General features: G+C 40.0%; 1 protein-coding gene and 1 pseudogene across 1 annotated transcript; both read right to left on the bottom strand.

The window, feature by feature from the left end:
* Positions 1–34,201: 34,201 nt before the first annotated feature.
* Positions 34,202–35,566, bottom strand: LOC104088273 (uncharacterized; annotated as a pseudogene).
* A 10,023-nt stretch (positions 35,567–45,589) lies between these two features.
* On the bottom strand, positions 45,590–45,898 carry LOC138895876 (uncharacterized). Its single transcript, XM_070180619.1, has one exon. The coding sequence runs from the start codon at positions 45,896–45,898 to the stop codon at positions 45,590–45,592; it is 309 nt and encodes a 102-aa protein (XP_070036720.1).
* Between the last annotated feature and the right edge of the window lie 26,191 nt (positions 45,899–72,089).

Here is a 72,089-nt window from a genome sequence, read left to right as displayed (position 1 = left end):
GTTGTCTTCTCTATTTTTGTACTTGTTTGTGAATCGAACAAGTTATGAAAGTGAGTAAATTCTTGTCAAAACTTCACCACTACTACATTGGGTTTAAACTTGATACCTAGTGAATACACGTTAGTTTTTGTACTCATATTACCATTCTACATATTTTATGCAGATCAGGTATTGATCCCAACGACGTCCAGGAGGGTGCCTAATAGCTTGGCTATGAAGACTTCTTGTTGAGCTGCTATATTGGATTCACAGCTTATGGAGTCTTCTCATCTATCAAACTGTTTCCTTATTTCATAGAGTACTTTTACAATTGAGACTCAACTGTACTCTATTTAGTAGCTCATAGCTTTGTACTACCAGGTTTTGGATATGATGTAGTATTTTCGCATTATGATGTCGATTGTAGACTTATTCATGCTTTATTCATATTATGATAGTTAATTATTCCTTATCTTATCTTGATTTGGTTGCTTAAATGTGTTTGCTTATCTAACGGGTTAGGTTAGGCGCCATCATGACTCTGATAGGATTTGGGTCGTAACACGTTGCCAAGAGCTCGAGCAAAACTTTTCTTACAAGAATTTTTTATTCTAAGGATTGAATCAAAAATATCTATTTGAGGGTGGATGAATCACATATATCCCACCGCTACTCTTCTTTTACTCCCAAAAAAGTTTTTAATCTTTTTTTTATTATTATAATTTCTTAATAGAGTAAAAAATAACTCGAGCTCTATTGTTCAGGACATTAACAACAGCTTCTTAGGGCCAGGAAGTCTTTTTGTTGTCTTATCTACAGATCCTATATATCTAGACCAACTCATGCTATTGACAAAGCGAAGGCACAATCATTTTGAATAGGCAAAATTCATTATAGAATTAGAACTCTTCTTTTTATAATCTAAAAACATATCATTAGGTTGGAGCTGGATCTTATTCAATCATTCTTGACACCAAGTCACCAACAATTAAAAATAATAACTAAAGCCACAATTTTGCTCCTCTAGTAAAGCCTGCAAGATTGGAAATTTTGTTGCAGCAATAAGGGAAATCAATATTGGTGAGATTATGACCGAATCATAAATTAAGTTATTGAAAATAAAGTACTAGGTTAATAAAATCTAGCTTCAACTGAAAATATCATAATTCTATGCATCTTACCTCAGCATGATATTACTTCTATTAGAGGAAAAGAACGAAAAAGCTGATGTGCATTTGAAAAAAATGACAGAAACTTAATACTTAAGAACTTAAACAATAAAATGAAACTAAATCTTCTTTGCAGGCAACAATACAATGCAAAGAAAGAAAAGAGGAGCAACTTGGACTTAAAATTATATTTCAGCTTGCTTCATCCTTTTCGAACATTTAAATAATACCCAAGATATTTTTTATTACATTTGTGATTGAGTATATTTTTCACCATCATTAAGCTTTTGCTATCTACTATGTACTCATGGGAATTATCATCGATCCTCTTTTCAGTTTCCTTATATTGATTCTTATAGATGTTAATTTACTGCAAAAAGAAAATGAGTGTACATCAAATCCAGTCAAAACAAATAAGATTTGAGTTATGTTATTAAGAATCTTATAACTCAAGGATCCATTATCGAAAAAATCTATATGTGTCACGACCCAAACTCCTACCGGAGCCGTGACGACGCTTAGCATCACCGCTTGCTAGGCAAGGCAATAATTTTACAATAACAATAAACTCAAATAACATAAGCATAATAATCTCAACAACGGAATAATCATACATATTTGAAAATAGCTACAATAACACAACTACATTCATCCGATGACCTGGTATCAACAAGTACATTAGCACTACAGAATCTTAAAATACACAGTTAATCCTTAATACAAAATTGCCTGAATGATAGAACAGTGATAATAGAAATAAAGAAAAGAGAACTTCAAGGTCTGCGAACAATATATCAGGCACCTCGTAATCTCAACAAGCTGGAACCGGTACAAACTCTAGCAATCACCACGACCGGCAATACCTGGATCTGCAAATAAAGTGCAAACTGTCATATGAGTACAACTGACCGCATACTCAATAAGTAACAAATCTAACTTTAGGCTGAAAGAAGTGACTAGCTCGGAAGAATGTCAGTGTCCAACACCGATAATCAATAACAAGACATGATATAATGATGACACTAAATGAAAACAACACAAGAGATATCATATTCAACTCTTTAACAATAAGGAAAATTAGACATGAATTCTAAGTATAACAGTTACAACCTCAGTCATACCACTGAAATTACTAAAACATGAATTTATCAAGGAAACTATGATTTCCAAACTTTCAACAATAAGTAAGACATTTCAGTTACCATATAGCATGAGGAAACATACATCTCTAGGCCTACATGTCAAATACACATACCAAGTCAACAACAACATAGTAAAGCCATAAGGTATACTTACACTCAGCACGCTCACTGTGCCTGGCACAGGTACCCCTCATCATCACACATACAACCACACTCAGCACTTTATGGGTACCTGGCATAATACCCCCCACCAAATCACATATATGACTCTGTGTCTGCGCTCACCATGAATACTAGACTCCGGAGAGGCGGATCCTTTCCCAAGCACTGACAAAATATAATCCAACAATCAATCTAATTGTTGCGGTGTGCAACCCAATTCGAATATCAATCTGTTGCGGCGTGCAACCCGATCCACATTTAAATCACAAAACGGCTCTATGGCCTACGTCATTCATCAACCGCTTAGGTCTCAATTAACCACATTTCATAGTACCCAGTTCAATAGTGCTACACGTATAAGGCATCAACAACATGTGAGAAATCAAAATAAGAATTTACTGAGACAGAGATATCATATATGGATATAGCATCATGACTGAGAGTATGTCTACAATTAAGGTAAAAAGCTCAAAAACAGCAAGAATAGCCCTATCATGTCTCAAACAATAAGAACATATCGTAGATGTTATTTCTAATATGAATCATAGCTCAAAAAAAAATTCAAGTAGAGAAAACATAGATATTAGGAGGCAGGGTAGAAAAAAAGTTTCATAGCAGTCTAAGGTCTACCCGGATCATGAATACCCAGGTGTAAGCACATACACTCGTCACCTAGCATGTGTGTCACCCCCAACATATCTCAACTATCATAGTTCATAGGGATAATTACCCTCAAATCAAGTTTAGATATGTTACTGTGAATAAATACTCCAAAAATCCCTTCCCATGCAAATTGACCTTCGAGCGACTCAAATCTAGCCAAAACAATTTAATATCATCAATAAAAGTCATAAACAACAACTCCAAATAATAAAGCTAAGATCTTGATTCAAATGTGCAAAGTCAATCCAAAAAGTCAACATAGGGCCTGCACTTCGGAACTTGAAAAAATTCACAAATGTCTAACACTCAATCCGATAGAGTTCAAATATATATGTTTCATCCAAATCCGGCCTCAAATCGACCCTCAAATCATCAATTTTCACTCTCCAAAACTATAGTAAAAAATTCCCAAATTTCACCTTTAATTCACATAAACTAGGTGTAATAATCCATGGGGAATCAATATCTAACTCCAAAATCAAGTAAAGATTATTTACCACTTCAATTGTAGTGAAATCCTCTCCAAACATCGCCTCTAGCCGAGATTCACAACTCCAAATAATGAAAAAAATGACCAAACCCTCGAAATCATATAGTGTGCCCAATGATTATGCATTTACGGTCCAAATTACTGCATCTACGAATCCCACTTAAAACCCGACAACCGTACCTGCGGTCAACCCATACCTGCGCACCCGCATTTGCGGGTCCCTTCATCGCAGATGCGGCCTCGCTTCCGTGCCCATCCTTCCGCATATGTAGCCCCTGACTCCTCCATCCCGTATCCGCTTCTACGGCTCCATGCCCGCACATGCGTACTCGCATCTGCAACAAAAATTCCTCAAATGCGAAAACACCAAAACACATAAACCTTTGGCCATGCCAACTTAATGAAAAATGATCCAAAACTCATTGAAAACACACCCGAGGCACCCTGAACCCTGTCTAATCACACCAACAAATCCCAAAATATAAAATGGACCTACTCGAAACCTCAAGTCACACAAAGTAACATCAAAACTACGAATCATACCTTAACTCATGCCTAAGGAACTAATGAACTTCCAACTTCAAAAACACATGCCAAACCACATCAAATCAACTCGGAATGACCTCAAATTTTGCATACAAGTCCCAAATGACACAACTGACCTATTCAAACTCCCGAAACCACAATCGGAATTCGATATCAACAAAGTCAACTCCCGGTCAAACCTATGAACCTTCCAAACCTTCAACTTTTCAACTTTCACCAAATAGAACTAAATCAACCTACAGAACTCCAAATCCAAATTTGGACATACTCCTAACTCTAAAATCACCATATGAACTTATTGGGACCATTAAAATATCATTCTGGGGTCGTCTACACAATACTCAAACTCCGATCAACCCTTACAAATTAAGCCTCCAACCAAGGGACTAAGTGTCAAAATTCAATCCAAAACTTCCTCAAAACCAAACCAATAAACCCCCCCCCCCTCTCCGCAAGTCACGTAGCAACAAATACACATATGTAAAGCATCAAATAGGAAAATGGAGCTAAAATACTCAAAACGACCGGCCGAGTCTTTACATTTACCCTTTTTTAAACGAGTCTAGAATCATACTTGGTGTATTAAAAAGTGAGGATATCTGCTCCGGATCTCCCGTTCGGTCTCCCAATTAGCCTCCTCGAGTGTTTGACCCCTCCAATGAACCTTCACCGATGCTATATTCTTTGACCTCAACTTTCAAACCTACCGATCCAAAATGGCCACCAGCTTCACATTATAAGTCAAATCCTCGTCCAACTGTACCGTGATCAAGTCTTTTACATGCGATAGATCCCCATAATAATTTTGGAGCATGAAAACATGAAACACTAGGGTGAACTCCTGATAAACTAAGTGGCAAGGCAAGTCTTTAGGCCGCCTCTCCAACTCTCTCAAGCACCTCAAAAGGACCAATATGCCGTGGGATCAATTTGTCCTTCTTCCCGCACTTCATCACACACTTCATGGGTGAAACTCTTAGTAGAACCTTCTCACCAATCGTATATGCAACATCACGAGCCTTCCTGTCAGCATGACCCTTCTGCCAGGACTGCATTATATGAAGCCGCTCTTGAATCAATTTCACCTTCTCCAAAGCATCTCAAACTAGATCAGTGCCCAACAACCTAGCCTACCTAGGCTCAAACCAACCAACAGAAGAATGACATCGCCTCCCATATAAGGCCTCAAAAGGAGCCATCTGTGTCGCGCCCCGACCTCGGGGAGCGCAACCGGCGCTCAACCGAGATACCCCGGCCAAGCAAGCTTGTACAATGCCTTCTATCCAAACTCACCCATGAATAAAGAGAAGATACATTTCATTTGTTACATCATTTTTAAGTCTCAAAATACAAACACTTTTATGGTTTGAAGTGGAACATGTGGTACAAATACAACATTACTAGTTTGACCTTCCCAACACCAACATACTACCCACACCATGTCTACGAAACTTCTAATATGTACAAAGGAGTACAATGATAGTGTCGGCAGCAATGCCCCGACTATATTTCAAAACTAAATGCATAAGGAGAAAAAGACATACGAGCCCGAAATAAAGTGGGGCTCACCAAGTCAGCTGGAAAGAGGGTGCACTTCTCTCACCGATCAAAGCCGCCTGCTGTGGAACCACCTGCATCCATTAAAGATGCAGCGCCCCCAGCAAAACGGGCATTAGTACATGTCGAATAGTACTAGTATGAAAGCCAAACACCTTCAAGGATTGGAAGTGCCACATGAATGTGACGAATCATGGGAGAAATAAAAGAGCTTAAATAGTCATTAGAAACCGTAGCAAATTAATTTAAAGCTTTCAATAACATTTTTAAATTTCAATTTAGGAATCCTCTATATGACCTCAATCACAATACCACTGTAACACCCCAAAAAATTTTGAAGTACTTAAGTGTAAAGCCTGGTAAAGTTTGCAAAGAAAATAATATTTTATGGTGCCGGATTAGGCTTACGTGTTTGAGGATTGTAGAAATTCTTCGCGGCGAGCTTGCTCGCCGCGGCTCAGACTTTTTGGGTTGAAAAGTGCATTTATGCGGTCCATTATGTGACCGCATAATCACTCTGCGGGACGCAGAAGTGAGCAGGAGAGGGCCATTCTGGAAGCAGCTATGCGGTCGACTATGCGACCGCATAACTGTTATGTGACCGCATAACAGTTATGTGAACCGCATAGAGACCGCATACACAAATAATACTTTTGGCTATTTTGTAACAAATTATGCGACCAATATGCGGTCCGCATATCGGTTATGCGATCGTATACCTTGTTCCAGAGCTCCATTTTTGGGTTTTTAAATCCCGACCCTATTTCGTTAAATACACTCTTTGGGTCATTTTTGAGCTATTATATGACATTTTAGAGTGAGAAGGTGTTCTCCAATATTTGTCCTTCAAATCTTGCCCAAGTTTTGGAAGATTAAGAAGGGAAAACTCACTAGGTCTTCATCCTAGAGGTAAGATTCTACACCCTAACCCTCACATGCATGTGATATCAGGGGGTGTAGGAAGATTTGTTGAACTAAGCATGGTAAAGATTAGGTTGTGGGATGATGGAATCATCCATAAAAGGGACCTTGAAACCTTATGCATACCTTGTGTTTGATAAAATGCTCAAATGAGGTAGAAACATGATCATCTTCGTAATTGTGGTTCAATTTGTTATATTTCTAAAATAGATTGAAGTTGCTAAGAATTCAGGAACTTTTTAGAGTTTAAGAAAGCTCAATTGAGTTATGTTGGCTAAACTCTTCTTTAAGAGTTGGAATTCTCATTATCTTTGTAAGTTCTGAGATGTTGATTATAAATCGAGTATTCCGATAAGTTTTGTGATGAAGATATATGTTCTATTCGTATTTCAAATGCTCTTATCATATTGCATTATAAATTGAGGATGTGTCCTAAACTATGGATTACGTATCCACATGTTATAATTTCTAGTCGTGATTTATGTGAAAGGTATTATGCCAAGTTTTGTAGAGATTGTGATTGTGATACACCTCCACCCGCATACATTGTGGTGAGGTGGCATGACCGCTTTGTGTGGGGATTATGGTATAGAAATTGTGATTGTGATATACCTCCACCCGCATATATATTGGGGGTGAGGCAGCATGACCGCATTGTGTAGGGATTATGATATTGTGGGACTGCACCTCCACCCGCTTATATTGGGGTGAGGCGGTACGACCGCTTTGTGTATGGTTTTGGTATTGTTATGGCACCACCACCCGCATACATTGGGGTGAGGCGGCATAGCCGCTTTGTATTGGTATTGGTATTGTGGATGCATTTTCACCCGCAAACATTGGGATGAGGCGGCAGGGCCGCTTGATTAGAGTTGTGGTATTGTACGTACACCTCCACCTGCATACATCGGGTGAGGCGGCGGGGCCGCTTTGTGTGAAGATGGTTATAGAGGATCCCATCTTAAATCCTATAAATGTTGTTGATAGCTTTTAATAAGCTTGCTATGGTTGAGACAGTTATCTATATTATTCTATTGCCGTACTGGTTCATCATAATTATCTTGTATTTCTAAATTCTTAAATTGGTGTTTAGTTTTCATACTAGTGCTATTCGACATCACTAACGTCCCTTTTTCCGGGGGCACTGCATCTTTAAATGGATACAGTTGGTTCCACAGTAGGAGACACTAATCAGTGATAGCAGTACACCTTCTTCCCACCTGACTTGGTGATCCCCACTTCATCCCGGGGTCATGTATCTTTTGTTCTTTATGTATTATGGTTGAGGTATAGCCGGGGCCTTATTGCTGGCATTATCATTGCACTCTTCTTTATCTATAGAGGCTCCGTAGACATAGTGTGGGTTGTGTATTGGTGCTGGGAAAGACAAACTATGCTATGTTATGGTTGTATTACTTGTCCATTAGAGACTTTAAAAATAGTGAAACTTATGGTAAGAAATTGGTAATTGCAGACATGACTACTTTATTGTTTAATTAAGGAAAACATATATTCTTTTTATTCATGAATGAGTTTGAGTAGAAGGAAATCTAACAGGCTTGCTCGGTCAGGTTTACTCGGTTGAGCGACGGTCGTGCTCCTCGATTTTGGGGCGTGACAAACTTGGTATCATAGCCTAAGGTTTTAAAGTGTCCTAGGATATCTCGGAGCATTAGGATGCTACTTGGGAATTTAGGAATAATACCCTTCTTTCATGTTCTTGATCGTGTGATAAAGCTGGTTGTAAGATTGTTCCTCCTTTAACTCATGCGTTGCTCTAATTTTCAGTACATGGCACCTAAGAAGAAGGCAAGAACTAGCCAAAGAGCCAATGTCACCCTAGGAGTGACAGTTAATCCTATAATTGATGATGCGGGTGAGCACCCGAGGAGTGAGAATATTCCTCCAGCTACTACACTGCCTGGCTCTACTACAACTGATCAGGCCGTACCTGTCCCTATTCCTACAGAAGGTGCAACGATTCCTCCAACTGATATTCCAGTACCAGCTCCAGCTTCCGATTCTGGTGTGTCTGATATTGATATTAGTGGAGCCATACAAATGTTGACACAGATAGTGGCTTCTCTGGCCCAGAGATCGAGTGTTGGGCCTACTTTTTCCAGTTATCCAGGAGAATCTGCTAGTTCCAGGGTGAACAAGTTTCTTCAGTTAGATCCTCCAGTGTTTACGGGTACTGATCCCGAGGAGGACCCCCAGGACTTCATTGATGAGATGCATAAAACTCTCCGGGTTATGCATGCTACAGAGACAGAGGGAGTAGAGTTGGCCTCTTACCGCCTGAAAGGGGAGGCCTATTCTTGGTTTGAGTTGTGGGAGGAATCCCGTGAGGAGGGAAGCCCTCCGGCAAGGTGGGGTGAGTTTACAGATGCCTTTATAGATCATTTCTTGCCTGCCGAAACTAAGGCGGCTCGTGCTGCTGAGTTTGAAAGCCTGAAGAAGGGTAGTATGAATGTGTGGGAGAACCATATGGAGTTTGCGCGCCTGTCCAAGTATGCTATTCACATGTTGCCCACTATGGAAGCTAGAGTGCGCCGGTTTGTATAGGGCCTTAACCCTTGGTTATAAATGAGGCCTCTACAGCTGCCTTAAATTCCGATATGAACTATGGTAAGATGGTGGCATTTGCTCAAGCCACAGAGACCCGCAAATTGAAGAACAAAATGGAGCGTCAGAGTAGCAGCAAGGCCCGGTCCGTGGGCAACTTTGGTGGTTCTTCCGGTGGTGGTGGTGGTAGGTCGGCATTCAGGGGAGGGTCATCAGGACCATCCCAATCATTCGCCCAGTCTTCGATGGGTGCACAGTTATCTGGACCCAGTCAGGGCAACAGGGGACCCTACCAGCAGGGTCGGCCCGATAGAAGGTTTCAGCAGCGGAGGCTTCCATGCCCTAAATGTGGGAGGATGCACTTTGGGTCCTAGAGGATCGTTCCGCAAGCTCAAGAGATACCACCACAAGCGAAATGCTATGGACCCATCACACAAAGGAGAACCAAACGCACAAAATCAACACAAAGGATCATATCTCATCATAACTCCACTGCGATGCGTGACTCCATCCAAACACCGATCCACATGAAATACCTCGAGTCATAATGCTCAAAATCAACAACCATACGCAGAAGAACAACAAACACACGAAGTGCATAACCATAACCATGGAGAAATGGATAGCACATAGGAAAGGACCATAACAAAGCGCAATCAACCGTTCAACACCCCAAGAACCATCTTGCTCGAATTCCACCACAAGGCCCAAACAAAACTGCATCATGTGTGTAAATAGCCAGGAGTCTCACAACCCATTGCAGCATAGAATAGAAATACATGGAACCAAATAGAAACGACTAAGATCAACTCTAAATGAGGACATATCCTTCAACAATAGTTGTGCTGAGTAAACAAATCCGACCAACTGTAGAATGCATATCCTCATTAGGCCTTCCAATGGGCTCCAAAATGAACTCCGACCATCCACAAATAGATAAATAACCATCCAAAATTCCACAATAACCTAACCATAACACATACTATTAGCTATCTAACTTTGGCTATATCTTCACAGTCTGCAACCAAGAAACAATCTACCTCTGAGAACACCCAGTCTCCAAATTCCTAGAATACCATAATCACCATATCGGATCCCAATCTGATCACTCAAGTAATAGACACATCCCTCATACACAATCATTCTACGAGAAATACTTCCATAATTCTTCCATGTCACATATCAAAATCTGAACATCAGTAGTCGATCAACCATGCGATTACCGTAATACCAATCAAGAATATGCAAGTCAAATCACAGTGTGCCTTTCTGAATACACGCTCTTCTCAGGTGATACCAGATAGTGCCAATATTCTTTTAATCATCTGAAATGTCAAAATGCTATCTATAACTGATGACCTTCCTTTCGAACAAAACCGTAATCTCATACCTGCAACCTCAATCCCACATGTAGTACCACATCTATCATGCCATCATATGAAAGCACGAGAACCCCATAATTAACCCTGAGTCACAAGTAGGATACATACTCAATCAGCCAAAAACCTTCCACCTGATCCCATCATGGAGAAAATCACAGCGCCACAAACTCTCCATGTCTGTAGAGACCATCAATCTCAAGTCGTGGTAGAAATTGCTGAGAACTCTTTGAAACCCATTTGCACATAACCAAACCGTCATAACTGAATTCTTCTAACTCAACCAAGTCATGTAGGTCGCCAAGCTCAAGAGTATTGTGACAAAATTGCTGTAAAGCCTTACCACATCATAAGAACCAAAAGAACCAATCATATCCATTACTATGCTGATCTAACCTACTGCCAAGCTGTCCTATTTCTCCAAGATTCTTCCGAATTGCCTTCAGGTTAACACTTCTCCTTGCCAGTATGAAACAATCCTTACCCAAAACTTACCACAAGAGATCCTAGCATGAAACCATGTCACCCATAAGCCACTGCATTCCCTCTTAATCACCTGATAGTACCACAACCAAAATGTCCACTCTAAAGAGATCTTATGTGAATCTGAAGATGTTTCCTTAACCTTTCTGATACTGAAATGTTGAATCCATAATGATACAGAAATATTGCGAGTCCTGACACCATCCAGTCCAAATATCAAATCTTAGTCTTTTACAAATCCAAAAATACCTTAAGTGCCACATATGAATCTTGAACCCATTAGAACCTTCTCGAAAGTCATCCACTCTGCTCTAATCTCAATTACACTGCTCAAACGAGCCAAACAACCTATGCTTCATTAGCACACCAACACCCAAAGAAGTAACCCACCTTAATGCAACCAAGTGACTCTTTTTTCTTAGCACATTATATCTATCACGAATAATAACCCAAATCATTCCAAGATTTCCATATATCCATAAAGTGTAATACATCATGCGTCCGAAAATTTCCTTACCTGAGTCATCCTCAAAACTAACCCTGTAAGTCATGACTGATCCTCAAATATGCCTCAGACCGAAACCAATACAACATATAACCATGCAATCTAATTGTCAATAACAGATTCCCCCACTTGGCTAGAAGCCATACAACATAGCATCTGATAACCCACAATACCTTTACCCCATAACTGCCATGATCTCGCTCCATAATCCAGCCAAATCCTTCATGAACCCATGTAGCACTAATCATAAAAATACCTCAAATCATCTGCTAGGCTCACATTCATCCTTGTGACAGTCAAGCCAACTTCCGCAAGCGATCCAAAATCAAATCACAACACATGTAACCCACTAGTAGAAAGAAACTCTCCACAAAATATCATAAGAATCGCATATACGTAGACTGCCCTATAGGTGATAACCCACCCGCTTGGCCTCAAACTAGAATCACTCGATGACCCTATCATGGTCACAACTACCATGCAATTGATTAATCCTCCCGAGTGTGAATTCTTCAACCAGACATAAGAATACCCTTCATTCCACAAACGAACAACTGAAAGATACCTAACGCAATAGTAACTAAAGACTGTACAACACATAAAGACATAAATCAAGCATCCATAGATCTTTCACATCCCAATCAGAATTCTTCGCATCACATCTAAACCATCTAAGATCATCATGTAGTCACATAATACCCACCATATAGCTATCCAACCACTCACTAAGTCATCAGTCCTACTCCTAGGGACACTACCGGACCTGTAAGTCCAAATTCACATACTCACACAACTGAAACCATCGAGCCCAAGTTGCGGTCAAAACCCGACCTCAAGTCCTCCAGACTGGAATATCCCCACAACACCTAGAATACATCTCGCACCTCATCCATGGAATCACAAGCCGTCGATGCACAGTCGATATCGAATGCTTAACATCACGTACGAGTGAGTGGAAGGAATTGAAAGTGATATGCTTAAACTAGAATCAATGCTGCAAGATAAGGAAAGAAAGATGGGAAGTTTATCCTAGATTCCATGTAGCCTCTCAAAGATAGGTATGGACATAATCAAACCGATTTGCAAGACCCTACTAGACACTTACTCATGACTCGTAGAACCTATGAACCTAGAGCTCTCATATCAACTTGTCACGACCCAAAATTCAACTAGTCGTGATGGCACCTAAACCAACCCGCTAGGCAAGCCAACTAACAATCAACACAATCCAAATGAGATTAATAAGAAAATAAATGATGAATTAACTGAACTTTTATACAACAACCCAAGGATTAGTAGTACAAGTCACGAGCCACTAAGACTTAGATTTACAAAGCCTGTATGAAATAATACAACATCTGTCTGGAATATACATAAGCAAAATTTAAAATCTATAACTACCAAGGAAGAGTGGTAGCTAATTCGTAAGGTAGGTACATCTTCAATGCCAGCTCCCGCCATACACAGCAGCATCAACTCCCAAATCTACACGCAAGATGCAGAAGTGTTGTATGAGTAGAATCGACCCCATGTACTAAATAAGTATCATAACTAACCTCGGCGAGGTAATAGAAGCAATAAATATAAATGATACTCGCTATCTCCTGTACAATTCATAAATTCCAACAAGTATAGAACAAAAAATATGATTAAATCATAAAATCACAGATAAAACCACCTTGGTGCTCACATATTTTCTCAATGCATTGAGCTCAGTCAACAATCCAGCTTATAAAAAAGATATCCAAATAAATAAGGTAAACAACCAAGGAAATTGCTAGTACAAAAGAAATGCAATAACCAAATATCAACCTGTTGCGGTGCGTAACCCGATCCAAATAAAAATCACATCACAGCTCTCAGTCCCATATCATAATCTTGGTAACCGAACAAAATCAATAACTAGCACTCCAAGATCTCACATCAACCAGAAACCCGTCGGTTTCTCATAATCCGCGTGTACACCATCAAGAGAGAAACATGAGAGGGTGACCCTAGGGGGATGGATCCATATCCACACGCAGCACGGATAATTCAACGTGCTATCAGGCTGGCGTGGTCACAGGCTCAATATCATAATCCACCTGGAGTGGTCACAAGCTCAATATCATAATCCTCTTGGCCACTGTCACATGCTCAATATCACGGATCCACACGGAAAACTTACGTGTTGCACGAACAACTCACATGCTAATAATATCAACCGCACGGACAACTCACATGCCAATATCACAATCCGCCCGGCATGGTCACATGCATAACAACACAATCCACCCGGCGTAGTCGCAGTCATAACAACATAATCCGCCCGACATGGTCACAAACATAACAACAAATCCGCCCAGCGTGGTCACAGGCATAACAACATGATACGCTTGATGTGGTAATAAGCATACTAACACAATCTGCCCGACGTGGTCACATGCATAACAACACGATCCACCCGCGCATGGTCACATGCATAACAACACGATTCGCCCGACGTGGTCACAGGCATCCAATACAAATCATATCACACAGAAACAAATATACAAGAATACATGTATATGATCAATGAATATTAGATTTCATGTTCCTGGACTGAAATAAATGACATGGCAAGGTGTATGCATGTGCAAAGTGTGATATCATAGCTCAAATCAACAAATTCATCACGGAAATAGCAATCACCAAGTTCATTCAGGGGATTAGCCTCTATGTAACCTCAAACATAGATCAAATAGTTCATAATAGGGTTACAAATATGAAAAACATCACAGCATAAAGCTTTAACAATCAATTCAAGGTATGTTATAGCCTATGCACTACCCCGAGCATGGATAAATACCCTGGTGCTCGTACATGGGCTCAATCCCCACACATATGCGCAACCATAGCACGTAGCTATCATACATAACTCAGGAAACTAGTACCTCAACCAAGTTTAGATAAAATACTTATCTCCAGTAAGCCAAATCAAATACTAAGCAAGCCAAACAATACTCTAGAAATCCCATCCCTTGTGAATCGACCTCCGAATGGCTTGAAACTAGCCAAAGCAACTCAAAATCATCAAATAATACCAAAGGAAACAATCCCAAATGATAAAGGTCGAATCTTTAATCAAATACTCAAAGTCAACCCGAGCCCGCACCTCAGAACCCAACAAAACTCACAAATTCCGAAAACCCATCCAATTGCGAGTTTAACCATACTAATTTCACTCAAGTCCAACTCCGAATCGATGCTCAAATCTCAAATATTCTCTTTAGAAAAATTTAGACAAAACAAATCCAATTTCTCTTTTGAAACTATCAATCAAATGCCAAAATCAAAGATGGGATCATGTAATATAATCAATTCGAGTAGAAAATACTATCCCCAATCCATGTGTTCCTGTCCATAATCGCCCAAATCCGAGCTCCCAACTAAAAATATGATAAAATGAGCTCAAGGTTCGAAATAGAGTACTTTATAACACTACTTCAGGGATACCCTTCGCGAACATGGAAGAATCCTCGCATTCGCGATGAACAAAATACACTGCCACAATATAACTCTACGCGTTTGCGGCACATCACTCTCAAACGCGATGAACAGTGTTGCTAGACCTTCGCGAACGCGTCACCTCCTGTGCGAACGCGATGAATAAAGCCTCCAGCTCCCTCACTGATACGCGAACACGTCCCTCAAGTCGTGAACGCAAAGAAGAGAAAAACCCAGCTCCCATAATACACTACATGATCACGGTTACTCCCTCATGATTGCGAAGGACATCAACAATATCAGAAAACCAACAACACAACATAAAGGAAAATAGTTCGAAATCCATTCGAAACACACCCGAGTCTCTAGGGACCCCGTCCGAACATGCCAACAAGTCCCAAAATATAACACGGACCTAATCAAGGCTTAAAATCACATATAAAAATATCAAAAACATGAATCATACCTCATATAAAACTTAATGATGTTTTGAACTTTCAACTTCCAAAACTCATGCCGAACCACATCAAATCAACTCGGAATGACCTCAAATTTTGCACACAAGTTCCAAATGATATAATGAACATATTCCAACTTATAGAATAATAATACGAACCCGATAACATTGAAGTCAACTCCCGGTAAAACTTATGAACGTTCCAAACTTTCAAATTGTGAACTTTTGCCAATTATGACCAAAACCATCTAGAAGCCTCCAAATGCAAATCCGGGCATACGCCCAAGTCCAAAATCATCATACGAACCTAATGGAGCCATCAAAACTCCAATCTGGCATCAAATATACAAAAGTCAAACTTGGTCAATTCTTCCAACTTAAAGCTTCTTATTTAAGAATCATTGTTCCAAATCAATTCCGAACAACTCAAAGACCAAAACCGACCATACATTCAAGTCATAATACACCATATGAATCTACTCATGACCTCAAAACACCGAACTGAATAAAATGCTCAAAATGACCGATTAGGTTACTACACTACCACTACAAAGATCGGGAACATCCAAGGGTTGGCTAGGTATTATCGCCATTTTTTGGAGGGGTTTTCATCCATCATAGTCCCATTGACTAAATTGACTCAGAAGGGTGCTCCCTTCAAGTGGTCTGACAAGTGTAAGGAGAGCTTTCAGAAGCTCAAGATAGCTTTGACTACAACCCAAGTGTTGGTTTTGCCATCGGAATCGGGATCATATATAGTTTATTGCGATGCTAACGGGTTGGTATGGGATGTGTGTTGATGTAGGACAATAGGGTGATTGTCTACACGTCGCGATAGTTGAAGCCCCATGAGAAGAACTATCCGGTCCACGATTCGGAGTTGGCAATTATTGTGCACGCACTCAAGATTTTGAGGCATTATCTTTATGGGTGTCTGGTGAGGTGTATATGGACCATTGGAGTCTCAATAATCTGTTTAAATAGAAAGATTTGAATTCAAGGCAGTGGAGATGGCTGAAGCAGTTGAAGGATTATGATATCATCATTTTTTATCATTCGGGGAAGGCCAACATGATTGCAGACGCCTTGAGCAGAAAGTCAGAGAGCATGGGGGTTTAGCATTTGTTTCTGCTGGGGAGGGACTTTTGGATATGGATGTTCAGGCTTTGTCCAATAGATTCGTGAGGTTGGATATATCGGAGCCTAGCAGGGTCCTTGTTTGTGTTGTATCTCGATCATCCTTGTTTGAGCGCATTTAGGCACGTCATGGGGTATTGAGGCTTAGGGTCAGATATGTGTTCCTAATGTGGATGGATTTTGAGAGTTGATTCTTGAGGAGGCTCATGGTTCGCGGTATTCTATTCACCCAGGTACTACAAAGATGTATCGTGATTTGAAACAACATTATTGGTGAAGAAGGATGAAGAAGAACATTGTTGAGCATGTTGCGTGGTGTTTGATTTGTTAGCAAGTTAAGTACGAGTATCAGAGACTGGGTGGGTTGCTTTAGAAGATTAATATACCGAAGTGGAAGTGTAAGCATATTACTATGGACTTCGTTGTGGGTTTGCAACAGACTTTGAGGAAGTTTTATGCTATTTGGCTCATTGTAGATTGGTTGACCAAATCGGCGAATTTTATTCCGATCATGGCTTCCTACACATCAGAGAGATTGGCATAGATCTATATTCGAGAGATTGTTCTCTTGCATAGCGTACCTATTTCTATCATCTCAAATCACGGTACTCAATTTACTTTGCATTTCAGGTGGGATGTTCAGCATGAGTTGGGCACATAGGTTGAGTTGAGCACTGCTTTCTATCGTCAAACAGACGGACATTCCGAGCAGACTATTCAAATTTTGGAGGATATGTTGAGAGCATATGTCATAGATTTCGGAGGCTAGTGGGGTCAATTTCTACCATTAGCGGAGTTTGCATATGTAACAACTACCAATCTAGTATCGAGATGGTTCCGTACGAGGCTTTATATAGGAGGCGATGTCGTTCTCTGTTGGTTGGTTTGATCTTGGGGAGGTTGGTTCGAGATGCTTTGGAGAAAGTGAAGTTGATGTAGGAGAGGCTTCTTACCGCATAGTCCAGGAAAAAATTTATAATGATAGGAAGGCTCGTGATGTAGCATTCATGGTGGGTGAGAAGGTTCTACTCAGAGTTTTGCCTATGAAAGGTGTGATGAGGTTGGGAAGAAAGGCAATTTGGGTCCTCAGTTTATTGGTCCATTTGAGGTCTTGGAGAGAGTTGGCGAGGTGGCTTACATGCTTGCATTGCCACCCAGCTTGTCGGGGGTTTATCCGGTGTTCCATGTTTCCATGCTTCAGATGTACTATGAGGATCCATCTCCTATATTGGATTTCAGCTCGGTGCAGTTCTACAGTTATTTGACTTTTGATGAGCAGCCGATGGCCATTTTGGATAGGCAAGTTTTGAAGCTGAGATAAAAAGATATGGCATCGATGAAGGTTACGTGGAGGGGTCAACCGGCTAAGGAGGCGACTTGGGAGACCGAGCATGATACGCAGAGCATATATCCTCACCTTTTTGGTATTTTAGGTATGACTCTAAACTCCTTCAAGGACGAATATTTGTTTAAGAGAGGGAGAACATAATGACCTGGCTGTGTATTTTAGCCTCGTTCCTTTATTTAATGCTTCCCATATGTATTTATTGTTATGTAACTTGCGGTGATGGTTAGGATTGGTTTCGGGAAGGTTTTGGAGTGAATTGAGACACTTGGTCTCATTTTGGAAGCTTAGGTTGTAAGGGTTGACCATGGTTTGACTTTTGTGTAAACGACCTCGAATTCATGTTTTGATGGTTCCAATGGTTTTTATGGTAATTTTTGACTTATGCGTATATCTGGATTTGGATTTGGAGGTTCCTAGGTTGATTTACCTCTAAATGTCAAAAGTTGGCAATTTGAAGGTTTAGAAATTTTATAAGTTTGACCGGTGGTTGACTTTGATGTTATCGGATTTGGATTTTGGTGAAGGTGGAATAGGTTCGTTTTGTCATTTGAAACTTGTATGCAAATATTGGGTTCATTCCGGATTGGTTAGGCTTGAATCAGATGCTTGGTTTGAGGTTTGAAGTTCATGAACTAAAAAGAGAAATCTGGATCAATGATTCGTGGTTTTAGTGTTAATTTTAGTGTTTTGATCCTTTGGATAGATTTGGGGGAAGGTATTAAGACTTTTTGGTGTCGTTGGATAGGGTCTGGGGGGGGGGGAGGGGAAGGTGTGTTTTCGGGTGGTTTCGGATCTTGTTCATAAGTTTTGGATATCAGATTTTTGCTGGTGTCTGGTGTTCTTCGCACTCGCAGGGGTGCATCTCATTCGCGATGAAGGAATTTGGAGTTGGGAGTTCTTGATCTTCGTGTGTGGAGAGGGCTAGCCACGTTCGTGAAGAAGGAAGCTGAGTTAGGCAGCAGACCTTCGCGTTCGTGATTGGGTTGACCATGTTCGTAAAAATGAGGGAATATTGGCCTTCGCATTCGCGAAACCTTGTTGTGTTCGCAAAGAAAGATTTATGTGGAGAAGGCAGTTTGTGCTTCGCGAAAGCGAGGCTTGGGATGCGTTCGCGAAGGGTACCACTGGACAGAAGTGTAAGTGATGTTATTTCTAGACTTTCACTCATTATTTCATATTTTGAACCCTAGACTTAGAGAGGGGCGATGTTTGAAGGGGATTTTCACACAAGGCAAGAGGCTAATTAATTTTCACTCAATTTTGATATTATATCTTGTTTCTCCATGAATTTTTACACATAGATTATGTGATTTGGAAGAGAAATTTGGGAGTTTTGGCTATGGATTTGGGAAGTGAAAATTGGAGATTTGGGGACCGATTTAAGGTCAGATTTCAATAGAACTTGTATATTTGAACTCGTATTGAAATGACTAATCGGGATTTTTGAACTTTTCGGATTTTGGGATACGGGTCCGGGTTGATTTTTTGGTTGACATTGCATATTTGTATAAAGATCGAAACTTTATTGTTTGAGTTTGTTTCCTATGGCCTTATTTAATGTTATTGAGTTGTTTTTAGCTAGAATTGAACTATTTGGAGGTAGATCCGCACGGGAAGATATTTTTAGAGTATTGATTTGGCTTTCTTCAGTTAAATATATTGCATAGCCTTGGTTTGAGGTACTAGTTTCTTGAATTATTGATAATGGCTACGTGCCAAGGATGACGCACATGCATGGGAAGAGTGTGTGTACGTGCACCAGGGTTTTATCTATGCTTGGGGTAGTGCTTAGGCTAATTTATGCCATAAATTTAATGCTAAGCTTTTTACTACCATGCTTTTTATGTTTGTACCCCTTGTGAGCTACTTGAGTCATGTTAAAGATTATATGTAGGTTAATCTCAAGTCAAAGCGTGATATTTGCTACTTGTGTGGCATATTCGCCTCATTTGAGCCATGGTAGTATAACTCGCACATGCATGCACCTTAGCATGTCACTTTTATCAGTCAATGAGCATATGATTTGATATTCATTATTCGTATACATATATTCTTATATATGCTTTTTGTGAAATATAGACTGGTTGGTAGCACGTGTGTGGTCCATACGGGTTTGAGCTATGATAAGCACGTGAGTGGTCCGTGCGGTTTGTTATGTATGACACGTGTGTTGTCCGTGAAATGTGTGTATAAGTATACATCCCCTTAAGGTCACCCTCTCATATTTCTCTCTTGATGGTGTACACGCGGTATGAGAAAAACTGATCAGTTTTGGGGTTTTTGCATATTCTCTCTATTTACCTTCGGTGTATACATGTTTTATCGTATATATTCTCTATATGTCACCTTTTTGGAATGTATACATGCCTCTCTACGCATATATTCATTATATGCTATTTAACTGGTAGGTGAAGGAACGGTACATATCTTCTCTATATTTTAACCTGTGCATATTGATTTGATCCTTAATGCATACTTTCTATATATGCTGAGTTTTTAATGGATATAGGACTTGGTACAACTTTACTACGTGTACCGATTGGTTATATCTGTGTTTTACGCTTAGTTTGATAACATTGCTATGTACTTGTACAATTTATGAATTGAGCAGGTTGTTAATGAGTATCATTGGTAGTTCTTGCCACTATTACCTCGCCGAAGTTAGTTATGATACTTGCTAAGTACATGGGGTTGGTTGTACTCATACTACACTCAGTACTTAATTGTGTAGATCCAGTTATTGGACCCAACTAAGAGCTATTCTGGTTGTTGTTCGAGGTAGAGCTGTACCCTAACCGCAGTCCTTGACGTCTCTTTCCATTTCAGTTATTGTTGTTATTATACATATAGTATCTCCATTTCATTTTTCAAACTTGTATTTCTATTGTAGAGCTCATGACTTTGTATTACCAGTTTTGGGGGATGTTATGTATTGATGCAGTTTTTTATGACATTTGACTTTAGACTTGTACTATTTCTGTAAAGTTTGTTATCTTGTTCCACTTTTGTTATGCTTGACTTGCCTAGAAAGTGAATTAGGCACCATCACGACCAAATGATGATTTTTGGGTTGTGACAACTTTAAAGACAGTTTTATGGGTAAATCAGTAGCATGTTCTGAAAATATCCATCAAATTAAACACATTATATTTCTTAAATAAAAAATATAGCAATCTGCTAGCCCCATTGTATTTGTCTTTTTGAGGTGTTGAGATGGTCTCCCCATCACCAAAGTCCAAAGGATGCGATGCTAGTGGTGGAAAAAGAAGTAAAGATGAGGGGGTAAAATGGGTTGCGTAATGAGGTGGCATGCCATATGGTATTTACCTCACCAAGATGTCAGTGCCACATAGGAATGGGTATTCACTTTGGACAGCTCTAACGGAAGAGAAGTATATTTGAGCTATTTGTATAACGTTAAGGGTATTTTTATAGCGATAGTATAACGGAGGGTAACTTGATCTTTTTCTTATAGTAGAGGGGAAAATACGACCCTTTTCCTTTTTGAATACCTTATTAATGAACTTCTCCTCCCCTATGGAGTAGTTTTATTTTAGAGATTTAATTTTTAGATGATATGTTGATTATTGACTAAGTTATTATTACTTTATTTGGATGCTATGAATTAGTCAATTCGTTTAACTGAAATTTGAGGAATTAATCATCTTTATTTTCATTCGGAAGAAGAGCTGCTTGATGAATTAGTTTTGTATTATTTATTGGGGTTCTATCTTTAATTTCCTTTAAGTAACCAAAAGAGACTTTGGAATTGAAGATCCATGTTTCTCTGTGAAATTATTCGCAAGGGGTTTTTCTCTATGAAGAATTTTTGACGTCTTCTAAGAACGCACTCACCATTTTGCTTATCATCTTATCTAGTAGGACAAGTTTCGTTCAAAAGAAGAGTCTTGCCTAACTTAGATAGTTGATACAAATATTGAATTCGAAAAAAGAAAATATACTATAGAAGTGAATGTCGAATGAAAGGTTAATTTCAATACAGTCGATGATCGCATATTTGTCAAATACAATTCTCCTTCGCTTTCTCTCATTGATATATTTCAACTCTTTTAAGTTCTCTATTTCTGTGTTTTTAGTTTTAATATTAATTGTTCACACACTCATGGTTTTGAACCACTCACAAATGAAGAGTTTATTTACCCGAATAGTGCTCAATAAAAATTACCTGAACGTTATTTAAATAAAACCCTATGAAGATGATATCTTCTATACTATTTTTGACTAGTTATTTTAATTTTTATACATTAGTTTTGCGCTCATCAAATTTTAGCATCATTGCTGGATATTGGCGATCATTAGAATTCAAAATAATTTTTGGTACTAATTTAGAATTTAGCTTTTATTTTTTTATTAGTTAAATTATCTTGAAGATTTCTTTTGTAGTACCTAACAAGTACTAGGGAGAACGATTTGAAGAAAATATTCTTGATATTAAGGTCTAAGTGCTGTAAAGATGGAACACAACCAGCCTAGGAAAATATTTACAGTGTTAGCAATTGAATGTTATCAAAAGTTTGCTATTTATTTTAAAAGTAGTGGAAATCATCAATTGTTTGATTGTTAAGCAGGTAACCATTCCTCCTGCGGTTCATCTTTTGAAAACTCATATTCTGTTTCTAGTCTTTATATGTATGAGATTTTATATGGGCACAATCTTAACTCTAGATGGAAAGGATACCCTTATTATGACTAGAATGAAAGTGAAGTGAGACAACCACCTCAAGTGGAGAAGGGTAGTTTAGAAGACCATATGTATAAATTTATGGAAGTCGCTGAAGAGAGATTTATACGGAATAATTCATCCATTAAGAATCTGACAATGCAAGCGAGTCAATTAGTACATATAATGTTAAAAAACTCGTTGCATTTTTAGGATGAATATATGAAGGAGATACCTTGTGAGAATGAGTCTACCCAAGAGGATGAACATTTACAGAGAGAACTTCCCACTCAGAAAGAGGAGTCTGATTCAATTGAGATGATTGAAGATAAGGCTTTGGTTAACTGAAGCAATAGAAGAAAAATTCAGACCCCCTCCGTCCTTCCACACGTGCAATCTTTATTAGAAGAGAAATAATTCGTCCTGGACATATAGCAAGAATATTCCCATAAAACTTTTTCTTTGATTTCTTATTCTAACCCTGACCGTCTGAATTTTATTCTTGGAAATTTGCAGGAAGATGCATGGATTGATCATGTGAAAGAATGCAGAAACAAGTTGAGGACCTTCCTGCATAAACAACGCTCAAAATGAGACCAAGAAAGAATAAAAATAACGGTCTTAGATGTATCCTCAGAAAAAGTTGGCCTAATGAGCTCCATATAGAATTTCAAGAAGAGAAGATGAGGAATGAATTCTGAATTGGGAGTTAGATTTTGTTTTTAGGCAAAAGAGGTCACTAAGAAGCTTTACTAGTGACTAATATATAAAAAGTTCAACCAAATAAGTCTTACAATGTGTAACTAAATAGGAAATTCACAACATAAAACTAACGTCAACATGTCCTAAATTGACTCTAAATGACTAACAAAAATCCTATAAGTAGCAAAGGTCTTCAAATTAATTGTATCAAATGTAAAAAAGTCACCGCAACAACGTCCAAATGTCGTGGTGTGATGCCACATCAGAACACCTACAAAGCTCTTACCAGGTGCTACCAAATGAACTACTAGTCAATACAACTAAGGACCAAACAATGTGATTCTTGCCGAAGATCAACTCGAAGCTCATTACATGCTAATCCTCAACCAAAGTGTGCGGAAAAGTAAGGCCTCCATGCTGCATAAACATGAGACAATGTGAACCCAAAACTCCTATCAAATCCCTTCCAATAGAATGAACACTACCAAACAATGTTGATACCACCAATTGGAAAGAATTTAATAGAAGGCCAATGTAGAACAAGAGTAATCCCCCATATGAATTTCAAAGAATCAAATCTTTAAAGACAACATGATTTTGGTCCATAAGATTGTTGGGATTTTAAGCTTGTGTAGCTTAAAGAGGGTGAATGAGAAATGGAGGGAAAATGAAATATTTGAGTTTCCCTTGGGAAAGGGACATTGTCCCATATCGGAGGAAGAAAAGGCTTTTGATGGGTATATATATAATTGCTCTTCTTCTAGCTCTTAAAGAGTTAAGAAAAAGGCAAGCCTCGCGCCGTTGTCGTCGTCGCTCGATCGGCTCGGCTTCGGCTATGGCTACAGCTACGGATTTAGTCAAAGATCAATTGATTGATTAATCTTTTTGGACAAAATACAAACCTTTTCAGAAACATTGCCAGCAACTCTATAAATAGAGTTTGAATCCTAGAATCTTTCCTTACGAAATTTTCTGAGCTTCTTTTTTACGACCATTGAGTGGTTCGCAGTTCATCAGAGTTTTTGGTACCAATATACTGGTGAGTTAAATCGTTCTATCCTGGGAGGATATATTCCAGCACCTCGGGTACTTTAGGGAAATAATTTCCTTAAGGACATACTGTGCATTCAGTGGGCTCGATTTATTCCTATAGTGGGTTTTTGTTTTGCATAATCTATTTCGTTAAACAAGTATTACTAACTTTCTGTTTTGTTTTTTTCAGAAAGTTTAATTGTTTATTACAGCAATACAGAATTTATAACATTCTTAAGGAAATTAAGTTTTTTTTATATTCTGTATTTTATTTGTGGAGATTAAAACCTGTGTGATTTTCTACTCCTTCTGAATTTTACTATTCTGATTTGAAGATATAAAAAACTTCATCAGAATATTAAAATTCGTAAAACGATTTGAAGAACATAAACACTTCATCGTTTTTCTGTGAAACAGTATATAAAAACTTCGGTTTTATTTATTATACATACTGTTTTTGTTAATAACAGTATTGTTTACTGTTCTGATTTTGCCATTAATTGAACTCTTCTGTTGTTTACAGTGAGAAATGACAATTGATAACGGAAATTCTTCTGCGACTATTGCGGCAACAATGATAGCCTCGTCAAGACGGACTGCTATTCCACCGACAGAGAAATCGGGGAAATTTTCCGGAGCCAACTTCAAAGGATGGCAGCAAAGGGTGTTCTTCTGGCTTACCACACTTGGTATGCAGAAATTCACTAGTGAAGAACCTCCAGTGCCTGCTGCGGACATGCCAGACAACGAGAAATTCATGATTGTTGAGGCGTGGAAGCACGCAGATTTTCTTTGTAAAGGTTATATCTTAAGCGCTTTAGAGGATGACTTGTATAATGTGTATAGTGCGATGAATACTTCGAAAGAATTATGGGACGCACTTGAGAAGAAGTACAAGACTGAAGATGCATGCTTGAAGAAGTTCGTGGTTGCCAAGTTTCTAGACTATAAAATGATAGACAGTAAAACTGTTGAAACCCAAGTTCAGGAGTTTCAACTTTTTTTTTATGACCTTATTGCTGAAAGTATGGTCGTGAATGAAGCATTTCAAGTGGCTGCAATGATTGAAAAATTGCCTCCTTCATGGAGAGATTTCAAGAACTATCTTAAGCACAAGCGCAAAGAAATGAAGTTGGAAGATCTTGTGATTCGTCTCAAGATTGAGAAAGACAACAAAACAGTCGAGAAGAAGTCTCGTGGAAATTCAACGATCATGGGAGCTAATATCGTTGAGGAGACTGCTCCAAAAAGTAAGAAGAGAAAGAGGTCTTCTGGACAGACTAAGGAGCAGAACAAAAAGAAATTCAAGGGCAGCTGCTACAATTGTGGAAAAATCGGTCACAAAGTCCCTGATTGTCGTCTCCCGAAAAAGTATAAGAAGAAGGGACATGCCAACATAGTGGAGAAGAATTATGACATTGATGATCTGTGTGCAATGCTTTCGGAATGCAACCTAGTTGGAAATCCGAAGGAGTGGTGGATTGACTCTGGAGCCACTCGACATGTTTGTGTTGTCAAGGAAGCATTTGCGACTTACTCTACTACTGGTCCCGAAGAAGAGCTTTCCATAAGAAATACTGCAACAACCAAGATTGAAGGTTATGGGAAGATATTCCTGAAAATGACTTCCGGCAAGGTGTTAATGCTCAACAACTTCCTACTATTAGGAAGAATTTAGTTTCTACTTCTTTGCTTGTTAAGAACGGATTCAAATGTCTATTTGTTTCTGATAAAGTTGTTGTAAGCAAGAATGAAATGTATATTGGAAAGGGCTACCTCACAGAGGGCCTCTTCAAACTAAATGTAATGGTTGTTGACAGTATGAATAAAATTGCAGCTTCTTCTTATTTATTGGAGTCAAATGATTTATGGCATATTCGTTTAGGACATGTCAATTACAAAACCTTGCGAAAGTTAATTAATTTAGAAGTGTTGCCTAAATTCGAGTGTAATAAATCAAAATGTCAAATATGTGTTGAGTCTAAGTTTGTAAAACATCCTTATAAGTCTATTGAAAGGAATTCAAATCCTTTAGACTTAATTCATACTGACATTTGTGATATGAAGTCGACACCATCTCGAGGTGGGAAAAAGTATTTTATTACTTTTATTGACGACTGCACTCGATATTGTTATGTTTATTTGCTTAATAGTAAGGATGAAGCAATTGAAGCATTTAAGCAATACAAGAATGAAGTGGAGAATCAATTGAATAAAAAGATCAAAATGATTAGAAGTGATAGGGGTGGAGAATATGAATTTCCATTTGCAGAAATATGTTCGGAATATGGAATTATCCATCAAACTACTGCACCTTACACACCTCAATCCAATGGAATTGGGGAAAGGAAAAATCGGACATTAAAGGAAATGATGAATTCTTTATTAATAAGTTCCGGATTACCGCAGAGTTTGTGGGCGAAGCTATCCTTACAGCTAACCGAATACTCAACAGAGTACCCCACAGCAAAACGCAATCTATTCCATATAAAAAATGGAAAGGAAGAAAATCCAACTTGAAATATTTCAAAGTGTGGGGGTGTCTAGCAAAGGTACAAGTTCCTTTACCTAAAAGGGTTAAAATCGGACAAAATATTATTGATTGCGTTTTCATAGGATATGCTACAAACAGTAAAGCATGTCGGTTATTGGTTCATAAATCCGATAATCCCGAAATTCACGTTAATACGGTAATAGAATCAGATAATGCTGAATTCTTTGAAAGCATCTATCCGTATAAAACTGAATGTGAGTCATTAAGTGAAAGACCTAAACGACCTCGGGAAGAACCAAAGGAAAATACTCCAAGTATAAAAGATCCAAGGTGTAGCAAACGTCAAAGAACATCTACTTCCTTTGGACCAGATTTTGTGACATTCTTGCTTGAAAATTCACGTACCCGCTCAACGATTACAGGAACTATATGATCTGTCAGTGCAGGAATCAATCGCATCACTAATTCATTCAGATTCCCTGTCGGTGTTGATTGAGCATTTGGAGGTGTTGCTGACGATGTAGCATCAGATCCAAAAGAGTCATGAAGATTTGGCCCGTAATAGCATTTTGCTTGAGATCCAAGACCATATACTCTTCTTTTCTTTTCTCCTACCGCGGCTTGAGTCTCTGTTTGTTATTGTAATATCTCGTGTTATTTTTCCTGTAGAAGAGTTAATAATTAGTGAAATAGAAAGACTAAAGAATATTGAGCATTCAATTTACAAAATGAAAAAATATATGAAAGTAAAACCAATAAAATTATTTAAAAAGTTATCTTACATGTACGATTCGGGATTTCTCAGCAACAAAAGATTTTTTTATCATTACCATTTGTATGGACGTGCAAATGCAACTCACTTGGTGTTGGATTTTGACCCTTTTTAACAGCCTATACAAAAGTTATTCAATTAAGAAGATTGGCAACGAACACAGAGGCAGAAGCACTGGCATTACTGGAGGCATTACGTTATTGTTCTCAACTTAGTTTTAATAGACTTTGGATAGAAACTGACTCATTGTTGCTAAAAACATAACTGATGGAACATGGAATCCGCCTTGGATGGTTGCTGAGCAAGTGGAGGAAATCAAGAAGATGATGGAATCAACTACTGCTATAATAACACACATCTTTAGAGAAGGGAATAGGTTGGCAGATCATTTGGCCAATTGTGCTCTAGCTTATGGTCCAATAGAATGTGATAGCTTTGACCAATTAGATGTGCAAGGAAAGAGGATAGTGAATGATGACAAGAGCCAATGTCCATATTTGAGAATAACGATAAAGAGGAACTAGATAGACAGAAAATTACAAGGCTGAAGGGCATGGACAAGGAACATGACAACTCTATTAGACATCATGTTCAAATCCTTGTGAAGGAGAACATGATATCTTTACGTGGCGCCTTTCTGAAGTTCCTTGGAAGGGCGACATAAGGCTAAGCAACCGATGTCAGTGCGGTTGCTATGCGCCAACTGAGGCCCTCGCCGTACGCTAGACTAGATTGTCAGTGCCGTACGGGAAAACCAATGTCGTGAGCAATTGAGCAGCGGAAAATGAGCAATTGATGATGAAAGCTGATGATTGTATTGATGATGATGAAAGCTATTACAAGATGAAATGCTGTGTCGGAGGGGAGAGACACCAGTACAGAGAATTGTTTGAATGCTTGAATGTTTGAATGCTTTGGTCCCCCTTAATAATGCTTAAAAAAAAACCAAAGTTACATGAGTTGACCTAAGAAAGCTGTAGAAGCACATTGAAAATGAATGAAGTAAAACTACTCTATAATTACAATGAAAAGGACTTAGTCTTCTATGGAAGCAAGTCCGATGGTAGCAACTTTTTCTTGAGCAGCAGGGTCTGCGCGCGCATTGCTGTGGGCGCGCGCGGCACTATTTGGATTTGCCAGCGGTTGGGCGCTGGCGCTTGGCATTGGGTCTGCGCGCGGGGCGCTATCTAGGTGTGGGGCGCTGATGGCAACATGATGATTTGGGCGCGCGACATTGTCGGTGCGCGCAGCACTGATGGCATTGGCCAGCCGCTGGGCGCTGGCATTGATTATCAGTGGGGCGACAGAGGCGCATGCTCGCTTGTCACTTGGCGCTGCCGAGACCACGGGGCCGACCGTGGCGCTAGGCGTTGGGAGGCTTGCCGGGATGCCACGGGGCGCGTCCAAGGGGTCATGGGTCGATAATGGAAAGCAGCCCATGACATTCTTCCCCACCTGAGTTGGCGACGTCCTCGGAGCCTTACCTGCAGGATGATAATGATTGGTCAGGCTCTTGATGGCTGGGAGATCTGTTCCCCTCGGTGCTGTGAGATGTCTTTCTGAATGATCTTCCATGCATTTCTGAAATGGCCTGAGGCGGCTGACATGGAAGACTGGATGGATTTTCCACCAGGCTGGTGTGTTCAGCTGGTATGTGGATTTCCCGATGCGCCTTTCAATGGAAAAAGGCCCGATGTAGCTTGGCAATAGGCGAGGATCTTGGGTCCTCTTTGCAAACAAGTTCCGCCTCGGGGTTTTTACCATCACTTTGTCCCCTGCTTGATGTTGGGCAAAGTGACGGTTTTGTTCGGCATGCCTCGTTGCCCTGTCTTGGGCATTGACAAGATAGCTCCACTCTATCTTCAAAGTTTGTTCCCATTCTGCAGAGAAACTGGCAGCTCGATGAGATGATGGTATGTTTGGTGCATTCACATTATGTGGGAGTAGTGGTTGCTGTCCGGTAACAATTTCAAAAACGCTTTTGTTTGTATGGGCGCACTTTTGTGAATTGAAACACAACTGAGCAGCATCCAGAAGCTTCACCCAATGTGTTTGCTGATGATGGTGGCTTGAGTTGTAACTCAATTTGGATCCGAGGCAACTGAAGAGTTGGGTCCAAAACTTGCTAGTGAAGCGTGGGTCGCAGTCACTGATGATGTTGTTGGGCATACCCTAATATTTGACAACATGGGAGAAGAAGAGTCGAGATGTTTCTTCTGCCGACATATTTTGTGGGGCTGCGATGAAGGTAGCATACTTGGAAAACTGGTCTACTACCACCATGATGGTTGCATGATTTCCGACCTTGGGTAATCCTGTGATGAAATTCAGGGAAATGCTTTCCCAAGGTCTCTGTGGGACAGGTAGCAGCTCCAAGAGTCCCGCTTGTGATGGGTGATCCGACTTGTCCTTTGGGAATGCTTGACAAGTCTTCACACAATGAGGGGCGCCATGAGCTGTTGGACCCCGATGATGTGATGCCTGTTTGATGATGTTGAGGGCAGCCGGAACTGTGGGTTCAGGTCTGTTGGTTCCCTTCTTAAACTGTATGGCTGTAATGTTTCCAGCAGCCATCTTCTTGGATATGCACGGTATGGTGTGGGGTTTGGCCCCGTTGTCTCCCATCATTAGGAGCATGTTGGCATATGGTACCGAGATGGTGTTGGTCTGCCTGAGGAATTCCAATCCCACTATCAGTTCGAAATCATCGATGATAGCTATGTGTAGGTCGAATATTACCTTGTATGGGCCAAGCTGGATTGGCGCTTCTTTGGCTATTCCACTCACTTGCTGAGATGGAGAATTGATAGCCTTGACACGACCCTTGCATTTTTGCACTGCTAGACCGAGGCGTTGCACCTGAGTTGAGGCCAGGTAGTTGTGGCTAGCACCCGTGTCTATCAATGCCCGAATAGGTCTGCCGTTTACTTTCATGTCAACGAACATTAAGGTCCTCTTTTGTGATGTGGGAGGCCTCTCGTCCGCCTTTCCTTTCCCTTTCTTGTCGATTGGGAATGCCTTCTTCTTGGGGTTGCCAGTACTGGTTACCGCCAAGGTATCATGAATGGAGCCGACAAATGCGTTGAAGGCACCTACTTGATCGACGCCGTCTGAGTCGTCGGTATCTGACTCGTCATCGTCAACAGTTTGTTGAGCGTTGACTTGTGTATTGGGGCATTGATTGTTCCAATGTTCCCCGCTGCAATGACGGCATTCTGATGGGGGCTTTCTCCCCTGATGGTTGTTGACTGATGCAGTAGTGTTACTGCTTGAGGAAGGAGTCTTGGATTTTGATGTACCTCGATCTCCTCCGTTCCTGTTGGGGCTTGCTAGGTTTGCTCCCGTTGTATCCCCCTCGGACAGGCGGCTGGGGCCTATCCTTCTGAGTTTCCAACTGGTAATCCCCAAGGCACTCAGCAGCTTGAATGGCCTTGGGCAGGGTATCTACCCGTTGTCTTTGCAGCTCCATACGAGCATGAGGTTTCAAACCTTCTATGAATGCGAACAGTTTGTCTTTGTCCCCCATATCCCGTATGTTTAGCATGAGTGCGGAGAATTCACGCACGTAGTCCCGCACCGACCTGGTGTGGCGGAGTTCACGCAATTTCTCCGTGCATTGTATTCCACGTTTTCGGGGAAGAACTGCAGGCATATGGCGGCCTTCAGTTCTGCCCATGTCTGGAGAGTATCTTCACCAGCCCTGATGGCTTCGTATTTGACTCGCCACTAGAGTTTTGCATCGCCTTGAAGATACATGGCAGCAGTTGCTACCTTTTTGGATTCTTCCAAAAGTCCAACGGCATCGAAGTATTGTTCGATGTCGAAGATAAATTTTTCCACTTCTTTAACATCCCGGGCTCCGTTGTATGGCTTGGGCTCCGGAATTTTCAGCTTTTGTGGCATGGGGGCAATGTTCATGGCACCCCTGATGTGGTTTTCGCCTCCTTTGAGCAGGCTTTGAAGGGCAGCATTGACAACATTGAGCTGGCCTGTCAAGTTGTCTATGGTTTGCTGCATGACTGTCAGTCTGTCTGCCTCTAGTTCCCGATGGGCTAAATCCTCGGCACGCTCCTGTTGGAGGTCCTCGAATTGGCCATGAATTTTGGTTGCCTCGACGGCAGCCGTTTGCCGGTCTTTCTCAGAGTCTTGACTGATATTTGCTATGTCATTTTCGGCCTGCCGCATTCTGTGGTCCAGGTCGTCCAACCTTTGCACTAGGCTGGTTTTTAGATCAGGCAACGTATGCACGATGGGCCGTAATGCGTCAACCGTCTCTTCTAGGGTCGTGATGCGATCCCCGTGATTCACCATGGTCAGAAATGGTGATGATGATGGCAATGAGTTCCCTCGTCCAATGTCGAGCCTAGGCTCTGATACGTGTTACGCGGCGCCTTCCTGAAGTTCCTTGGAAGGGCGACGTAAGGCTAAGCAACCGATGTCAGTGCGGTTGCTATGCGCCAACTGAGGCCCTCGCCGTACGCTAGACTAGATTGTCAGTGCCGTACGGGAAAACCAATGTCGTGAGCAATTGAGCAGCGGAAAATGAGCAATTGATGATGAAAGCTGATGATTGTATTGATGATGATGAAAGCTATTACAAGATGAAATGCGGTGTCGGGGGGGGAGAGAGACACCAGTACAGAGAATTGTTTGAATGCTTGAATGTTTGAATGCTTTGGTCCCCCTTAATAATGCTTAAAAAAATAAACCAAAGTTACATGAGTTGACCTAAGAAAGCTGTAGAAGCACACTGAAAATGAATGAAGTAAAACTACTCTATAATTACAATGAAAAGGACTTAGTCTTCTATGGAAGCAAGTCCGATGGCAGCAACTTTGTCTTGAGCAGCAGGGTCTGCGCGCGCATTGCTGTGGGCGCGCGCGGCACTATTTGGATCTGCCAGCGGCTGGGCGCTGGCGCTTGGCATTGGGTCTGCGCGTGGGGCACTGTCTGGGTGTGCGGCGCTGATGGCAACATGATGATTTGGGCGCGCGGCATTGTCGGTGCGCGCGGCACTGATGGCATTGGCCAGCCGCTGGGCGCTGGCATTGATTATCGGTGGGGCGACAGAGGCGCATGCTCGCTTGTCACTTGGCGCTGCCGAGACCACGGGGCCGACCGTGGCGCTAGGCGTTGGGAGGCTTGCCGGGACGCCACGGGGCGCGTCCAAAGGGTCATGGGTCGATGATGGAAAGCAGCCCATGACATATCTACTGTTACTACTAACGATGCTATCTTTCTTGCAGGAGGCACTACTGTTGCATCGACTTATCAGTCAGTAATGGTAAGCACAAAGGAGGAACAAAGGACATATGGGAAGACAAATCAAAGACCCAGTATTAGATGGCTAATCAACTTCTACGGCCATACCATTGGTATCTCAGCAGAGAGGATCACAATCACTGGAAGTCATGGAAAGTATCTTATAGTTTGGGATATTGTGATAGTGTGCCGCAAACTATCAATGTACATCAGCAAGACTGCACACCAGCACAGGCATCAGTATAAATGGATAGTAGAACACAGGGAGAGGACACGCGACAACTGCTGGGATATGCTGGTCCAACAAAGGACAGTCACTATATCTGGGAATGCTCTAAAATGGAAAAAGGTCTGGGCAAACTATCCTGGAACATCGAACATTAGAGGTCCTAAGATACGAGGTGCAGTTGCAGCTACACGCGAAGAATGGGTAGTGCATAGAAATTTTATCATGGAACTTCAGAGAACTTTACAACAACACAAGCTGGATGCCATGCCATGGTATTACTGGATAGTTGATGGAACGATAGGGTATGTGCACAAATGCTGGACAGTGCAAACACTGAGCGATAACTTTGGCATGGACATGGTATATGACAATGCAGCTACTGAATTGGAATGTGATCAGCATAAGAAAGTATCTCCTACATATGTCAAATGCAACGATTCAAAAGAAAAGGAGTTGAAACACCACAGATATATATGCTGGGAAGATGCAGACAGTGATTGGAAAAGAAGATTAATGGACTCAATGTGGAAATCACTAAGTTGAGATTCAGATTCGAATGAGATTGCCAAAAAAAAAGCTTCGATTTTTAGATTCAAATGAAATTCAGATTCAGATTCGAATTAGAGCAAACTTAAATGAGATTTTCAGATATTTTATATACACTTACAAGTCTCTTGCGATGCTCCCCAACACTGATAGAGCCACCTGTGTGAGTCCCAGTGGCAACTCCGCTCCCAGCACAACGATATTTTGCATTTATTTCTGACTTTTCAACACACTTAGGATCTTTCCAAAGTCTCATCCAACTTTTCCACGCATTATTTGGAATAGACTCCGGTTGCACCCCAATTGATTTTAGTTTGCTAACAAAATCACTGTATCTTTTTGCTGCCCTACGCTCCCATTGGTTCCGCTCAACACTATCAATTGAAGAATCCCAGTAGAATGCCTTCTGAAATAATTTTATAAAGTAATAACATTAATAAGTTACATATAAAAGTTAATATACTTTCTAAATCCAATTGTGATTAATTATACCTTGAATTCTTCAAATAATTTTTTTTTATCTCATCTGAGACGCTTTTCCAGTTGACTCAATTAGGATCAAGTTCATGCTTGAAAGACTTAGCTATACACTTAGAGCATTCATATGAAGGCTCTAACCTGAACAAATTAGAAGAGATTATTTAAAGGCATACCATATATCAATAAAAATATACCAAAAATAATAGTACAAGTATGGACTAACCCTGTAGGAGAAATAGTAAGAAGCGTCTGCGGCCCGCGGGTACTGCTACACTCAGTTTTTCCTATTATGTTGCTTTGAGAAGATGTACCCTCGCCTATTGTGTTGCTCTGATTAGGGGTATTTTGAGATGGTTCCAAATTAATAGTTGGGGTACTACTATGACCTGATGTCTGAATAGGTGGCGTACTACTAGGACCTCATATTTGAACTTGATTGATGTGATCTGGTCCATCCGAGGAACTCGTACCACCTTGTTAAGGACTAATTATGGGAATGAGAACAATAGGCATATTTTCATGAGTAGCCAAATTACCCCTAACTGAAGATTTACCTACACGGCCTACGCTACCTCGACCTCTACCTCGAGGCATATCTACAAAATAAATAAATAAATAAATAAAAGAAGGATATGAAACAATGCATATGTAAATAACATATGGCTTATGAAGCTTCAAAATAAAATGTTCTGCTAAAGACAATATCATAAAGACACTATTAAATTGATACAAAGAGACATAACACAATAAAAAAAATATCTACACTATCCAATGCTTGAACTAGTCACTGAATTACTGAATTTGATAACTTCTTCAGACCAAAATACAACGACCTTAGCTCCAATTAATTCTTAATTTAGACAGATTAATCAAGTAACACTATTAAGTTGATAATAAATATTATTCTACTGCTACAAAAACAAGAGTCAGACTAATGTAAAAAGAGGCATAATACAACGTAAGCTAGAAGAGTATTATACCATTTAGATTACTACAAACGTGATATTCAATTTAATTCTCTATATATTATACTACAAAATAGATGCATGACTTATAACATACCACATAGATTACTAGAAAAATAAAATTCAATAAAAATATAATAGTGCATTTTTATCAACACACTAGTCATCATCTATTTCTTCTTCAAACTCTTCCTCATCATCCTCCTCATTATCATCCTCAGTTTCATACTCGTCTTCTGAAGATTCTTCTTCGAATTCTTGATGCTCTATCAATAATTCATCATCAATGGGTTCAACCATTTCAATTACATCCCCATTTGGATCATGTAAGATTATATTCTCATCAGTGGTAAAATTCATATCTATCAAATGGACTTCAACTTCTTCAACTTGGAATGGAAGATTCGGTTCTGGAGTTGATGTTATTGCCCTCATCAGGAAGTTCAATAACATCCCGAGGTTTAACTTTCAAAATAACTACCCAATCATCATTGTCCTTTTTCGTGCTAGGATAAGGCACATAACCTCGGTAGTATGAGTACACCACAATGGTACCCAGTAAGTATCAAACCTAACCTTAGTGAGAACTGACGAGGCCAGGTCAAGACACCTACTAGGATAAGAAATCCTAACAGAATATAGCATAGTCTAATAATAGAAAGCGTGGAAGTAAATGATAGATAAGCAGTTAAATAATATAAGCTAACAACGAAAATTTAAGCGGTAAAGGCAACAAGTAGTGAACACATGATGAAACAACACGTAGTCAAACATGGACTAATACCAATGAGATAATGAAGATAACAACAAGAAATGTTCAACCAACAAGCCTCCTTTAGCATGGAATGTACAACAAGAATCACAGCTGAGGTACCGCCTCATATTCACATTTCACAATATTCAATCACAATTTATCCTTATATCACCGCGTGAGTCTTATATTTAGTTTTGAAAATCATTTTTCCCGAAATAGCTACTCGCATTTTAGCACCCTTATCTCCCCGTGTGGCTTCATGTAATTTTCTTACTAGAAACACACTATAAATTCCCACCTTATCTCACCGCATGCGTATCAACCCCTATCCTTATATCACCGCATGAGTATCAATATCACAACACAATATTCAACTCGTACCACATGTGTCCATATGCCACAACACTTGCAAAAATCAACATTACCGATGTCATCACAACCTATAGCCCATGGTTCAATTATAATATGCATAAGAATCTCAATAACAACAAAATGAATGAGGAATGCTCAACAATTAACAACTTCAAGCTCAATGTTATAATGGCTTCCACAACTCCAAAATAAATATCTCAACAAGAAGATATTCCACGAAATAACAACTTCAAGTAAGAGTAATTTAACAAATAAGGATTAACAAGACAATAAGAGATGTAGTAACTTCAACTAAAGCATATAAGAGAAATTACAACAATAAAGGGTATAAGAAATGCTAACAACATCAATTAGAACATGTAAGAGTAAATTTAACAACAAGAGTTGTAACATGTTATAACAATTTCAAGAAAAGGCATGGAAGAAATCTAAAAGTATAAACCGGTCCAAATACCACGAATAGAACGTGTACTCACTCGTCACCTTGTGTACATGTCTTCCACATAGTACAATTAATACAAATAACCCAAATCCTAAGGGGTAGTTCCCCATACAAAGTTAGGCAGGATACTTAACTCAACTAGGCCAAAGCAACCCTCAAATATAGATTTTCCCCTAAAATTCGCCTCCACACGGCTCAAATCTAACAAAAAATAACTTAATATCATCAAACGATGCAAGGGAAACGAATTACAATAGATAAAGCTTTAATCTTTACACAATTCCTAAAAAGTCAACAAAAGTTAACCCCCGGCCAGCCCGGTCAAAACCCGGGTCCAAGGGTAGATTCCGACTACCCATAACCCCATGAGGCCACATATGTGTTTTATTTTCAAATCCTAGTCCAAATCGACTCTTAAAACTCACTTCTTCATTTTTCAAAAACATGACAAAAATCCCCAATTTCCCTCTTTGATTCTCATGAATTGGATGTTAAATCTAAAATATAATAATAAAATATAGTTGGAAATTGATTAAAATCACTAACCCAATGTTTGTAGATGAAAATCCCCTCTCTAAATCGCCTCCTACCGAGTCTAGGGTTCTAAGATATGAAAAATTAGACCTAAATCCCGACTTTTCTAACTTTTGTTCAGTTGCAGATGTCGCAATAGCGACACAGGATTCGAAATTGCGAACCCTCGAAATTGCAAAGATTTCCTCGCAAAAGTGGCTACTAACAGCCTATGGTATAAGTCGTAAATCCGACAATGGGTTCGCAAATGCGAACCCTGTTCCCATCACAAATGCGACACTGTTATCGCAAATGCGATCCTACCTTGCCCAGGTACTACTTCACAATTAGAAAAAAAGTATCGCAACTACGATACTTGAGCCTCGCTTTCCATGCTCGAAATTACGAGGCTGGTGCTTGCAATTGCGACATCATAGCACCAACACACCAGAAAATCCTATTTCAGTCCAAACCATGCCGAAACGCGTAAGAAACTTATCCGAGCCCCCGGGCTCCAAACGAAACATCCACAAGAGTCCAAAAATATCATATGAACTTGCTTACGCGATCAAAACACAAAAATAACATCTAGAACTACGAATCGGACATCAAAACGCATGAATTTCAAAGAAAAGTTTAAGAATCTCTAAAATTGCAACCAAGCGTCATAATCCCATCAAATCAACTCCAAATGACACGAAATTTTGCAAACAAGTCCTAAATAGCGTAACAGACCTTTTTCAAGTCCCAAAACCAAATTCCGAACCCAATAGCCAAAAGTCAACCTAGAGTCAAACTTAGAAAATCTTCTAAACCTCAAATTACAAACTTTCGGCAAAATAACACATATCAACCTAAGGACCTCCGAATTCGATTCTGGGTATATGCCCAAGTAAAATATCACGATACGAACCTATCAGAGCCATCAAAATACCATTCCATGGTCGTTTGCATAAAAGTCAAACTTTTGTTAATATTTCTAACTTAGGCTTCTAAGCCAAGAACCAAAGAGTCCAAATCAACACAAAACCTTTCTGGAACGAAACTAACCAACCTCACAAGTCATAAAGTCAAAATTACACATGTGTGAAGTATCAAAAGAGAAAATGGGGTGCAAATACACAAAATGATCGGTCAGGTCGTTACATTCTCCCCCTGTTAAAATAAAGGTTTGTCCTCGAACGTGCATAGAGATGTACCTGAAGTGATGAAAATATGAGAATAATGACTCCACATGTCGTGCTCGGTCTCCCAGGTCACCTCCTCAACCGAATGACCCCTACATTGGACCTTCACTGAAACAATACTCTTTGACCTCAACTTTCGGACTTGTCTATCCAATAGAGCCACCGGCTCTTCAATATAAGTCAAATCCTTATCCAATTAGACTGAGCTAAAATCTACAACATGGGACAGATCACCATAATAGTTTCGGAGCATAAAAACATGGAACACCAGGTGAACTACTAATAGGTTGGGTGGCAATGCAAGCTTATAGGCCACCTCACCAACCCTCTCAAGGATCTCAAAACAACCGATATACCTAGGATCAACTTGCTCTTCTTCCCGAACCTCATCACACCTTTCAGGGGTGAAACCCGCAGCACAACCCTCTCTCCCACCATAAATGCTACATCACGAGCCTTTTGATCGGCATAACTCTTCTGCCTAAACTGAACCGTACGAAGTCGATCCTGAATTAACTTGACTTTCTCTAAGGCATCTTGAACTAAATCGGTGCCCAACAACCTAGCCTCCCTTGGCTCAAATCAACCAACTGGAGAACGACATCGCCTCCCATATAGGGCCTCATAAGGAGCCTTCTGAATACTTGATTGGTAGTTGTTGTTGTGGGCAAACTTAGCAAGCGAGAATTGTGCATATAACTTCTTCTCCCTTAAGGTCAGGAGCACGATTCTCAAATGCTGGTCATGATCGTCCCGGCTACGAGAATATACCAAGATGTCATCAATAAAAATAATGACGAATGAGTCAAGATATGGCTAGAATACACTATTCATCAGGTGCATGAATACTGGTGGAGCGTTGGTCAACCCAATTGACATCACAAGGAACTTATACTGACCATACTGAGTCCTAAAAGCAATCTTTGAGAGGTTCGAATCTCGAATCTTCAGCTGGATGATACCTCGACCCAAGTCAATCTTTGAGAACACTTTGGCACACTGAAGCTGGTCCAATAAGTCATCAATGCGCTGTAATGGGTAATCGTTCTTTACTATTACTTTGTTTAGCCGCCTATAATCAATGCACATCTGCATAGATCCATCTTTCTTCTTCACAAACAAATCGGAGCACCCTAAGGTGAAATACTAGGCCGGACGAAACCCTTATCAAGCAACTCTTGAAGATGCTCTTTCAACTCTTTCAACTCCATAGGTGCCATACGATATGGTGGAATAGAAATGGGGTGAGTACTTGGAAACAAGTCAATACCAAAATCGATATCTCTATCGGGCGGCATGCCGGGAAGTTCATCTGAAAATACATCTGGTAAATCTATCACTACCGAAACTAACTCATTTGTAGGAGTACTGGCACTAATATCTCTCACAAATGCTAAGTATGCATCACACCCCTTCTCAACCATCCGTTGTGTCTTAAGAAGGACGCAACCCTGCTAGGAATATAATCCAATGCACCCCTCCATTGCCAGTATCACAGTCTTTGCGTGACAATCCAGAACAGCATAATTTGGCGACAACCAGTCCATGCCCAAGATCACATCAACGTCTACCATATTGAGTAACAATAGATCAACTATGGACTCAAACTCACCAATGACAACTAAACATGACCGGTAAATACGGTCTACAATAATAGAATCTCCCACATGCATGGACACATATACAGGATAACTCAAATAATTACTAGATATATCCAAATACGGAGAAACGTAAGATGACACATATGAATAAGTGGATCCCTAATCAATGAAGACTGATGCATCCCTATGACAAACCGGAACCATACCTACGATGACAGCATCCGATGCAACTGCCTCCATCCTACCTAGAAAAGCATAGAAATGAGTTTGACCTCCCCCTAGGGCAATCTCTACCCGCCTGACCTCCACCCCTAGTTGGTGGGGCAGTTGGAGCGGCAACCATGGCCTGCAAACCCTGTGGACCTTGTGGAATCCGTGGAGCATGTGTAGCGTGTGGAGGTGCATCCCTCCTGAGTGTGGGGCAGTTCCTCACCATATGAATGTATCACCACACTCAAAGCAAGCTCTGAGTGGGCGTGGATACTGAAACTAACCCTGGCCTGGTCGGCAGGACTGACCGCTGAAGGCACCCCGTGCAGGAGGTGCACTAGAAAGTGGATTAGCATAATGGGCAACCTGGGTCCTCGGAATAGCGGGAGCACCGCTAGTAGCTGGAAGTGCTGAATGAACTGGGCGGTTTATATAACCTCTACCATGACGGGCTACAACTGGAGCGCGGGCACCACTATATCCTCCTGAATCTCGAGGCCTCTTGGCTTCCCTGTCCTCCCTCTCATGGCCCCGCATACCCTCCAACCTTCGTGCGATCTCTACCAATTGCTGATATGGAGTATCTGTCTCCAACTCTCAAGCCATGCTGAATCTACCACCATAGTTGAGCCCCTCAATGAATCTGCGGATTCGCTCCCTGACTGTAGAAACCAAGGTAGGTGCATGTCGGCATAACTCACTGAATCTGATAGAATATTCTGGCACTGTCATAATCCCTTGATGCAGCTGCTCACACTTTGTGCGTCATGCATCCCGAATAGTCTGGGGAACGAACTCTCTCAAAAACATCTCTGAAAATTGAGCCCAAGTGAGTGGGGCTGCATCAACTGGTCTTCCCTCATGGTAAGCCTGCCACCACTGATACGCTGCTCCTGACAGCTAAAATGTTGTAACAGTGACTCCGCGCACCTCCACTATACCCATGGTGCGGATAATACGGTGGATCTTCTCTAGAAAACCCGGTAGCTATGCCATTGAAAGTAGGAGAATCATACTTCTTGAACCTCTCATGTATCTTCTTCTCCTCCTCACATGCCATTGGCCTGGCCTCAGGCTGAACCATAATAATTGTCTGTGATGGCATGACACCTGGGACCTAATCCATGTGGACCCACTGCTTTATGGTACGGGCCGCGGGAGTATGAGTTCCTCCCCCAGCCTGAGATGTGGCTGGTGCAAGGGGAATCAATCTCGCTTGAGCTAGGGTACAGAACATGATCAAAAACTGTGCTAGGGTCTCCTGAAGTATAGGGCCAGTAACAGGCTCCTCGGGTGCCTGTCCCCCAATCAGAGCTATTGGTGGCTCCTCCGTCGCTACTCGGGCAGGTGCTCTAGCTGCACCACGTGCCCTTCCTCAGCCTCTGCCCCGACCTCGACCTCACGTGACTCTAGTAGGGGGCGCGAGTGTTTGATCATTGGATCCAGCAGTGCGTGTCCTCACCATCTGTGAGAGAATAGAAAGGCAAAGATTCAGATTTCGAAGTCAACCAATATGCATGATAAGGAATCAAAGGAGTGGAATTTCCTAACAATTTCGTAGCCTCTCGAAGATAGGTACATATGTCTCCCTACTAATCCACAAGACTCTACTAAACTTTCCTATGACTCGTAATACCCAGGAACCTAGTGCTGTGATACCAACTTGTCAATACCCCAATTTCCCACCTTAGGATGTTGTGATGGCACCTAATCTCTAAGACTAGGTAAGCCTAACATAGATTTAAAAATAGCAGAAATAATAACTTAAACATCAATTTTATCTATTAAACCATTATCATGAACCCCAAATAGATACAACTGACAAATAACTCCCCAAAATCTGGTGGAACCGAGTCATAAGCTCTATAAGAGTATGCTAGAATTCTCGAAATACAATACTATTTTGGATCAAGAGATAACAGTAATACAACTAAAAGCAGAAGGTGACTTCGAGGCATGCGCATGTTGAGCAAGTGTAACTTGAAGTTTTCGTAGATAGCCAATCAATCACTGGTGTCCAGCACGGGCAGATGTACCTGGATATGCACAAAAATGTATTAAAGCGTAGTATGAGTACACCACAACAGTAGCCGGTAAGTATCAAGCCTAACTTTGGTAGAGTAGTGACGAAGTCAGGTCAAGACACCTATGATAAGAAAGCCTAACAGAATATAGCATAGTCTAATAATGGAAAGCATAGAAATAAATGATAGATGAGCAGTTCAATAATATAAGCTAACAATTGAAAGTTAAGCGGAAAAGGCAACAAATAGTGAACACATAATGAAACAACTCGTAGGCAAACACAGACTAATGCCAGTGAGACAATGAAGAAAACAACAAGAACTATTCAAACAACAAGACTCTTTTAGCATGGAATGTACAACAAGAATCACAACTGAGGTACCACCTCATATTCACATTTCACAATTTCAATCACAATCTTTCCTTATATCACCGCGTGAGCCTTACATTTAGTTTTGAAATTCATTTTTCCCAAAATAGCTACACGCATTTTAGCCCCCTTATCTCACCGCATGGCTTCAAGTAATTCCCTTACTAGCAACATGCGTATAAATTCCCACTTTATCTCACTGCATACGTATCAACCACTATCCTTATATCACCGCATGCGTATCAATGTCACAACACAATATTCAACTCGCACCACATATGCCGATATGCCACAACACTTGCCAAAATCAACAATATTGATATCATCACAACCTATAGCCCATGGCTCAATTACAATGTGCATGAATCTCAATAACGACAAAATAAATGAGGGATGCTCAACAATTAACAACTTAAACCACAATGTGATAATGGCTTCCACAACTTCAACATCAATAACTCAATAAGAAGATATTCCACGAAATAACAACTTCAAGTAAGAATAATTTAACAAATAAGGATTAACAAGACAATAACAGAGGTAGTAACTTCAACTAAAGCATATGAGAGCAATTACATCAATAAAGGGTATAAAGAATGCTAACAACATCAACTAGAACATGTAAGAGTAAATTTAACAACAAGAGATGTAACATGTTATAACAATTTCAAGAAAAGGCATGGAAGAAATCTTAAAGTCTAAACCGGTCCAAATACACATATAGCCAGTGTACTCACTTGTCACCTTGTATACATGTTTTCCACATAGTACAATTAACACAAAAAATCCAAATCCTAAGGGGTGGTTCCCCATACAAAGTTAGGTAAGATACTTACCTCAACTAGGCCAAATCAACCCTCGAATATAGTTTTTTTCCTAAAATTCACCTATACACGGTTCAAATCTAACCAAAAATAACTTATTATCATCAAACGATGCAAGGGAAACAATTTACAATAGATAAAGCTTTGAGCTTTACACAATTCCCAAAAAGTCAACAAATATTAACGCCGGGCCCTTCCGGTCAAAACCCGTGTCCAAGCGTAGATTTCGACTACCGATAACCCCATGAGTCCACATATGTATTTTGTTTTCAAATCCGAGTCTAAATCGACTCTTAAAACTCAATTTTGCATTTTTCAAAGACTTGAAAAAATTCCCCAATTTTCCCACTTTTATTCTCATGAATTTGATGTTAAATCTAAGATATAATAAATAAATATAGTTGTAAATTGATTAGAATCACTTACCCAATGTTTGTTGATAAAAATTCCCTCTCCAAATCGACTTCTACCGAGTCTAGGGTTCTAAGATATGCAAAAATTAGACCTAAATCCCGACTTTTCTATGTTTTGTTCTGTTGCAAAAGTTGCATTTGCGACACAGGGTTCGCAATTCCGAACTCTCAAAATTGTGAAGATTTCCTCGTGAAAGCGGCTACTGACAGCCTAAGGGATAAGTCACAAATGCGACAATGGGTTCGCAAATGCGAACACTGTTCCCATCGCAAATGCGACACTGTTATCGCAAATGTGATCCTACCTTGCCCAGGTACTACTTTTCAATTGCGAAAAAGGTATTGCAATTGAGATACCTGAGCCTCCCCTGCCATGCTTACAATTGCATGGTTGGTGCTCGCAATTGAGACATCAGAGCACCAGCACACCAAAAAATTCTATTTTAGTCCAAACCATGCAGAAACGCGTCTGACTGAAACTCATTCGAGCCTCCGGGGCTCCAAACTAAACATCCACACCAGACCAAAAATATCATACAAACTCGCTCGCGGGATCAAAATCCAAAAAAACATTTACAACTCTGAATCGCATATCAAAATGTATGAATTTTAAAGAAAAGTTCAATAATCTCTAGAATTGCAACCAAGCGTCCGAATCCTATCAAATCAACTCCAAATGACACAAAATTTTGCATATAAGTTCTAAATTGCATAATAGACCTATTCTAAGTCCTACAACAAAATTCCGAACCCGATATCCAAAAGTCAACCTACGGTCAAACTTGGGAAATCTTCTAAACCTCAAATTGCCAACTTTCGGCAAAACAACACAAATCAACCTATGCACCTCTGAATTCGATTCCGCGCATACAGCCAAGTAAAAAATCCCGATACGAACCTATCAGAGCCATTAAAACACCATTCCATGGTCATTTTCACAAAAGTCAAACTTTGGTCAATATTTCTAACTTAGGCTTCTAAGCCAAGAACCAAAGGGTCAAAATCAACACAAAACCTTCCCGGAACAAAACTAACCAACCCTGCAAGTCATAAAGTTAAAGATTACACATGTGTGAAGCATCAAAAGGGGAAATAGGGAGCAAATACATAAAATAATTGGTTGGGTCGTTACATCCGCACAAATGTCTTCATTGTATCCAATCTTTTGCAGCCACAATGCGTATGTTAGGGACTTGAGATTTATCAATAGTGAGTAGTTTCCTTACCTCACTAGGCATATATATGAATGGTCCAAAATTAATGGCATCTCTCCCTAAACTTGTATTATGTTCAACTAGATTGACCAACGCCGTAGAGACATTAGCATGCATGTAGAAGGAAGTCTGTCTCTATTAACATTTTTCCCCGATGACTTCTCAAACCTTGCAATACACCCATAATCTTATCCAAGGAATCCTTATTAGCCGATGCATAAATTATGTATCATCTGCATACGCTATATGATTTAATTCAACACTCCATTTTGGTATTCCAAACCCATTGAGCTTTTATCCATGAATAAGGAATTTAATTCTCTAGACATCAACTCGACCAGGAGGATGAATAAGGTTGGAGATAAGGATCACCTTGCTTTACACCATGAGTAGAATGAAGGAATTCGTTAGCCTGACCATTGAGCAACACCGAATACCAATTGTTTGCTAATAACCGTCATACCATATCAATAGAAACTTTAGCAAATCCCATCTTCTCTAGTATTCGATAGTTACCTCTATGAAACCCTATCTTAAGCCTTGTCCATGTCAATCTTAATCACCATATTGGCCGGTTTACCTCTTAAACTTATGTATGTAATAATCTCTTGTGTAAGTAGCACATTCTCAATAATGTTCCTCCCTTTGAGAAAATCAGACTGGTTTTTAGAGACAATAGATGGTAGGATACCATCAAGTTTGTCATAAACCACTCTTGAAATAACCTTATTTATGAAATTGCCAAGACTAATCGGCTTCATATCCAAATATGTGTGAACCACAGGATTCTTCGGCAAGATAACCAAGTTTGTGTGTGATGGATTTCTGCAAAGTGTGTCCATCATAGAAGGCCCTCATAATATTCTACACATCCGAACCAACAACCTCCCAACAATATTGATAGAACAACCCAAAAATCCATACGGTCCACCCGCACTTGGACCGCTAAGTTCAAAAACTACCTTTTTCACATCCTTCAAAGATCGTATCATACAAAATTTTAAGTTGGCTTCTTGTGTGACTAGTTTTGGGACATGTTCTAGGAGAGAGAAGTCTTGAGGCTCCTCTTCTTATGTGAACTGCTTTTGGAAGAAAAAAATAGCCTCTGAAGACATCAAATCAATATATTATAACAACGTACCCGTCGATTCTTGAATCTGTTTTAGTTGCAATATTTTCCTCCTCTCAATGTTGTGAAAAATCTGAATGTTTCTATCACCCTTCTCTCCCACTTTAAACCCAATATTTGCTTCCAAAAATTCTCCTCAAAAATTAGATACTTCTTCAACTTGGGTTGAGCTTTATGAAGGAGCGTTCTATTTATTTCACTAGGTTCCTCCTCAATGTCACATCCAATATCCCACCAAGTCATGATGGCACCTAACTCATCCTGCTAGGTAAGCCAACTAGCATATGCCACAATCTAAATCAAAAATCATCATAATAGTATAAAAATGCAAAAAACAGTACAACTATCCCAAGGAATGGTAGTACAAGTCACGAGCCACTAAGATTTAGATTTACAATGTCGGTGTGAAGAAAATACAATATCTGTTTGAATATACTTAAACAGAAGTAAAATATTGAACTACCAGAAACAAGTGGTAGCTTATATCTGGAATGCATGCATACTCATCCCACGGCAGCTCAGCTCCAAGATCTCCACGCAAGGTACAGAAGTATAGTATTTTCACGACCCAAATTCTACCGGGTCATGATGGCACCTAACCCAACCCGCTAGGTAAGCTAGTGTAAAGACCTGATCAGTTGTTTTGAACTGTAGCGTCCCGTTCCGTAGTTCAAGGTCTAGAGTAGATTCATATTGTGTATTATGACTTGCGCACATGGTCAGATTTGATTTTTGGATATTTCGAGATTTATTTAGATGAGTGATTCTCATTTTAGAAACTTAAGTTGAAAATATTGACTGAGGTTTGACTTATGTGAAAATGACCCCGGAACAATGGTTTGATGACTCCACTAGGTTTGTATCATGATTTTGGACTTCGGTGTATGCCCGAAGTTAAATTTAGAGGTCCCTAGGTTGATTTGACTTGTTTTGTCGAAGGTTGGCAATTTAAAGGATTAGAAATTTGTTAGGTTTGACCATGGTTTGACTTTTGGGCTATCGGGTTTGGATTTTTATTTTGGGACTTTGAATATGTCTGTTTTGTTATTTGGAACTTGTTTGCAAAGTTTTGCGTCGTTCCGAGTTTATTTGATAGGAATCAGATGCGTGGTTGTGTTTTTAGAAGTTCTTGAGTTTCTTGTTAATTTCATGTGTTTTGGAGGTCCGACTCATATTTTTGAATATTATTTTTCTGGTTTGATCATGCGAGCGAATTCATATTATGTTTTTAGAGTTATGTCGATGTTTGGTGTGGAGCCACGAGGGCTCGAGTGAGTTTCGAATGCGTGTCGAAGTGTTTGATAGAGTTTAAGTTTTGCTGGTTTTGCACATGTGCTTCAGGTCTCACATTTGCGAGATATGGATCGCATTTGCGATTCTCGCAATTGCGAGGAAGGGTCCGTATTTGTGATATTTGGCTGGGATCTTCTAGGTTCCCATTTGTGAACATTTTGTTCGCTTTTGCAATGAGGATCTGGGCTAGGCAGCGATTGCAATTGCGATCATTTGGACGCTTTTGCGATGTGGTCTTTGTTCACATTTGCGAACATTTTGTCGCATTTGCAACATCGGCAGGACTATGAGGGATTTCACTTTTGCAATAATTCTTCGCATTTGCGGGGTTCACATTTGCAAACCCCAGGTCGCATTTACGACACCTACGACTGAACATAAAAGCTGGGAATCGGGATTTTAGCTTCATTTTCATATCTTTGAACCCTAGACTCGGTATGAAGCGATTGGGAAGAGGGATTTTCATCTACAATCATAGGATAAGTGATTTTGATAAATTTCCCACTATTGTACTTGATTATATATGAGATTTAACATCAAATTTGTGGGAATCAAAGTGCAATTTTGAGAAAATTTGTCTATGTTTTGAAAAATTTAAATTTGAGTTTTGAGAGTCGATTTGGACTCGGATTTTGAAACAAAATGCATATATAGACTCGTGGGGTTATGGGTAGTCGGAATCTACCCTTGGACTCAGGTTTTGACCGAGAAAGCCCGAGGTTGAGATTTGAGGAATTGTGCAAAGATCATAGCTTTAATTATTAGAATTGATTTCTCTTGCATTATTTGATGTAATTAAGTCGATTTTGATTAGATTTGAGCCGAGCAGAGATGAATTGTAAAGGGAAAGCTATATTTGAGTATTGATTGAGGGTTGTGAGGTAAGTATCTTGCCTAACTTTGTGTGGGGGAAACTACCCCATAGGGCTTTGTGCAGATCCAGGTACCTCGGAGCGTGCTTGTCATTAGATAGTTGATCGTGTATTGCTCTGGAGACATTCAAGGTATTATATGCTGTTGCATTCGCAGGCCTCGGAGTCACCTTCTGAAGTTTTACTTTGTACTGTTTATTTCTATTCCAAATAGTGATGTATTTGAAAATCTTCGTTACTCTTAGAAAGGCTTATGACTCGTACTACCGGTTTTGGGATATTGTACATCTATTGATGGTTGTTGGCTTTATATAATAAGTTAGGTTTACGTTAAATTGATGTTTGGCTTAAATCCATTAATAACTCTCTCTATATGTTAGGCTTACCTAGTCCTAGGGCCTAGGTGCCATCATGACTCATAAGGAGAGATTTTTGGTCGTGACAAGTTAGTATCAGAGCTCTAGGTTCATAGGGGCTACGAGTCATAAGCAAGTTTAGTAGAGTCTTGCGTATCGGTACGGAGACGTCTATACTTATCTTCGAGAGAAGTTTGTCATTCTATTGTCTCACAGATGGTGAGAAGACGAGCTGAAGTTCCTGATGATGCTGCCCCCAGAGTCGATGTTGCTTGGGGATGAGGCAGAGGTGGAGGCCAAGGAGGAGTACGTGCTACAGCTAGAGCACCTGCCAAAGCAGCAGCTAAGGAGCCACCAGTAACTCTAGTTGGGGGACAGGCACTCGAGGCACCTATTGTTACCCCTGGACTTTAGGAAACTTTATCGTAGTTCCTGAGCATGTTTGGTACATTGGCTCAGGCGGGTTTGATTCCAGTTGCACCAGCTACTTCACAGACCGGGGGAGGAGATCAGACTCGCGGTGTCCGTACCCCAGAGCTACGGGTTTACATTGGCCGAATTTTGAGTGTTATGCCGATACAGCCTGTTATTCCGGTTCAGCCCGAGGTCACGTCAAGGGCATATGACGAGGACCACCGTATCCTTCGCACCAAGGGCATTATGGAAGTGAGAGGATTGCTTTTACTACAATTCAATTGTCTGGAGCATATTAGTGGTGGCAGGCATATGAGGAGGGTACAGCAGATGCAGCGCCACTCAGTTGGACTCAGTTTTCAGACATGTTTTTGAGCGAGTTTTTTCCCAAACCCTTCGGGATGCGTGGCACATAGAGTTTGAGCAGCTCCATTTGGGCACTATGAGAGTGTCAGAGTACGCCATCAGATTCAATGAGTTATCCCATCACGCATCTGCTTTGGTTTCTACGGTTAAAGAGTGAGTTTGTAATGCATCGATGGGCTCAATTATGGTATCCGATTCAAAGTGGCTCGGGAGTTGGAGATGGATATTCCATTTCAGCAAGTTGTGGAGATAGTTCGCAGGTTGGAGGGTATGCGAGGCCAGGAGAGAGAGGACAGGGAGGCTAAGAGACCTCGTGGACCGGGAGGATCTAATAATCCCTATTTTAGAGGCAGGGTGCGTCATCGTATTGGCTTTGTGTGTCAGCTAGTACAGTTTGCACTTCAGGCTTCACTCGGTGTTTCAAAAATCCATAGGTCCCAGAGTACCCGTACCGGACAGCTTCAACAGCCTTGTCAGTGGAGAGGCTACTTTGAATGTGGGGATACTAGACACATGGTGAGAGATTGTCCCAGACTCCGAACGGATGTGTCACAGTAGGGTAGTCAGGCAATGAGTTCTGCTCCAATGTAGGGATACTATACCTGTATCGCCAGCTAGGGATGAAGGACAGGCGGATAGAGGTCATTCTAGAGGGGGAGGCCAGGCCCATTGTTATACTTTTCCTAGTTGGGCTGAGCTTGATGCACTAGATGATGTCATTACAGGTATGGTTTCAGTTGGTTATAGAGATGCATTAGTATTATTTCAATCTGGTCCCATTTATTGGTAAGATTCTTCCTACCTTGCTTCAGATATGGTTGTGTTTTGTGATTCGTGTACTCTGTTCATGTTTTCATGCTTGTTGGGATATTCTATTATGATAGCCCGTGTCTATCGTTCTGCTTTAGGATCTATTGAGGGCCATGATGCTTAGGTGGGCTGTCTGTTAGTTAACACGGTAGATTTTGATGTAATTCTAGATGGTTTGGCCCGACTTGTGATTTGGGTGCTCTACAGGTATGGAATTCTATTACGTGTTGTGGTTTTGGTTCTACGAGAGTGATTTAGTCGAGTGGTTTAGTTGCTGAGATGTTTATCTTACTCGTGATTCCGAGTGGAAGGTGGGGGCCCGATGCTCTTTGTAGATAGGTTTTTTTGTATCGGGCTATGCGTTGCGGTGGGGTTATGTTAGTGTGAGATTCATTGTGGTCATTGCGTGTGTCTTGTTTCTTCCTGGTATGATGGATCCGTAGTATGATATCGATGGGGAGTTGTACCTGTTAAACTTGTTTGATAGTTTTCTCATGTGTTCCTCTTTTCAAATTTAGTTGTATTCGAGTTATGCTTGTTGGGTTTGGATTGTGAAGTATGTGCCCATGTGGAGTTTGATATAGCTTGTCGATCGGGTGAGTAGTTAGGAGTTTCACACGTTGTTGGGCTTATGTGGATTGGGGTGACGTAGGATCACCCGTGTAGTAGGATCACCCGTGGGGATATGTATGGTGAGTTCATGCAGTGATTTGATGGCGTGGGAAAGACTCTTTTTAAGTTCGAAGATGAATGTTTGTTTAAAAAGGGGAGAACGTACCGACCCGACTGGTCATTTTGAGCTTTAGCATCCCGTTCAGTGGTTCAAGGTCTTGAGTGGCTTCATATTGTGTATTATGACGTCTGTACTTGGTCGAATTTGATTTTCAGATGTTTCATGATTTATTTGGATGAGTGATTCTCATTTTAGAAGCTCAAGTTGAAAATATTGACCGAGGTCTGACTTTTGTCAAAACGACCCTGGAATGGTGTTTTGATGACTCCGGTAAGTTCGTATCGTGATTTTGGACTTGGACGTATGCTCGGAGTTGAATTCGAAGGTCACTAGGTTGATTTGACTTGTTTTACCGAAGGTTGGCAATTTGAAGGTTTAGAAATTCATTAGGTTTGGCCATGGTTTGACTTTAGGACTATCGGGTTCAGATTTTGGTTTTGGGACTTTGAATAGGACTGTTTTGTTATTTGGATTACGTCTGCAAAGTTTAGCGTCGTTCTGAGTTGATTTGTTAGAAATCAGACGCGCGATTGTGTTTTTAGAAGTTCTTGAGATTCATGTTAATTATATATGTTGTGGAGGTTCGATTTGTTGTTTCGGATGCTATTTTTTATGTTTTATTCATGCGAACGAGTTCGTATTATGTTTTTATACTCGTGTCGATGTTTGGTGTGGAGCCCCGAGGACTCGGGTGAGTTTCAGACGCGTTTCAGAGTGTTTGATAGAGTTTATGTTTTGCAGGTTTCGCACAGGTGCTTCAGGTCTCGCATTAGGGAGATATGGATCACATTTGCGATTCTTGCAATTGCGAGGAAGGGTCTACATTTGCGAGATTTGGATGGGGTTTGCTAGTTTTGCATTTGCGAACATTTTGTTCACTTCTGCGATGGGAATCTGGGCTAGGCAGCGATCACAATTGTGATTATTTGGTCGCTTTTGTGATCTGGTCTTTGTTCGCATTTGCGAACATTTCATCGCATTTGCGACGCCAGCTGAACTGTGAGAGATTTCGATTTTGCGATAATTCTTCGCGTTTGCGAACCCCAGGTCTCATTTGCAACACCTGTGACAGAACATAAAAGCTGGGAGTCGGGATTTTAGCCATATTTTCATATCTTAAACCTTAGACTCGGTAGGAGGCAATTTTGAAGAGTGATTTTCATCTACAATCATTGGGTAACTGATTTTGATCAATTTCCAACTACTTTACATGATTATATATGAGATTAAACATCAATTTGTGGGAATCAAAATGCAATTTTGAGAAATTTCGTCTATGTTATGAAAAATGAGAATTTGAGTATTGAGAGTCGATTTGGACTCAGATTTTGAAACAACATTCATATATAGACTCGTGGGGTTATGGGTAGTCGTAATCTACCTTGGACCCGGGTATTGACTGGGCGAGCCCGGGGTTAACTTTTGTTGACTTTTGAGGAATTGTGCAAAGATCATAACTTTATTTATTGAAATTGATTTCTCTTGCATTATTTAATATTATTAAGTCGATTTTGGTTAGATTTTAGCCGAGCGGAGGTGAATTATAAAGGAAAAGCTATATTTGAGTATTGATTGAGGGCTTTCAGGTAAGTATCTTGCCTAACTTTGTGTGAGGAAAATTACCCCGTAGGGACTGGGTTGTTTACACTATTTGAACTACGTGAAAGACGTGTACTCGAGCTTATATGTGAAAATTTGATTGGTTTAGTGTCTTAGGTCTCTTAGGCACGCTAAATTAAAGTTGCTCTATCATGTTATGTTCTCCATTGTTAAATTAACTCTTATATGCTTTATTTGAGGTTGTTGGTTCATGTTCTATTGCCAAAAATACGCATAGGCATATATTGGAGTTGGTTCCTCTTTATTGCCATGTTATCTCTTTCATAGTTGATTTACGCTTATTTGAAATCATTGTTACATGTTATCTATTCCATAATTGATTATTCTTGTTTGAAGTCGATGTTACATGTTATATTATTGTTGAACTACTCTTACTTGAAGTCATTGTTACTTGTTACGTATTTCATTGTTGAGCTTATCCTTCAGTTTCATTGTATTGTGGTAATTCTTGTGTTGATTTACTTGTCGTACCCTCATGTTATTGGTGTCCTCGTTGTACTTGGTGTTGCTGAGCCGTGGGCTATGTAGGGTCGTGGTATTAGAATTTTTGTTATGGAAACGTTGTGGTATATGAGCACATGTGGTGCGATTTGTTATATTATGCATGTTTTTGGCAAAGGTGGGATTGTTGAGAGTATTGTCAGGGTGTTTGCACGTGAGTTGTCTCTGCTATTGTTAGTATTGATATTTGCACATGCGGCATGACAAGGCAGGCTATATATGCTGGGTTTGTACATGTGGCGAGACAAGGTAGGATAATTATTATGCACGTGTGGCGAGGCACGGCACGCATTTACTTTATTGTTGCGCATGCGGTAAGGCAAGGGTGGCTATGTTGGGGATGATTTGTGATGACCTAGGGGAAATGTTATTGATGATAATTGTGTGGTAGTGTGACCTTCTCATATGAGTCATGCATATTACAAGTTTTGTTGTGTTGTTTCCAATGTGCTACTCGGTATCTCTGATCTTACATGTTGATTTAAGATGTGATAGTACAGTTGCAACAAGCATACACTGTAACATGTCACCGATATCAACTATTTACTCCTTGTTGCTAATCGTTGCTTCTACTTTCCGTTTGCTAGCGTTTCACTGTTGTTCTTACCATGTTTAGCCTTGTATTAATATTCGTTCCTCTGTTAGCTTTATATTCATACTCGTACAGGTTATCATGTCTAGTAGGTCTCTTAACTATACCTCGTCACTACTCCATCGTGGTTAGTCTTGATACTTACTGGGTACCGCTGTGGTGTACTCATGCTACGCTTGTTGCACATTCTTTGCAGATCCAAGTACCTCAAAGCTTGCTAGTCATTAGATAGTTGATCGTGTATTACTGTGGAGACTTCAAGGTATACATGCCGTCGCATTTGCAGGCCTCAGAGTCGCCTTCTGATGTTTTACTTTGTACTGTTTATTTCTATTCCAAACAGTGATGTATTTGAAAATCTTCGTTACTCTTAGAAAGGCTTATGACTTGTACTACCGGTTTTGGGATATTGTACATGTATTAATGGTTGTTGGCTTTGTATAGAAATTATGGATTACGTTAAACGATTGTTTGGTTTAAATCTATTAATAATTCTCTTTATGTTTTAGGCTTACCTATTCCTAGGGACTAGGTGCCATCACGACTCCTAAGGAGGGATTTTGGTTCGTGACAGCCAGACACAGTTACACAATTCTAATGAATAAAATAAGTAATCAATAAATGAAATAGTTGAATTTCCATACAATATCCCAAGAATTAGTTGTACAAGTAATGAGCTACTAAGACTTGAATTTACAAAGATGGTACAAAAATAAATACAACATCTGTTTGTAATATATATAAATAGAGTAAAAATCCTAATCTATCAAAAACAAGTGGTAGCTATATCTTGAAAGAAGGTACATCTGCAATGCCAACTTCCTTCGTCCATAGCAACTCAGCTCCAAGATCTGCACGCAAGGTGTAGAAGTATAGTATGAGTACAACGACCCCATGTGCTCATCAAGTATCATAACTAACTTTGACAAGGTAATAGTGGCAAGAATAATTAATGATACATGCTAATAACCTGTTCAATTCCTGAATTTTAGAAGTACACAAAAATTGTGCCATATAATCATATAACACAGATAAAACCACATCGGTGCACAAAGAGATAATGTGCTAAGTTTTGAATCAGTTAACGATCAACATATAGAGAAGATGTGTGTCCAATATCATTAAATCATAAAACTTGCATATAGAAAAGATATGCATAAAATATCGAATAATCCTTCCACAATTGGATATAGAGAAGATATGCATGATTAAACAAGTCAAGTCACATAGATTCACAAATAGAGAAGGTATGTACCGTGTCTCATCTCATCAAGTGCTGTAGCACATAGGGAAGATATGGATAAAGGCATGTACACATTCCGGAGCTAGCATATAGAGAAGATATGCATAAAAACAATATATACATTCAAGGATTTTGCAAATAGAGAAGAGATGCAAAGTCCAACCAATGATCAACAATACCGAAATCCACATCAACCAGATACCCGTCGGTTTCTCATAACCTGCGTGTACACCATCTAGAGAGAAACACAAGAGGGTGACCCTGGGGGGATGGATCCATAACCGGATGCTGCACGGATAACTCATGTGCCAATAATAACAACCGCACGGATAACTCATGTGCCAATAATAATAACCGTACGGACAACTCACCTGCTAATAATAACAACTGCATGGACAACTCATGTGCTATCAGTCCAGTCCATATTATATAGAAAGCATATATATAAGAATATATGTACGTGAACAATGGATATCAAAGTACATACTCATGGATTGATATAAGTAACATGCTAAGGTGTATGCCTGTGCAAAGTGTACTATCATTGCTTAAATTATGCAATTTCATCACAAAAATAGCAGCTATCATGTTCTAGGGGATTAACCTATATGTAACCTCTAACGGGATACAATTAACTCACAAAAGGGTACAAATATAAGAAACATAATAGCATGAGGCCTAGCAATCAATTCAAGACATATCATAGTCTAAGCACAACCCCGAGCATGGATAATACCCCGGTGCACGTACATGGGCACAATCCCACAGATGTGCGCCACCCATAGCACGTAGGTATCACTAATAACTTAGAAAACTAGTCCTTCAACCAAGTTTAAGTAAGAAATTTACCTCAAACAAGCCAAATCAATACTTTAAAATGCCTTCCCATGGGAATCGACTTCCGAATGGCTCGAATCTAGCAAAACAAAACTCAATAACATCTAATAATGTCATAGGAATCAAACCCAAATGATAAAGGTCTAATCTTTAATCAAATACTAAAAGTCAACTAAAGAATCAACCCCGGGCACGCACACTGGAACCTGACAAAACTCAAGTTTCGATAGCCCATTTTAATATGAGTCAAACCATAAAAGTTTAATCTGAATCCGAGTCTGAATCGGTGTTCAAAACCCATTTATTCACTTTAGAAAAGTTTTGCCCAAACCCCCCAAAATGCATTTTTTTTCTTCCAAGCCAAAACATTCTTTTCTTCTTTAAGAGTCCTTGATTTAGAGATAAAATCAATGATAAATTCATATTATATACATAAATTCGAGTTAGGTTTACTTACCCCAATGAAGAAGATGAAGCCTCCCTCAAAAATTGCCTCTTCCCGAGCTCTAAAACCTTGTGAGAAAATGTGACCTAATTTTGGAACAAGTTAAAAAAATGCAGCACCTTTCCCAGCTTGAATCAGATCTTAGATTATCTCGAAACTCACATTTGATAAGCCCAATATAATCTTTACGAGATTACATGCAAGATAGCCTTTTGAATCACCCAATTTGGTCTTAAAATGAGGGAGATATGATGTTTTGATGTTTTAAAGAAAGTCTAAAAATTTTAGGGACTTAACAATCAAAAAATCTTCGTTTGGCACCAAAAACTCATTCGGAACCTCCTAGACACAAATCATATATGCATTTCAATTATAAAATTGTAACGACTCTATCGATCGTTTTGTGTATTTGAGCCATGTTTCCTTTTTTGATACTTCCCATATGTGTATTTGTGGTTTTATGACTTGCAGGGATGGTTGGTTTGATTTTAGGGAGGTTTTGGATTGATTCGGAACATTCAGTGCTTAGTTCATAACAGTGTTTTGGTAGTTCCAATAGGCTCGTGTGGCAATTTTGGACTTAGGCTATCACGCCCCAAACCTGGGGAGGCGTGGCTAGCACCCGGTGTCGTGTTGGCCCGAGCGAACCACTCTGTAACTCATGATCGTTCGACCAAAACTAGAACATACATAGGTCGAGTTAGCTGAACTCATTCCTTTTGTAACTATCATGAGCCCACATGGCCACAACTAATAATGTACAGCTATAAGTGGGAAAACACTGTATCAATGAACCATCTTTCTTAAAACATGAACACATATGGGCCGTCAAGGCCTCTGACATACTGTACAAAATGAACCTATGTCTACAAAGCTTCTAAGATTATTCGACATCAAATGGGACAGGGTACCGGCCTACCCATAAATCTATAGCAAAACTCTGACACGATGACTCACAGACTCGGCAACACTCCGAATGAGGTGGAGTCTTACCGATCCTTTGATGAATGCTAACCTCGTCTACAATGAGGGCTCGTCAAACTGATTGTCTATACATGCAAGCATGAAGGCAACGTCCCCAACAAAAGGACGTCAGTACGAATAATGTACTGAGTATGTAAGGTAGAACTGAAACATAACAATAAGTCAATATTAATTAAAGACATAAGAATCAACCTGAATCTCCGAAGTGCCACCGTATATGCATACTTATTATACTTACATATATAATACTTCTCTTTGAGACTATTTCTATTATCCATACCGTATGATGCATAATTGCCCAACTGATCAGTGGTAACTGCCCGACCGGCCGTAGCACGGTGGTAAATGCATGACTGCCCGACCGACCGTAGCTCGGTGGTAAATATGTAACTGCCCAACCGGCCGTAGCTCGGTGGTAAATGCATGATTGCCCGACCGGTCGTAGCTCAGTGGTAAATGTGTAACTGCCCAACCGGCCATAACTCGATGGTAAATGATGATGTATATAATACCATTATAAACATTAACATCTTTATCAAATACCTCAATAGAGACTTAGGAACATACTTAGACACGCTTGAATATCACTTTACATGAATGAATAACATAGACATCCTTAACTGCTAAAAGTAGAATAATTTATGGAATAACATTACGTTTATGTATCCTTACTTAGATCATGTCAAAAGAAAGAAGGATTAGCCTTAACATACCAGGACCGATTCCCTTGACAATCCCTCTAACACACGTTAATTGTGAGAAAACACGTGACGGCAAGATCGAAATAGGGAAAAATCCGTATGATATTCTTGAGAAAGATTGCACTGTACTCCCTTATGATTACAAAACCTTACGTTGCTTTGAATTGTTGAAGATCTTGCGTGCTTGTGTGATAGAATGACTCAAAGTAGCGCGATGAGACTCTTAAGAGTCATGAGACTCTTAAGTTTGAGATATCTTTTACATGGATGTGGGCCCCACTTTGGATGACTTAGTCACAAAATTCTTCTTAATATGTGCCACCTTTTTACATAACTTAAGAGTCATTTCTTGGCTTGATCAAGACAACCTTGGGCTGCCACGTTGAGGATAGGGTTTTTATTAAGCTTATCCAAAATTTATCCCCTTAATTCCTTAATTACATGGTAATCTCCCACTAAAAATCAATAATTATCCAATTATCCACATAATTAAGAATTATCTCAAATTAATTTAAATACTACTCACTTGTAACACACTTTATACATCTTAGTATCATGGTCATGTGGTACCTTGTATGGCATTAGTCCATAAATACGGGGTATTATAGCTCGGACCGTATTTAATCTAAAATGACAACCTTCGACGAAACTCATTTTCTTCGATTCGCTTACCCTCTCACCTTCACGAATTCACTTATCACTTGCTTGAAATAGCATAATACTTATAATCTCAAAATAATCTTATCCTTGAACTGATGTCAATTATCTTACGACAAATTCATCGTACAATACTACAGGGTGTTTCATCATCATAATTTAATATTGCGGAGCGTAACATCATCGTAATACTGCGGGGCGTAGCATCGGCATATGTCCGGAATTAGATTCAGAGGTCCTTAGGTTGATTTGGATTTTTTTGCCGAAGGTTGGCAATTTGGAAGTTTAGAAATTCCCTAAGTTTGACCATCGATTAACTTTGTGGCTATAGGGTTCGAATTTTTGTTTTGGGACTTGGGATCCGTTTTGTCATTTCGGACTTGTCTGCATAGTTTGGTGCATTCCGAGTTGGCTTGGTAAGAATCAGACGCATTTCAGAGTGTGTTGAGTTAGTCTTAGTTTTGTTTGTGCTGGGTGTCGCTGATAAGTGGGGATTTTGACTGCTTATTAGCACCTTTTTGCTTTTGTTTTCATCTGAAAGTATTAATTTGTTTTCCTGAAACTAATAAAATTGTGAAAATTTCAGGTATGTTGGAAGTTTGGTCTCCCATGATGAAATCCGACTCAAAAAGGAGTGTTCCTAAGTAAAGGCAATAAAGGGCGTAGAAGCAAAGAAGTGTGGTCCGCAGCAGGAATTCTGCGGCCGCAGAAGAAACTGCAGACCACAGAATTCCATCTGCGGCCGCAACCCAAGCTAAAGAACCCAACAGGATTTTGACTGCACATGAATTGTGCGGCCGCAGAACTGGGTCTGTACTAACAAATGTTTCCAAGTTCAAAGAGTGTGAAGAAGACGAAGTCCTGACGCCTTACTGAAGTGCGGTGACAGAAAGTGCTTTGCAGCCGCAATCCAGAAATGTGCGGCTGCAGAATCCCATCTCTTGCCAACTGAAGAAATCTGCGGTCCGCACATGGAATTGTGCGATCGTAGAACCTCCCGAGGGGCATTTATCTCAACGATTTTTGGCCCACTATAAATAGATGACTTTCACAATTTTAGGTCAAGTTCGAAGTAAAAATCTGTTGTAGCCGTTACCTTTTGCCATTAGAAAGTTTTTGATTAATTTAGTGTTTAAACATTATATTTCATCAATTTAATCTTTGATTATGGGTTTTATTTGCATTTCATCTTTATTTTCTTCAATACCCACTATGAGTAACTAGATTTTTACTAGGAATGTGCCCCAACCATAGTGTGCAAATATTATGGGTATTTAATTTAATGCTTGTTTATGATTGGGTGTTGATAATTTAGCCTAGTTCATGCTTCAATTTTAGAATTAATGGTTGCAAACATTGATTCATGCATTTTTGACTAAGTCTCTACTTGAGAAAACGAAACCTAGTCTGGGATAACTTGGCTAACGAGGAATTGGGTTAATTGAGAGTTCGATTAGCCTAATTAAAGGGTTCAAACTAGAGATAGTAAGAGCCCGACTTAAGCTCATATCAACTATTTTTTTTGATACCCATTGGGGTTTGAGAAAGAGAAATTGAGCAAAATCACTCTCTGACCGAGACGTATTGAGTGGGTAATATAGAGTTGAAAGCTATAATACACCCAAATCAATAAAACAACTATTAACATCTCTATCCCATTGGGCGAATACCTAGGTTATGGTCACATCTGTAGGCTTTTAAACTATTTGAAACAATACCAAAAACATTCATTTCTAGTTTATTTTCCTTAGCTCTCAATTGTTAGAGTAATAGTAGAAGTAGAAATCAAAATTCTTTGTGGAAGTGCAAATTTAGTTAATCCATTCACTTTCTTCAAAATATATACTCCTAACACCCCTTATAACTCTCTATGGATTCGACCCCGACTCATAGTTGGGTAATTTATATTGCATACGACCGTATCATATCTCTTATCGAGGTGTGTTTGTGGACATCATTAATTTTTGGCGCCATTGCGGGGGAGTTAAAACGGTGTTAGCTATATATTTGGATTTGTTTTTGGAATATCTTCTTTTTCTTCCGTGTTACTAACTTGTTTGAAATAATTTTAGATACAACCATGGCAACATACAATGATCTCGGAATTATGCCTTTAGGGGATGTGGACGTCGAGGAAGAGCAAGTTGAGGAGGTACCTCCTGAACCTCAAGCCAATCGAAGAGGTCGGGCGCCTCATGATAAGTAACCGTTTCACCCCCACTTCCACCACGAGCGGCTCCACACCGGGTGTTACCCAATGAAGGATATGCTAATGCAATAGTCCCTCCCTGTATTAGGGTGGGCAACTTCAAAATTACCAATATGATGCTCACTTTGCTTGAGCAACGAGGTTTCTTCACCGGTGTTCCAACTCAAAATGCGTATAAAATTTTGAAGGGGTTTGTGGATACTTGTTGGGGGAGCAAACAAACGAATGCCTCCGAGGATCCATTGAGGCTAAGGATTTTTCCCTTCTCTCTATGGGGGAAAGCTTTAGATAGGTTGGAATGATTGCCGAACCATGCAATTCACACTTGGGATGAGTTGGCGGAAAAGTTCATTTCTAAGTTCTTCTCTCCGGGACACATGGCTACACTTTGAGATGAGATTTTGTCATTCAAGCAAGAGCCGAATGAACCACTACACGAGATATGGAAATGCTATAGAACAATGGTCAAGGAATGTCCCAACAACGATATGACGAAAAACATGATTCAACAAACCTTCTATCATGGGATTAACACAACCAACCAATGTGTAGTGAATCAACATAACGGTGGGAAATTTATGACTATGCCTTATGCGAAGGCGTGTAGGATGTTTGATGAAATGGCGAAAATGTCATCGACTTGGCAATCCCGGGCCAATGTTCCACAAGGTGATCCGAATATGATCAACCTTCACAAAGCATTGCATGACCATGGGCAAGCCATTGCCGAATTGACTACTACCATGAATCAACTAGCAAAGGCTCAACTTCATCAAGTGCAAAATCCTATGCAAGTGAATGCTATGGAAGGAGTGAACATGATGGTGAACAAGAGAAGGACCAAGGGTCCGCAAGTGCAAAATCGAGTGGAGAACTATGTTCAAGAAGATAGTGGCTTTAAGCAAGATGATTCCTATAATGAACAAGAAGCGGAAGTGCAGTATGTGGACAATTTTCAAGGGCAAAGAAACAACTTCCAAGGCCCAAACAATGGCGACCTCAACACAATCAAGGCAATTGGAGTTCTAACAATCATGGAAATTGGAGTGGTGGAAACAATCAAGGGATCTAGAATAACAACAACAATCAAGGAAATTGGAGTGGAAATAATCAAGAAAATTAGGGGGAGGGGGGTAACTATCAAGGAGGATGGAACAACAATCATGACAACCAGGGGTCGAGTTTTCAAAGGCCCCCGATGTACCAATAACCGAGCAACACGCCTCCTTATCCTTCCCATGGTTCAAGTTTCTCAAACAATGAGATGGGGCCTATTGAAAATATGTTCAAGCAAATGATTGAAAAGAATGCCAATTCGGATGCCCAACTTGCCTCACACAACACATCAATCCGCAACTTAGAAGTTCAAATGGGGCAAATATCTAAAGCTCTAAGATCTCGTCCTAAGAGGGCACTACCAAGTGACACGGTAGTAAACCCAAAGGGTGGAAAACATACGGGGAATACCATGGCCATTATCACAAGAAGTGGAAGAGGTGGGAATGCACCTACCTCAACTCAAAGGCAACTTGTTGATGATGATTAAGTGGTGCAAGAAGAGGAAATCCCGAACAATGTGGTTCAACCTAATGATGAAGTTTGGATTGATATTGATGATAGTGTGGAAGAGACTCAAGAGGAAGTGAACCCGTCTAAGGAACACATTATTGACATACCGGAGCCAGTAGTGCAAAAGTCTAAGGCACCATTGCCTAAGACTCCACCTCTATACCCTCAAAGACTTGCCAAGCAAAATGATGAGAATCAATTCAAGAAGTTCATTCAAATGATGAAGAGTTTCTCAATCAATGTGCCATTAGTTGAAGCTTTGGAACAAATGCCCGGTTATGCAAAGTTTATGAAGGATATTGTGACAAAGAAACAGTCAATAAATTTTGAAACCATAAAAGTCACTCATCAAGTGAGTGCAATTGTGCATTCAATGGCTCCTAAGTTGGAGGATCCCGGTTTTGCTCATTAGCTTCTTTATCTTTGTTTTTGCTTATTAGCTTCTTTATTTTTTCCATATTAGTTCTTGTTTTTTTAAGTAGATTATTTTTATGTTTTAGTAGATAATAAGCCTTTGGTTTTCTAAACGCCATGGTTCTTTCCAAAGGTAGCTATTGTGTGAATTATGTGACTCCTTCCAACGATGGATGGCATGACAACCTTCTTAAGGGAATGAGTCTATGTTTGTGTTTAGGTAATAATAGTAGTAGTAATGAATAAAAAGACCTAATTAAGTCATGCTCGAAGAGTCAACCATGCTTCAATTGGTACCAACACACTTAACTATGTGCTTATGGCTAGAGATAAGGTTTTTAAAAGAAATAGCTCTAGTTAGTGACTTTGTGACTCTTGAGTTGACTTTGGCGATCATCGAGTGGTTTAATTGGACCATAGTGATCTTTAAACTTAAATGTGGTCGTTGTAGGCTCTCGAATCTATCCTAAGTCTTGCTTGGTTTGAGAAGTGATTGTGGGCTCTCATTGGCCCGTATGAGCGTTCTATTGCCAACTAATGTCGTTATCCATAGTCAACCCCTTTGAGCCTCTAGCCTTTCTCATTTGATAACCATGTTATAAGCTATTACCCGCTTTGTCGTGACCCTCTCTTGGAACCCGGACTTTCTTTAACACTCTTGTGAAACAAATGGCTTAAAATGTAAGTTTGGGGAAGATATGAGGATTTTGAAAAAAAGGTATCAAGGCACAAAAAGAGAAAAGAAATCATCTTTATGAAAAGAGAAGGCAAGAAAAGAACAAAAAGAAAAATGCAAAAAGTGAATAAGTAGAAGGGTTGATGGATTCAAAAGGAGGTAATGATCCCAAACATTGAGAAATCAAAAAGGGAGAAAAAGAATGAAATGATCAAGAAAGAGTGATGTTAAGTCTTTCTAGTCCCCAATGAAAAGAAAGTGCCTCTAATAATTGGCAGTTGTGAGCCGAGAAATGAAAGATGGAGTGCTTAAGGAAAGGTGTAACCACTTACTCATATGGTATCCTACCCTATCCCAAAAGCCTTCATTACTTCCCCAAAGAAGTCCTACTTGATTTCGAACAGAGTGAGCTTACATTAGTGGCGATCTACATGAGGGGCAAGCCTATGGTACTTGATGTCGTACTTGTGACAGTCTCTTGTGAGAGATGAGTGAACCTTTCATGAATCTTCGGATTGAGTGCTAACTTCTTAAGTGAGCTTGGAAAATGGAAAGTAGAGGAGGAAGAGTTTGAAGTCCACCATGACCTACATGATAAAACAAGAGTCCTTGATAAGTAAAGTCAAATCTTGAAGCTCAAATGTCACATTAGAACTATATGTGCATGAATATTTGACTTGTCACCTTGTTGATAATGCATGAGTAGTGTGGATAATTGTTGGTCCCAACTGATGTGTGAATTGTTCGCCTTTGACTCGCTGAAATGACCCTTAACTTTAGGAGGTGGGAACTAATTTATTTGCTTGAGGACAAGTTTGGGATAATTAATAAGTGGGGATTTCAACTGCTTATTAGCACCTTTTTGATTTTTTTTAGTCCGAAAGTATTAATTTGTGTTCCCAAAACTAATAAAATTGTGCAAATTGTAGGAATGTTGGGAGTTTGGTCTCCCATGATGAAATCCGACTCAAAAAGGAGTGTTTCGAAGCACAAGGCAATAAAGGGCGCAGAAGCAAAGAAGTGTGGTCCGCATAAGGAATTCTGCGGCTACAGAAGAAATTGCAGACTGCAGAATTTCATCTTCGGTCACAACCCAAGCTAAAGAACCCAACAGGATTTTGACAAATGTGCGAACCGCACATGAATTGTGCGGCCGCAGAACCAGTCCGCACTGACCAATAGTTCCAAGCTCAGAGAGTGTGCAGAAGACCAAGTCCTGACGCCTTACTGAAGTGCGGACCGCACAAGAATTGTGTGGTAGCAGAAGTCGCTTCGCAGCCGCAATCTAGAAATGTGCGGCTGCAGAATCCCATCTCTTGCCAACTAAAGAAATCTGTGGTCCGCACATGGAATTGTGCAGCCGCAGAACATCCCGAGGGGAACTTTTGTCAGCGATATTTGGCCCACTATAAATAGACGAGTTTCACAATTTTAGGTCAAGTTTGAAGTAAAAAGCTGTTGTAGCCGTTACCTTTTGCCTTTTTAGGAGGTTTTTAATTATTTTAGTGTTTAAACATTATATTTCATCAATTTAATCTTTGATTATGGGTTTTATTTGCATTTTTTCTTTATTTTCTTCAATACCCACTATGAGTAGCTAGATGTTTACTAAGGTTGTGACCCAACCCTAGTGTGTAAACCTTACAGGTATTTAATGTAATGCTTGTTTATGATTGGGTGTTGATTATTTAACCTAGTTCATGCTTCTGTTTTAGAATTAATGGTTGCAAACAATGATTCATGGCTTTTTGACTTAGTGTCTACTTGAGAAAAAAGGGACCTAGTCTAGGATAATTTGGCTAATGAGGAATTGGGTTAATTGAGAGTTCGATTAGCCTAATTAAAGGGTTCAAACTAGAGATAGTAAGAACCCGACTTGAGCTCATATCAACTATTTTGTTTGATACCCATTTATGCTTGAGAAAGCCAAATTGGGCAAAATTACTCTCTGATCGAGAGGTATTGAGTGGGTAATGTAGAGTTGCGAGCTATAATACACCCCAATCAACAAAACAAGTATTATCGTCTCTATCCCATTAGGCGAACACCTAGGTTATGGTTACATCCCTAGGCTTTTAAACTATTTGAAAAAACACCAAAAATATTAATTTCTAGTTTATTTTCCTTAGCCCACAATTGTTAGAGTAATAGTAGAAGTAGAAATCAAAACTCTTTGTAGAAGTGCAAATTTAGTTAATCCATTCGCTTTCTTCAGTTATATATTCCTAACACCCCTTATAACTCTCTGTGGATTTGACCCTGAATCATAGTTGGGTAATTTATATTGCATACGACTGTATCATATCTCTTATCGAGGTGTGTTGTGGACGTCATCAGTCGCACCCCATTTTGTCGTGAAAGCGGGTTTTGATGTATGAAAACTCTTTTAAATGGGTATTAAAAAAGAAGAGCCACCACCTAATGATTTTTAAGGTGTGTTAGGGCTCTTATTTGCAAATAACTCTATTTAACTAGTCTATGTCGCCAAAGATCTGGTAAGGGCTTAAGTTTCCTCAAAGAGAAGGGGTTAGGCACTCTTCGAGGTCCACAACTATGGTTCCCGACCGAATTTCATACTATGTGGATTATCGAATTATAACTACTCTATTTGAGTATGTTAATTAGGGAGAGTAGAGAGTCCAAATAACTAATCAATTTATCCAAAGCAAAGAATAGGGTGAAATAATTAATTCAAAGAAATTATACACAAGCAAAGGACACAACTTGTCCACTAAAAGTAATTGGTACAACTCTTTGAAATTTACAAAGTACATCCTAGTCCAATCTAGGTTTTCAATAAGCAGGTGTACAAGAAATGCGACATCTGCAGGTGGTAATAAGGAAGGAATTTCAGGACTTAGTCTCATTTATAACAGTTTTGAGCCCTAGACTTGATGGGAGGCGAGTTTTGGTGGGGATTTTCACATCTAGCTATTGGGTAAGTGATATTGACTCAATTTTAATATTTTAACTTGATTTCTTATGAATTTTAACATCAAAATCATGGGATTTGAAAGGAATTTTGGGGATTTTGACTATGTTTGAAAAATGAAAAAGTTTGAGATTTGAGAGTCGAATTTGACTCGAATAGGAAAACCAAACACTTATTTAGACTCGTGGGGTTATGGGTAGTTGAGATCTATCCTTTGACTCGGGTTTTGACCGGGCGCGCCTGGGGGTAACTTCAATTGACATTTTGGGAAATGTGTAATGATCTTAACTTTACTAATAGAAATTTTTTTCTCTTGCATTGCATGATATTATAAAGTTATTTTTGGCTAGATTTGAGCCGAGCGGAAAGGAAAAGTAATTTTAAAGTGTTGATTGAGGGCTTTTGATGTAAGTATCTTGCCTAACCTTGTGTGAGGAAATTACCCCTTAGGATTTGGCTTAATTGCTTATTTGTAATATGTGTGAAAAGACGTGTACATGAGGTGACGAGTGTGTATATGGTCGTATATGTGATTTATGACCTAATTTGCCCTGAGGTTACTCTTATTACTTTGTTTTGATTGTGAGGTCTCTGCTCTATGTATATCTACTAGGATGATTACTCAAGTTCATATTCCATGCTAGAGATCATGTTTTAGAATTTGTAATTCCTAAATTGGCCAAGTTGGGCGTTTGTGAGATTGTTGATAAATTGAGTTAGTTGAATTCATTCATATATGTTGAACACCCATCCGCATTCCCTTTATTTGGTTTGTCTTTGTTCACTCCGTTGGCCGATTGTGAGTTTATGTCTTGATGACAGTTATTGGCATGTTGTGTTGTTATGATTATGGCACATGTGCACTTGTAAGGCGGATTGTTCGGGTGTTTATATGAGATTTCTGCCGTGCTATTGTTATTGTTGATATTGCACTTGCGACGAGACAAGGCAGGCTGCATATATATGTATATATATATATATATATATATATATATATATATATATATATATATATATATATCGGGTTTGCGCATGTGGCGAGATAAGGCTGATGATTGCTAATACGCATGTGGCGAGACAAGGCGAGCATTTACTTTATTATGGCGCACTCTGCCGTGCTATTGTTATTGTTGATATTGCACTTGCGACGAGACAAGGCAGGCTGCATATATATATATATATATATATATATATATATATATCGGGTTTGTGCATGTGGCGAGATAAGGCTGATGATTGCTAATACGCATGTGGTGAGACAAGGCGAGTATTTACTTTATTGTGGCGCACGCGGTGAATTAAGGGTGGCTATGTGGGGATGATAGTGATGGTCTGGGGACGCTTTATTGATGATGTTTGTGTGGTGGTGAAAAAGGGGTATTCTTGTTTATGCTTAAGACTTCTTTATGTGTTATTTTACGTGATTTGTTGCATTGTTTCCAATGTGCTAATTCGCATCTCTGTTGTTAGTTGATGATTTGGTTTCCAAGATGGATTTACCTATGTTTAGTTGTTATCTCATATTCTGTCGAGTTGTTGATAACATAACGGATTGAAATAAAAAAGAAAGTTGTTATCATACATTACATTATTTGATACTTGATAAAGTCCTCTTGAGCATGTTATTGGTAACTGTCACGGGTATGAGATCTGTTGTGACACAAGGTCTTTGGCATGCAGGTGTGGCATATGTTGTAGCATGAGGTCTTTGTTTTGCGAGTGTGACTTGTATAGTGACACGTGGTCTTTGCCATGCAATTGTGACTTATATTATTGCACGAAGTCTTGCCGTGCGAGGGTGATTAATAATGTGGGCACGAAGTGTCGTGAGTGTGTGACTCTATTTTATGACTCATTTTCGAAACTGAACCTTCATTTGTTCTAAATGGTTATCGCTTATTCTGATAAGATTAAAGTTATTGCCTTCCATTATCCTTCCCGTTTCCAGTTTTTGATATTTTGCACAAGTTATCAGACTAGTGAGTGTCTTGACTTGAACCGCATTACTACTCTACTGAGGTTAGTCTTGATACTTACTAGGTACTGTCTGTGTACTCATACTATGCTTCTGCATATTTTTATGAAGATCCAGGTAGCTTCGAGTGTATTGGTCATTAGTGAGTTGATTCCGAGTTGCTGTGGAGACTTCAAAGTATACTTGTCGTTCCTCTTACATACCTCGAATTCACCTTCTATTGTTTCTCTTACTACTGTTTATGAATTTCCAAAACAATGTTGTATTTTGAGATTTCTTGCGTACTTCCTGTAGCGTTTATGACTCCGTATTCCGGATTTTGGGATTTTTACTGTTGAATTACCACATTGGATGTGTTTTGGGCCATATTCTCAGTTTTAGTTAATATTATGTTGTTACATTTTGTTTGATGTTGTTGTGTGATAGGCTTACCTAGTCTTATACACTAGGTGCCATCATGATCCTTACTGTGGGATTTTGGGTCGTGACAAATTGGTATCATAGCTCTAGATTCATAGGTTCTATGAGTCTTAAGTAGGTTTAGTAGAGTCTTGCGGAGTGGTACGGAGACATCTGCACTTATCTTTGAGAGGCTACAGAACTTTTAGGATATTCCAATTTCTCTCATTCCTATCATGCAGATTTATTGATTTCGAAGTTTCAGCCTTTGTCCTTCACGAACTGCAGTTACTCATGATGCTGCCCTCATGGCTGGTGTTACTAGGGGTCGGGGCAGAGGTAGAGGCCAAGGAGGGCAATGTGCTACAGCTAGATCACCTGCTAGAGCAGCACTTGAGGAACCACCAGTAGCTCCGGTTGGGGAGAAGGCACCCGAGGCACCTGTCACTACACCTGGATTTTAGGAGACCTTGGCACATTTCCGGAGCATTTTTGGTACCTTGGCTCAGGCGGGATTGATCCCAGTTGCACCAGCTACTTCTTAGGCTGAGGGAGTAGCTTAGACTCTCGCCGCCCGTACTCCAGAGCAGCGGGCTCATGTTGATCAGGCTTCGAGTGTTTTGGAGGTGCAGCCTGTGATTGCGGTTCAGCCTGAGGTCGGGCCAATGGCGTCATAAGAGGAGCAGAAGATGCTAGAGAGATTTAAGAAGTATTTTCCTCCAACTTTCAGTGGCATATGTTCTGAGGATGCATAGGGTTTTCTAAACCAGTGTCACCATATTATGCGCACTATGGGCATAGTGGAGTTGAGCGGGGTTGACCTTACTAATTTCCAACTGGCGGGGTCGGCATATAGATGGTGGTAGGCTTATGAGGAGAGTAGGCCAGCTGGCATAGCGCCACTTAATTAGGCTCAGTTCACTGATCTATTTTCGAGGGAGTTCATTCCAAAGACCCTCTGGGATGGGTTGTACACCGAGTTGGAGCAGTTGCGCTAGGGGACTATGACTGTGTCCGTGTTTGCTATGAGGTTTGCTGGGTTATATCGTCTTGCACCTACTTTGGTTTCCACTATTAGAGAGAGGATCCGCAGATTTATTGAGGGACTCGATTATGTTCTTAGATTTAGGATTGCACGGGAGATGGAGACTGATACTCCATTTTATCATGTTGTGGAGATCGCTAGGAGATTGGAGCATATCCATAGTTTAGAGAGGGAGGATAGGGAGGCTAAGAAGCCTCATGGACCTGGAGGATCTACTGGTCCCTATTTTGGGGTTAAGGCGTGTCATGGTAGAGGTTTTGTTGGTCAGCCAGTTCATTCTACACTTTAGATTTCACGTGGTGCTCCAGTTATCCATGGGTCACAGAGCACTAGTTTCGGACAGCTTCCACAACCATGTCAGTAGAGAGGTTGCTTTGAGTGTGGAGATATCAGGCATGTGATGAAAGATAATACTAGACTATAGGCGGGTGTACCTGAGCAGATTACTCAGGCTATAGGATCTACTCCAGTTGCTACTACACCTGCATAGCCAACTAGATATGGGACATACAGGTAGAGGGTGTCCTAGAGAGGGAGGTCAGGCCCGTTGTTATGCTTTCCCTAGTACGACTGAGGCCGCTGCATCAGATGATGTCATTACAAGTATTGTTCTGATTATTCACAGAGATGCATTAGTTTTATTTGATTCAGGTCCTACTTATTTGTATTTGTCATCCTATTGTACTTCATGTTTGGATATGCCTCATGATTCATGAGTACCCCTATTTATGTGTCTACACCTGTTGAGGATTCTATTGTGGTGGACCATGTTTATCGATCTTGTATGGTCATTACTGGGGCTATGAAACTAGGATTGATCTTTTGTTACTTATTATGGTGAATTGGATGTGAGTTTGGGATGGGTTGACCGTGACTTGAGGTTGAAGTGCTTTACATGTATTGTGAGTCCATTGCGTGTTGTGATTTTGTTCTACGAGACTGAGTTAGTGAAAGGTTTTTGGTTGATGGGATGTTTATCTTAATTGTTATTCTGCGTTGAGGATGGGATCCTCGTGTTTTCATTTAGATCAGTATGTTTGGACTGGGCTACGTGCCGCAGTGGAGTTATGTTAGGATGAGATTCTTTATGGTTATTTCGTTTGTTTTTCTTCTCACTTGTGGGATGGATTCATAGTATGGTATATATGGGGAGGTGTGCATGTTGGACTTGTTGGATAATTCTCTCATGTGTTTCTATTTCCATCTTCAATTATATTCGAGTTATGTTTGATGGGTATGAATTACGATGTATGTTACTATGTGAAATTTGGTGTGGCTTGTTGGTCGAATAGCTTGTACTGGATGAGATGAGATCATTGGTCCTGGAATTAGTGTGATCAGACTTGGATGAGGTATGCCGCGATAAGAATGTCGTTGATCATCTTAGAGCTTGGCGTTGGTTCTAGTCGAACGAGAGAATTCCATGATTTATTGGTTGGGTGAGTGGTATGAGTTTCCACACATTTCTTACATCATTTGTAGTGTTTTAAAGGTTTGGGACAAGGTTCTAGACGACATGAGGTTATTTACTGGTACCGGGTTTGGTAATGGGTAGCTATTATGGTCAGAGATGTTACTATAGGCATATGAGTAATGTTTTGTGTTATGTGGTTATACCTTGTGCACGTATTGTGATATGTTGCAACTGATTGGGGCCGATACAGTGTGTATATGTGAGAGTCGGATCTTAGGAGGGGTCTTGGATATTGAAATTATGTTCTAAGGCTTATCGGTTAAGGTGGAAGGAATAACCTTCAATCGAGAAGGTGTTGACGGGCTTATGTGGATTGGGGTAATGTGGGATCACCCATTAGTATGTGTATGGTGAGTTTATACGGTGATTTGATGGCTATGGAGCAACTCTTGGCACGTTCGAGGACGAACATTTGTTTAAGATGGGGAGAATGTAACTACCCGACCAGTTATTTTGTGTATTTGAGCCCCGTTTCCCCTTTTGAAACTTCCCATTGGTGTACTTGTGATTCTATGACTTGCGGGGATGGTTGGTTTGGTTTCGGGGAAGTTTTGGATTGAATCGAAACATTTGGTGCTTAGTTTGGAAGCTTAAGTTGGAAATATTGACGGTGGTTTGATTTTTGTGAAAACAACCTCGGAACGGTGTATTGGTTGTTCCAATAGGTTCATGTGGTGTTTTTGAACTTAGGCGTACATCCGAAATTGGATTCGACGGTCCCTAGGTTGATTTGGCTTTTTTTGCCGAATGTTGGTAATTTGGAAGTTTAGAAATTCTCTATGTTTGA

Source organism: Nicotiana tomentosiformis, chromosome 7 (assembly GCF_000390325.3).
Source record: "Nicotiana tomentosiformis chromosome 7, ASM39032v3, whole genome shotgun sequence".
Lineage (NCBI taxonomy): Eukaryota > Viridiplantae > Streptophyta > Magnoliopsida > Solanales > Solanaceae > Nicotiana > Nicotiana tomentosiformis.
Note: the sequence above shows the minus strand (reverse complement) of the source record. Positions and strands in the feature narration are given on the sequence as shown.

Coding starts and splice junctions, on each gene's coding strand:
- LOC138895876 (XM_070180619.1), bottom strand. CDS start 45,898: ATGGACACACTTTGCAGAAATCCATCACACACAAACTTGGTTATCTTG.